Consider the following 70,356-nt stretch of genomic DNA (forward strand, 5'->3'; position numbering starts at 1 on the left):
CACAACGGACCGGCACAGCGCCCCCATTACTGTGGCAGCCGCACCGATCCGTCTGTCGATCCGTCTGTCGGGGTCTTGTTCACGAGTGAGGGAAGAATGTTGAAAGTCAGTTCAGTTTATTTACATTGTATAAATTCACACCAGACATTTCAAGACAGACATGTCCAATTATATAATTTCCAATTCATTCCTTTGATTTTGTCCAGTTAATTCCAATGCCATACATTATTAATGCAGTCTGATTCAGACTCAGGGTGAAATGCAACCAACTCATTTGCTTCCATTTATAATTTAATTAGGTCCAGTAACTATAAAGCAAGTTAGAAAGAAATGGTCAGAAAACGAGCAGACGCTATCAGATCTCTACTAAAAAAATGCAATCCCTTATAAAATACATAAATGGATTTTTCTTAGGGTTTGCTTATGCCTTAGGCTAGCTGTCCATGATCACTAAGATATTTAAGGTGTGTAGCGCAAAAAAAAAAATAAAAAATTCAGCATAGGGCCTCATACAACATTTGAAAGGCTCTGAGTAAATAATTTTATGATACATAAAAAATGAAAAAAACTCGTAAGACCTAAACACCTCAAAGGTTGCTCCTCCTTGCTACTGCTAGCTGATGTTTCAGAAATATCTACTGTTTAAAAACGACTATTGCTGCCGGTTAGTACTAAATGCACAACGCGGCATACTGTAGTGTACATTCTCAATTGTGTCTTATCTAAACAAACATATGTCGGAGGAACACAGAATCATGGTCTACCATACATAGTTACCGCTGCGCGAGTCACGTGATCAGGGCGGAAACTGTCCACGCTGAATCTCCCGCGAACGCAGCCATTTACTCTTTCCTCTCTTCGCAGTGACACCGGTGAGTCTTTACTTTCCTCCCTCACTGCGGCTCGGCCTAAATTTCAACTTTGTAATTGCGTGGAAAGTCAGCCAGAGCAGCCAAAAACTTTGAGGTATTCGTTGGATTTGTCAGGCGTTGCAATATGAGCAGCTAGATCAGGTCATCGATTTTTTTGTTTTGTGTGTGCTAACTAGCTAACTTAGCCGCTAGCATGTAGGAAAGAATGGCTTCCATGCTCGTGCTAGGTAACATGTTAGCATGCCTGGCTATCTCTCGTTTCACTGCTTTGTTCTTGAGAACAGTTGATATTCCTTCATTTACATGTATGTATTGATTTATTTTTTTACAAATACATATTATTTTGGGTCCGTAGTCTTTTGTAGTGCGTTTCTTTTAATGGGGAGTAAAGTTAGCCGCAGCATGGAACACATTAGCTGCTTCTCCAGACCGATTGTTCCACTCGAACAAGAAAAAGTGCGCTCGCTCGTCATATGGCGCACTAAACTAACGCCAGCAGACTGTTAGCTGCTAAGCTAGTTAGCAACCCAGTGGTGTTAAAATGGTCATTTAGGATCAGGTTTGACATGTGTGGTTTAATTTTGGACTCAGCACGCTACAATATTCAAGACAAACTAAGGATAGACTAACGTTAACGTAGCGCTGCATTTGTTACGTGACGGAACGTTAGCAGGGATGGAACATGCTAGAAGAAGTTGTGTATGTAACATGCGGATTACTGAAGCATAAAATATACCACACAAAGCCTAGCAGTTTTCTAATTCATCAATATTGCTTTAAAACTCAATTCAAAGCAGATGAACAGATAAATGCTAACACGACTAGCCTAGCTTGACCAACTGGAGGATAACGGAAAAAAATGTGCTAACTGACCATCCCGCCTTGTTTTGTTTTCAACTCAGAAAAGACGCAACCATGGCTGATTCTATGGGACAGTGTGTGCCTGTGGCAGTGTTTAAGGTAAGCATTTAACTCGATAGTGACAATTATGTGCTATTTTTGTCCGGGTGTGGGATTCTAATGCTGACTTTGAAGCCTGCATCAGTTAACAGTGGTGAACCGGTACCAGCCAGTCTGGACTAACTACTATCTCTTTCACTCAGCTGGTGTTGGTTGGAGATGGAGGCACAGGAAAAACGACTTTTGTGAAGAGACACATTACAGGAGAGTTTGAGAAGAAGTATGTAGGTGAGTACTCGCATATGAAGTTGTAAAGGAAGAAATCAGACAACAATGTGCAAATCAAGTTTGTCTGCCAATGTCTTCTATGAATTTAGGGTAAAACGACTTGTAAACTTCTCAAAGTGATCTCCTTACTTCCAGAGAATAAAAGCGAGACAGTGTCCCTTTTCATATTTGCAAATAAGGCCTGGACATGGCAAGTATTCCATGTTTACAGCATCTGACATCTGCCTTTAAAAATGTTAAAATAAGAAAAGACTGCTTCATGGCATTCCTTGAAAGGTAAAAGATCATGACAAAAATGATTCACAAAAAATGTCAGCAGGTTTAGACAGTAAATGTCACCAATTGACTACTTTTCAAGCCAATTTAAAGTTCTTTAGCATAAAACATGTTAAAATTGATCAAATTGGAAGCAAATTAGTTAAAAAGTTTAAATGCAGAAAGTTCAATTTGAAAAATGTACACATGAACAAAAAATATTAAATGAAACACTTAAGATGAAGACAAGAAAAGACATGTTATAACCCAACAAACAAAGCAGACATATTGGAAGAAAGGATTTACAAGGAATTGTGAAAAAAAAGTTACACCTCCCTCTGATAGAGCTGCACACTGAGACACTTGATTAAACCAGTCTTGTTTATTCTATACAGGCTCTTTCCTTTTTAGATATGCACATTCTAAACAGGTTTCGTGTCATCATACATCTTGTCTTTGCATATAGCCACTCTGGGAGTAGAAGTGCACCCGTTGATGTTCCACACCAACAGAGGACCCATCAAGTATAACGTGTGGGACACAGCTGGTCAGGAGAAGTTTGGTGGCTTGAGAGATGGTTACTACATTCAAGGTATCGAATCAAATTTTTGGCAGCCTGGATTCAGTTAGCCTGACTCTTCCTTTGGTGTAGTGGCTTACCTTTTATCTTTTTTTTTTAATGTTTATATTTTATTATTATTATTTTACAGCTCAGTGTGCAATTATCATGTTTGATGTCACCTCCCGAGTCACCTACAAGAATGTGCCCAACTGGCATCGCGACCTGGTCCGTGTATGCGAGAACATTCCCATCGTCCTGTGCGGCAACAAGGTAGACATCAAAGACAGGAAAGTCAAAGCCAAGAGCATCGTGTTTCACCGCAAGAAGAACCTGCAGGTACTAACTCATTTATTTTGGGGTTCTCTCACTTTTAGACTGGAGTTGTCTTTTATTGGGTCTAAATCTATCTTCATTGTTACTCTCTCCATAGTACTATGACATTTCTGCCAAAAGTAACTACAACTTTGAGAAGCCTTTCCTGTGGTTAGCGAGGAAGTTGATCGGTGATCCCAACTTGGAGTTTGTGGCTATGCCAGCCCTCGCTCCCCCAGAGGTCCAGATGGACCCGTCTCTTGCCGCCAAGTATGAGGAAGAGCTTCAAGTAAGTAAAAACATGATTGTATGTTGCAAATTTAATCATGCAGCATTTTTTAGCTCATCAAAACAACGTTGAAGCTAAAATTCACTTTTGTTTTCCAGGTTGCATCACAGACGGCACTCCCAGATGAAGAAGATGACCTCTAACCTGTTTCCTCATTGTTTTTTTTTTTTTTTTCCCTACCCCAGCTGTGGACAGGAAGTTGGAGTTTTTCCCCCTTTACTGTAAAATCCCTTTTCAGATTTTTTTATTTTTGAATTTTTTTGTTTTAAAACTTCAGAAAAAAAACTCGATGCAAAAGTTGTGGTTCTAATTTCACTGTATGACGCCCCAGTGTTGTTGTTTGGCATGGCAACATGCTGCTCTCTTCATAGTCAAGCATCCTCCTCCGCTGCACATATCCAGCTCACATAATGCTGTTGTACGGTGTACTGGAAGCACTAAGGGGAATAAACTTTGAATAAAAACATTCTCAGTATAATGTAAGTGTTTTGCCTCGGTCATTTTAGATGTGATCTCAGACCTTGAACATGACAGGATCTGTTTGTGAATCCCTGACAAATGTGAATACAGGTCCTTCTCAAAATATTAGCATATTGTGATAAAGTTCATTATTTTCCATAATGTCATGATGAAAATTTAACATTCATATGTTTTAGATTCATTGCACACTAACTGAAATATTTCAGGTCTTTTATTGTCTTAATACGGATGATTGTGGCATACAGCTCATGAAAACCCAAAATTCCTATCTCACAAAATTAGCATATCATTAAAAGGGTCTCTAAACGAGCTATGAACCTAATCATCTGAATCAACGAGTTAACTCTAAACACCTGCAAAAGATTCCTGAGGCCTTTAAAACTCCCAGCCTGGTTCATCACTCAAAACCCCAATCATGGGTAAGACTGCCGACCTGACTGCTGTCCAGAAGGCCACTATTGACACCCTCAAGCAAGAGGGTAAGACACAGAAAGAAATTTCTGAACGAATAGGCTGTTCACAGAGTGCTGTATCAAGGCACCTCAGTGGGAAGTCTGTGGGAAGGAAAAAGTGTGGCAGAAAACGCTGCACAACGAGAAGAGGTGACCGGACCCTGAGGAAGATTTTGGAGAAGGGCCGATTCCAGACCTTGGGGGACCTGCGGAAGCAGTGGACTGAGTCTGGAGTAGAAACATCCAGAGCCACCGTGCACAGGCGTGTGCAGGAAATGGGCTACAGGTGCCGCATTCCCCAGGTCAAGCCACTTTTGAACCAGAAACAGCGGCAGAAGCGCCTGACCTGGGCTACAGAGAAGCAGCACTGGACTGTTGCTCAGTGGCCCAAAGTACTTTTTTCGGATGAAAGCAAATTCTGCATGTCATTCGGAAATCAAGGCGCCAGAGTCTGGAGGAAGACTGGGGAGAAGGAAATGCCAAAATGCCAGAAGTCCAGTGTCAAGAACCCACAGTTAGTGATGGTCTGGGGTGCCGTGTCAGCTGCTGGTGTTGGTCCACTGTGTTTTATCAAGGGCAGGGTCAATGCAGCTAGCTATCAGGAGATTTTGGAGCACTTCATGCTTCCATCTGCTGAAAAGCTTTATGGAAATGAAGATTTCATTTTTCAGCACGACCTGGCACCTGCTCACAGTGCCAAAACCACTGGTAAATGGTTTACTGACCATGGTATCACTGTGCTCAATTGGCCTGCCAACTCTCCTGACCTGAACCCCATAGAGAATCTGTGGGATATTGTGAAGAGAACGTTGAGACACTCAAGACCCAACACTCTGGATGAGCTAAAGGCCGCTATCGAAGCATCCTGGGCCTCCATAAGACCTCAGCAGTGCCACAGGCTGATTGCCTCCATGCCACGCCGCATTGAAGCAGTCATTTCTGCCAAAGGATTCCCGACCAAGTATTGAGTGCATAACTGTACATGATTATTTGAAGGTTGACGTTTTTTGTATTAAAAACACTTTTCTTTTATTGGTCGGATGAAATATGCTAATTTTGTGAGATAGGAATTTTGGGTTTTCATGAGCTGTATGCCAAAATCATCCGTATTAAGACAATAAAAGACCTGAAATATTTCAGTTAGTGTGCAATGAATCTAAAACATATGAATGTTAAATTTTCATCATGACATTATGGAAAATAATGAACTTTATCACAATATGCTAATATTTTGAGAAGGACCTGTATATTAACAGCTCTATAATGGCAATATGACTTTAAAGTCTAAGTGTTAAGGTACTACTGTTAATTATTAATAATATAATTCAGAAAAGTTCAAAAAACAATTGATTATGCCAACAATTATTAAAATGTGTAGTTACATTTGTGGTGGTGTGTGAGCAAGAGAGTAGTGTTTCTATTAACAGACCAAAAAGTGTAAATGGACTAATGTACTCTGTATTACCCTAGTGAAACATACTAAGTACAAACATCGCTGGAGCATTTTAACCACTATATTGTGAGTGGTTGGGAATAACTGTAGGAAATGGGAATCTGAAACTTGGTGTGCAGTTTAAAAAAAAGCCTGAAGCTTCACTGCTCTTTGCATGTTTTGAATTGCATTATCTCCCACCTCTGAAAAATTTGGCTTGTTTGAATGTGTATAAGAATTTTAAATTCATACAAATGACTTCTGCATTGAAGTATGCAGTATAGTTTCTTTATTGGTTGCCTATTTGCTTGAAGGTAAGCCTAAAAAAAATATTTCATTTTGCACTAGGAAGTTTTTAAAACTGCCGAAATTGTAGGAATATTAAGAACACATCACTTATAAAAAGTTGTCTGAAAAAACCCGGCCTCTGATTGGAGGTTTTCTCCTTTGCTGTCCACTAGGTGTCAGCAGCGTCCTTACTTTGTTCCGTTGCGCATGAAACCATTATAATGAATTACGTAACAGCTTTGTTGATTACGTTCAACCGGACGTGTAATGTTGGTTCTCATTCATTTTTAGACACCGGGTTCGGACTGAGTTACACCAGTTTTACACAGTTTGCTGAAAGGGTGCGTAAAATAGTTTATAATTTTAACAGAGAGTCATGTCTGGATAAACTAGCAGCTTTGGTACGATGAAGAAAAGAGATACAGTTTGGTTTCTTACGTTAAACGCACAAACCTGGTGGTGTGTTACCTTTACTGCATCATTAGGCCACTAGTCTAGAAACCACCAGCGGTGCATTCAAGTAGTATTAAAAAAGCGAAAACTCAGCTTGCATATTTTACCCTTAGGGTATCATTACAAGTGCTGGAGAGAACAAAGTCAAAAACACTGAAGCATCGCTGTTGGCACATTTTCAGTTTAATCTTTTTAATAGAATGATAGTCTGTCTCTAGGGAGAAGACTTTTCAGATTTGCAGGCAGTCAGCTATTTTAAATAGGAAACAAATAAAGAAAATACATTGAATTTGAGCAGAAAGGGGCACATCAAAATAAATTAATGATTGGGCCAATAATTTACAAAAAATTTAAATGCCTCATAATTTCATTTCTGTAATGCAACTCACCAAATAACAGATGCAGAGGGACACCTTTAGCTTTCGTGAAATGTAATTGCTATGAATGGAACTGACCTTTAGTGTTCATGGCAGCTGAAATGAAGAATGCAATGACTGAATATTGTTTTATTTTCTGATGTTTGTTCCCTTTCCCCAATGTGGTTCTAGGTTTCCAAAGCCAGCTGCTTAGATATTGTTGCAGCAACATATATGCAGCAGAGCAAATTCCACTGTTCACTACATTCATGTTGCAAATATTGGATTAACTAAGCTTACTCCAGAAGTTAAACCTGCTCTTTATGGGATTTCTCTTCTGTTGTTCAAGAGAAGACCAAGGAAATCTGTAGTGTACCACCACCTCGATCCTGTTCCCCAAGATCGAGGTGTTGTCACTCTGTAGGAGTTTCAGGGAGCTACAGCTCAGATGGGAGAAGCTGTTGACAGGACAACTATTAGCCATGCGCTCCACGGAAATCGGGGGGTTTGGTATTAAAGGCATTAAAAGTCCATAATCCAGTCTACCACAATCCATGTAGGGATACAACAAACATGGAAAAAAATGCTTCAGTCAGATGAAACTAAAATCTTCACCTCACCCTGGACACTCCATCAGTATGATGAAACATGGATGCTTTTCTTCAGCATGGACAGAGAAACTGGTCAGAAGAAATGGAAAGATGGATAGAGATAAATACAGAACAGCCCTGGAGAAACGCTGTAATACAAGAGATGGTTTAGATTAAAGCATTTTTATGTGTTAGAATGGGCCAGCCGAAGTCCAGACCTTTAACTAGTTGAGAATTTGTGGCAATACTTGGAAAATTATGTTCACAAATGGTCTCCTTTTAATCTGACTGACCATAAACTATTTTGCAAAGAAAAAAAGGCAAAAAACATCAGTCTATGGAAGTTCTAAACTGGACGAGAAATACTACAAAAGACTTAGTTCAAGGGGTAAAAATAAATCTGCTATGCACTGCAAGATTAGTAAGATTCAGACATAAAATTGAGAATAAAATTAATGAGAGAAATTTTAAAATGCTGTAGTATTATTTAAATATATCATAATTTTAATCTACTTCCTTTTTCATATTCACAAGTAGGAACAAAAACCTCCTGTTTCCCCAAAAAAAGTTATTTAACGACATTATTCCCACAGCACCTAAATGCATCAGCAGTGCAGGTGGCTCAGGGCGTGGCTTCATCCAAGTGAACAGGGACGTGGCTGCGCATGCGTGAGCTAGAAAAGTGCGTTTTAGAATGATTAGTGCTGGGCAGCGCAGAGGCAGATTATATGACTCCACACAACTGTTGTTTTAATCCCCTGGAAGAAGAGATTTAGCAAGAAAAACCACTGCCTTTAAACCCAGCAGCCATATTGTATGGAAAAGCGACGGGAAGACTCCAGTTTTCAGAAAAAACTGCACTCCCAAGAAACCCCCTGCCAGGATTTAAGGGGAGTTTTAATTTGCTTTTCAGCGGCGGTTGGGTTTCTGTTACACAGCTAGCTCAGCAGCTGGCTGGGGAACACAGGCGCTGGGAGTAGTTTTCCATTCCATTTGGTGCAATATTGGCTCTTTTTGTTTGCTTGTTCGGACTTTTGTATCACACAACTAATAATGAAGGACCGATTGGAACAGCTGAAAGCGGTGAGTAATGTCCAGGAAATGTTTTTGTCCATCTCTTCTATTGTTTCTGCACTTAAAAATGACCTTTTTTTAAAAATATATAGCAAAAAATGTTTAATTCGTACGAAGACATTGGAATTAACACAGGGTTTATATTTTTACTTAAAGTATTTGTATATGTGATGACATAACTGATGGTAACAAACCAGCAGCTTAAATGTGGGTTTAATATGTTGATGTTGGGTAAAGGAGATTTACTAATGAAGGATACATGTTTTAAAGTGTTTTTGGCTCTCTGTTGAGATGTACAGTTTCTGAATATTTCATATAATTAACTTCAAATTTAAGTCACTTTAATTAGGTTGGTGAGTTCTAGTAATGCTTCAATTTCTTCTTACCTTAATGCTGAAACTTAAAAGTAAGTGTATGGGTTTGTTGGTATTTGATAATGGACTGATTTGGCTCTTCTTAGCCGATACTGATATATATTTTCGCTACCAATTCAGATTTTTCTTTTTTTGTCTCAGAGTTTTGGATCTCTCCCTACTTATGCTTCAAAGCATATGGCCCCAACCTTTATCGGAATTACTCAAAAAAAATACACTAAAGTTGGTTGAGGCGTTTATAGAACAGAAATGTTGGGTGTTGTTGGTTTTGATACCTTGTTAATGAATGAGAAGAAAGAAAATCAATATCAATTATAGAAATCAGATCAATACAGTAAAATGACTCGTGAGTTGCATGATTATACATTTTATCTTTTAGTGGTAGGAATCAGAGTTTTTTATATTTAGAGATGTCACATCAAATTATTGGAAATATTGACATATGTTGTGAAAATTAATCAAGAAAAGTTTTTAAATAAATATTGTAAGAACTGGATTTTTTTTGTTTTGCTTTGGAGCCAGTTTTCCCATACTATTTGGAGAATGGAGTAAGCCAGTGTGCTACCCCTCTTCCACCTGTTGCTGCACCTCGACAGTCAGCTGGCTGAAAGAAGCTTCCTATTGTTTTTTTTTTGTTGTTTTTTTTTTTCTTTTCATGCCTTACAAGATTGACAAACTCGACTGTTTGGGAATATTCTTGAACACAAAAAGACACACCGGTTTGGTGTGCAAACTAAAGGTACACCACATCTCTCTTATTTGGTTAACATTGTTTTAAATGCACATTTAGGGAACTACAAGCTGCATATGTGTTTTAAAAAAACAACTTCAGGCTTACTGCAGCAGCAAAAGCCCCAACCTACTGACCAGCCTACACCAGCATGTTGTAGTTGTGATAAATAGCAGAACTACAGAAATGCATACTCTGTGCAGTAATTTAGCAAGCATTCTTTATTATTGTTTTTAAATCAAGATAACAATAAAATTTTTTTATCTGTATCGTTATTATAACTGCAATTATCCGGGTTAGACTTTTGGTAACAGTAGGGGTAATAGTTGCTTTTCCCTGAGCAAATCCCTGAAATAAAAGCCGTGAGATCATGTATATTTCAGTTTTTAAGATTTTCTTTAAAAACTGTGAAACTCTGGTATTTTTCCTCATGTTTATAATCCTCCGAAAGTCCCCTACCAGCCCACGCAGAGTCGCCTGCTATTATACAATGTAGCATCAATAAAACTGCTCCTATGGTCAAAAAATTCACCTTTTGAAAACACAGTCGTGGGGTTAGATGTCTTTTAAGCTTTAGATACTTTTACAAGATGGTATAAAAGTGTTTCTCTTATCTGCATTGAGAAGAGAAGAAGTTATTCTGTGTCAAGTCAGAAGGAAAACCAGATGTAGAAAATGTTTGGTGTGCTCTGCTCTCCTGGTGCTCCTAGAGCTGAAGCCTTGATCCTGTTGTTGTAACCCAATATGAGGTGTGTTGCCATGGCGTCTTAAAACATTTGGCTAAATATTTGCTGTGTTCAAAACTCCTGAGCTGCTTTCCCCTGTCACACAGCTGTCCTCATGTCAGTGAAAGGAAGTATAGATAATAGGCTGTTCACATGTAGGGAAGTTAACAGAAAATGTGAAACTATTCAACCCTCTGAAACTCAACATTATTCCCATTTTTGCTATTTTTTCCTTTACTCTTCTCTTTATCTTTTCCCCTCACCCACACCCAACCCTTCACAGATTTTCCTCCTTGAGTTTCCTTTCTAATGTTTAACTTGCTGGCTGTAATCTAGACTATATATGTGTCATTCTGCAGCCTTATGTTCATTTCAATGTTTACCCAAGCTGCTGCCAACAACCACCTGACCTTCAGGAAACCTGGAGACGTTTCGGAAAGAAAGAAACTCGGAAACATAAATTGGTTCGAGTTATGAGGGCTTTCATGCTGCTGGATTGGACTGATCTCGCCTTCTTGTGCAGTTTTAAACTCAAGTAGTTCAGCTGGATGTTTCCTTTTTGTGTGCAAGACAAAAGGCGGATGTAAAAACTGAAGCATCTTTTTGTCATTGAGTTTTTTTCTGTTTATGGCCTCTGGCAAAGCCAAATGTTTCTTCAGTTCTGTGTGCACAGTAATTCAACTCTAATTCAACGGGCTACTGGTTTTGGTTGCCCTCTTGAATCCTAATGAATGGATGAATTGTACCAGCACTCGCATTTCTTCCACTATGATGTTCTTAAATTCCCTCATCAGATTGCAGATTTGCATTACCACAAATCCTTGTTATATGTATCGGTCATTGTTGATCACCTCCTGGTTTCCTAAAAGTAAGGTCAATAAAGGGGTTTGTTTTACCACATGACCTCAGTGAGCTGTATGTAAAAGGTTGTGACGTGACAATGGAAAAACCTTTCGAAGTCCGTGATGTGATTTAAGATAATTCTGCCATTAAGACCAGCCTGCATATTTTTACTTTTTCACCTGACTAACCTGAAGGTGTTCATACTCAAAAACTTCAAGTAAAAAAAACAACAACAAAAAACTGGAATGCCTCCAAAAGTAGGAACGAAAGCAATATTAAATAGGACATTTTTATCCACTGTATTTTGTGGTCTTTATTGAAATGATGGTAAATGTGGTGAGTAAAAAAAGCATTTAAACGTTTATTGCAGCCATTTTGGCCATATATCCGTCAGTGCATTAAATCAGAGCCCAGAAAAACAGCAGCGCTGCTCTAAAAATAAACCCCATTAGCTCATTATCAAACCAGTTGATTAACAACACACAAACATTTGATTCAGTGATTTAGAATTATAGTATTTAATCAATTCATGAATTGATTAAATAATTGTAATTCCAAAAATGCACAAATGGATAAAACTCCAGTAAAAATATTCTTTGGCCTAAAAACTTTCCCATGTGTTTTACTTTTAAGGAGATATTTCACAAAGAGGATTTTGATTTGTTTTAGTTTTTTTAATTGTGATGTCTGGTTTTGTCAGGCCACCACCCCCTTGTCAAAAAATGAAGGGTTATTGCCTTCACATTGGAAGGAGTAGTTGGGCTGGTCACTGATCCCAACGAATGCAAGTTCCACTGGTTTTCTGGCTTGGAACTGGAGTGTGGCGTTATTTCCACGTCAGAGATATAAAATACAGAAAATGGCAAAACATTATGAGTCATCAGTGAGACGAGACATAAAGAGGAACTTCAGTCTTGAATTTAATGTAAAAGTTTCACTGCTAGACTTCTGTTCTGCTTGTCCCTTTTCATTGTTTTTGTAGAATTGCAGACTTTTAAAGGCACCATTCTCAATCATGACTGCATTTTCTTAAACGGAGGACAGGTTTTGGCTTACTGCACTATCAAAGTGCATTAAAATGTGTACAAGATGAGTTGGTCTCTCCATAGATCAGAAAACGTTTGATCACATTTGTTGAGGAACTCTCATTTCCATTGATCTGTAACTGTCAGCTGTATTATCATGGTGGGGGGGACATTTGTAGTCGTGACACCGGCCTGCCTTCATCATAATGTCCCTACTACTCTCTGTGAGCTTTAGCATTTCAATCACTTAAAAATGCACATTTAGTGGGTGCATTAAGGGCAGTGAAAGGCTGGAAGACAGATCAAAAACATTATTGGCCTGCAGAATTTGCGTGCGTGGAACCTGATATAAAATATCCGTCCTAATCCAAACAGTCCACACATAAATATTGTGATGGTGATTGTAATTTGATTTTGCAGCCCTAGTAAAAAAAACTATATAAAGCAGTAGTTCAGAACAAAGTTACATTGCTGGCCTTTTGGTCCTTTTGGGGGCCTTCGGATCTATAGACAGACTTATCAGCTGATTAGACATCAGAATCCATCAATTTTCTCTTGTTCTGCTCTGATTGGCTGCTCAAACACTAAAAAATATACGGTAACTTAAAAATATACGGTAACTTATTTATCAAATGCATCAAAGCAAAGAATGTCCACCATTTAATAGTCTAAATGCATTAATTAGTACCAAGATGCACATTTAATACATTTTTCTTTTAAATGAATACAGAAATAAATGTGAATGATATTATTTCTTCCTATCCTGTTGGATTTAAAACTACTTCCTGTTTCAATCTGCAGAGCAGTTCCCCCTTTTATTTGTTGTATTCCTTTTAAAAAAAAAAAAAGTAATTAGCCCCTTAAAATTTAATTAGCTCCTTAATAAAGCTCTTTTACTTTGACTGTACTCTGAAACTGCCTGGATGGGCAGGTACCACAACAATCCAGAAGATGAATGTGAATCACGGAGCTTGAAGTGAGCTTCACCTTTACGCCCACTGATTTCTGAGGCAGGGGATCACAGTGTTTGTTTAAATGTAAAAGCTCCTCTCAGGCATCGCCTTGTTGTTAACAGGGAATTATGCAAGCTGACATATGGGCGTTCTGTATGCTGAATAAGTGTAATGAGGTTTTGCATTAAAGGAACAAAGCAGCGTTCCCAGTAGACCATGCATCCTTTGGAGCAGTGCATTTTGTGCCCTTTTTTTTTTAAATCTTTATGTCCGCTTGAGTCACATGATTATGAAATGTTCACTGGGAGATTATTGTTTCTTGGTTTAGATTACAATCTAAGTTGCTGCAGCGTGACTCACGGTATCTGCATTTCAGCTCACAGGTCTGCAGTCAGTGGCTTTTCTTCAATGTTGACCCACACATTGTTTTAAACATTTTTTTCAGAACAGTCATTTGAAGTTACATGATCAGATCTGAAGCTGTGATCTTAGTTTTTTATGAGTAAGTGTTTATTCCAAGTGTTTTTCAGTGTCCTATTCTGACTGCATTAGCTCATTTATTATGTGAGCCTGTGACTGTTTCCAAAGCCCTCATGACCTGGATGAGTCCTCTTCCTCTGATTGTTCCTGTCAGTTTTTTAGGTGATCCTGCGTAGAAAGGCTCTTCTGCTCTCGGGCCTGTTGCATAGATCAACCCCCTTTTCCTTTTGTTCCTGCTGAATGAGCCTGTGGAAGGAAGTGGGTGCTTGTTGTTATCTCACCGCTGCAGAAGCACAGTGCGTGAGGGAGGTTATAATGTGCGAGGCCAAGCGCCACTTTTGATGGAAAAATCACGTGACCGAGTCAGAAGTGAGCAGTATGTCGGTACATGTCCAGGGAACTCTCTTCACAACTGTTGTTAGGCTGAACCAAATAGTCCTGGAAAACATTTGCAATTCAAATTTTGAAGGTGTACGTAGGTTAAAGACAAAATTCGGATGAAAATGCTAGGGAAAAAGAAAGAAGGGTTTTGAACAGGTGAAAGGAAAATAATCAGGGGAAGATGTAAGCGCAAAGATTTTAATGATATTTAAATGTTTTTTCTCTTTAAGTAAAACATCACAGCCTCTGTTCTGAGCTTATCTTTGTATCTCACCTAAATGCAGTGCCTTAAAAAGGTATTTATACTCTATTTTGAATTTGTTTTAATTTGTTGGTATTTTATTTAATAGACCAGCACAAAATGGTGCATAATTGTAAAGTGAAAGAAAAATGGTACATAGTATTCAAATGTTTTAACAGATAAAAATGTGAAAAGTGTGGCATGCATTTATATTCAGCTCAGTCACATGGGGCTTCTTCTGGGTTTTTTGCCAGTATTTTGTACAGTTCAGATTTGTGGAGTACATAACTTTTAGTTGTCCTGTTGACAGATTTTCACACCTGAGCTGTGGATTTCTGCAGCTCCTCCAGAGTTACCATGGGACTCTTGGCTGCTGGTGTGATTAATGCTCTTTTTGTCTGGCTGTCAGGTGGATGGCCGTATCTTTGTAGGTTGGTTGGTCTTCAGGTGCTTCATTAAACATGAGCTCCTCCATGTGATGTTGTAGACTTCAGATATTGTTTTATAGCCTAATCCTGCTTTAAACCTGCTGTGTTCCTGATCTTCAATATGCTGTTTGTTCTCTAGAGGGGTTAGCTTTGGTTCGACCTGCTTTTTCAGCTTCTACCATAGGTTCCTTGTAACATTACTATTTTTAGTACTTGGCTGCTTGTTTGTGGTGCAGTTGTTCCGAGTCGTATTGAAAACGCAACGTGACAAGACTGTCGGTCACTGATTGGTTAGGGGGCAACTTCACCAGTCACAGCATCTTTCAGTAACTAATATTTTCAACTGATTAATCGTTTTACGCTGGGTCTGTTGTGTATATGAGCAGCATTATAGCAAGCTAGCATTAGCATTGATCTGACCCGACCCGACTAGATTAGGTACTAGTGGATGAGGGGCAAAACAAACCTCTGGGGCTGTTCTTATGCTGAGTTCAACCACACACAGGTGGACTTGATTTATTAATTAGGTGACTTCTGAAAATACGTGGCGAAGCGAAGAGGCATGAATACAAATGCATGCCAGCTCTTCAGATTTGAGAGTTTTATAGAAAATTTGGGAAATCGTGTCTCATTCTCCCTTCTACTTCAGTTACTCTCTTTGTGTTGGGTAATCTTTTGGAATACATTTTATGGTTGGAAAAATGATAAACAGTTCAAAGGGCATTGTTAATTTTGCAAGGTTCTATAAATAACTAAAACAATTGTCCTTTAAGTTAAAGGATAAACATTTTACAGTTTAATTATAGTGGACTTTTTGTGTTCTCAGTATTTATTTAGCTCATGATGCAGTTGATTGATACGACAGCAGGGAAAACCAACAGCTGTGACGCCCAGTTTCACTTTGACCCAGCCGCACACCTGACTGTCACACCTGAGGAGTGCGGTCTTGGTGAAACATTACTAACCACGCCACCTGACTCGCCTTCAGATCCCCAACCAGCTGCATCACATGGGTGTAATAAAACATATGTGATTTAAAAACAAATTAACCTGTATGGTTGTTGGTTTTTCTTGTCGCTGTCAAAACCCAAACCTGACAGGGTTTTACTCTTCAGTTTTGGTTTTTAACGGTGGCTGAAAACAGGCTAAGTTCCTGCAGTCATGTAAACCTCCGGCTGCAACTCCACTGTGTTTGCCAACTTTTCCTTGTGACGTTATTTGTTATTTATAGACTTCAGCGGAGGAAAGCTGTCTAATAAATATATTGGGTGTGGTCTGGTTAGACTAAGACCCATATTCCTGCTTGATGTTTCATGCTGACCAAGCAGGAAGAAGTTTCATCAGGATACTGTGGTCTTCAGCTGGGAGATGATGGTATAAAACCTCCTGTTTTGTTTTTAGATTCTCCACAAAACTGTTCACATCAAACAAAAGTCCCTTTTAGACATGTGTTGTTTTCCTTTAAACATACAGGCGATGCCACGTATATTAAACCTGAATATTTATGTTAATAAATAACCTTTTTACCATCCTGTCCCACATTAAATCTGACTAAGCTTCTCCAGCTATGAATTAGTTAGTATTTTCAAATTTATTTCTGATTGGTAAATCTAAGAAGGAGTTTTGTCATAGACTATTTTATTACTTTCTTTAAAGGCAGAAGTTTGCAAACATCTCCTTTTGTATCTGCTTGGGCCTACACCATTTTGGGTACCATTCCACAAGCTTCTCACAGTTCACCGCAACTTTGGCCCGTTCCTCCTGACAGAGCTGGTGTGACTGAAGCTGGTTTGTAGGCTGTGTTGCTCACACACAGTGTTTTCAGCTCTGCTCATAGGTTTGTGATGGCCGCTCCAAAGATTTTACTTTGTTGTCTTTAAGCCACTTTGTAAGTGATCTGGTGGTCCATTTGGAAGAGCTATTTCTGCCATAGCTGTAACTTCCTAACATCTTGCCAATATCTTCAGTATTTCCACATATTGCTGTTTCCTCATGATGCCATCTATACCTCCAGAAAATCTCCCACAGCATGATGCTGCCTTCCCTGTACTTTGCAGTTGTAGTGGTGTTCTCAGGCTTGTAAGCTTCCTTCTTTTTTCTTCAAAGTTTTTATTTTGATCAAAATGTGCCTCCAGACTTGAAGGTCTTTGTCTTTGCAAATTGTTATCTATCTTTTTTTGTGATTCCTTTGGAGTAATGACTCCTTCCTTGCTGAATTGTACAGGACTTATTTTACTGTGTATAATGACACTCAGCAGTTTGAGCCAGCATCATCAGAGCTTTTACTTTTGTTCTTGGGATGATATGTAAATTTCACACCGAAACATGTTAACCTCTGGGAGCCCATCTCCTTCCTGAATGGTGTGATAGCTGGACATTTCCATGCTAACATCATTGTTTGGCCAAATAACTGTGGCAATTCAGGCATCTGGGATGTATGAAAATCATCAAAACATATTTTGGCATTTAAGATGTTGTTGTTATTTAACTAATCCTAACTGACCTAAAACAGGAAGGTTTGGTCTAATTTATTGGCAGACCGTGTTTTGAGGGTTATTTTTCTTTTTATATGTAAATATCTGATTCAAATAGTAATTGCCACATTTGGGGTTTCATTTGACTTCTAAACAGCTGTTCAGGGAACCTTGACCAAACATGTTTAAATAATCATACATTGCATGTCTTCTTCCTTCATTGATTTACAATATCTGGATCTTCTGGTATTTTTCTCCTCAATTTAAACCACATGGACTGAATGGCTTTTATGCTCCTTCTGCTACTTTAACAAATACTTTCCCAGCTGTACATTGCTGGACTTTTTTTTATAGCCTAAAGGAAGTCTTTATGGCAAAAAAATATTGTTTATAAGTTTGTTTATGGAGCTCATTCTCATTGATTACTGATCCTTTTACCCGTGTTATTTCATATCTTTCTTTACCCTACTTTTTCGGGTAATTAATGTTGCCCTCAGCTGCGTCACAGACCATATGTCAGTTCGAACCCACCTGGGGGATGTTTTGTGTCAGCTTTGACAACGGAATGGTTTCATGATTAAAATAAATCATATCTAACAGCAGGAACTTGCTCAGTTGTTCTCTAGCTGTGATCAAGGGTCATATTTTATGACTCAGGTGGTGAAACGCGGCTCAAAACCAAAATAAAAAGGAATAGAGTACACGACCAAGATTTCAGATAAGGAAATACAACTGAATTTAATTTGATATTTTTTATTATTGTTTATTTCCATATTTTTTAGAAAATGCTTTACTAGAAGGAAAAACAAATTGACTAGTCATAGTTTAATTACATGGTTACAAAATGGTTTGTTTACAGGTGTGAAATGGGAGTACAAATGGTCAAAGACACGAACTGATCCGTAGAACCTCTGTGACAAACAGTAGTGTTGATTTAAGAAACAACCTGAATTTTATAGAAAAAAAACGGACTTTTAAATTGATTCAGCAATCAGTCATCGAAATGGAGCCATTTTTCCTCAATGAATTCTGACCTGTGATCAGTAGGTCACCCCCCCTCCCCGTTTCAGCTTCTAAATGCATCACAAACAGCGTGCTCATGTTCTTTTTGTATTTAGTAAAAATCTATTAAAGGTTAGAGGCGCATACTCTGTTGCCCTAAGTAGATATAATGTTGTCCTTCTTACATTTTCTCTGGACTGGAACGCCGCTTCCTCCAATAAGCGCTTTTCTTTTTTTTTTTAGCCTTTGTTACATTTTAACAGTTGAATTAAAACAAAGTTTACAAAATGGATTTTGTATGCGTTGTTGCCTTTTGAAATGAGTCAGAAATTGGTATGTGTGACTGGACATCAGTAGCGGCCAACGTTGGCCTCTTCGTCTAGTTTGGCATAGATGAATGAGGTTTAGCTACTTTAGATACTGTAGTCCTGTTAACACCGACAGCTCAACAGAAGATCTTTATTTTTACAATCTTCTACCCTTCAACACGGACATTTTCACAACTTAATGGTACTATATAAACAAATATGAAGTATAATGTTAATGTCAGCTGATTGTAGAAAGAGTTTAGTGGTGCATTTAGTGGTCTCATTTCATAAACGATATATATTGATAATGTACAGCGTACTCTGTGTCAGTGTGAACCTATGAAAGACTAATTTAAAGTCTGAATAGCCGAGTGGCATTACTTCACCAGCTGATGGAGCTGGTAATACTGCATTTCAATGGATTTTAATTGTACTAAGTTCTGTAAAGCTCTCTCCTCTTCATGTTTACATGGAGAGAGAGAAGCATGTTTAGTTGTCAGCTTTTCAAAGTCCGCTTGGTTGAACCAGAATTGAAAATCTCTGGTCAAAAGAAACAATTATTGTTTATTTCATTGGAAACCGAAGAATATATTCATATATATTGGATTTCACATTTAATTATTTGATTATGTAAAGTATTCCGAGAATAAAATTTGTATAAATATATTTATTTTATTGAATGTTTAACTTTTTGTCCTATTTGAATTATACCACAGGTTAATAATTTATTTATTTTTTTCCTTTGGGATTTTTATGTCGGTAATCCTTACGTGGACAAAATAACTAGAGTCTACTTATGTTTTGTTGAGGGTGGTAAATTATTTAAACAATACTGTATTCTAATCTGAAAAGCCATAATTATTTACTGTGGTTTAATATTGGCAGACATAAATGAAAGTTATTCAATCAATAGCAAAATAAATCATGAAAATAGGTTCCAATTGCAGATTGTCATTAAAATATATATGAAAGCTGGTAAAATTTCTATATATATTATATCTATAATTAGTTGTTTTCTTTAGGCTTAAAGGCTCACAAATTACCTACAGCTTTTGTTTCTTCGTTGTTAATGTCTTTCCCACATTCTCTGCAGTTAATGACCTTATTGTGTTTGTGTTAGACTTGTGATCAAGATGACGACGAGGTGGAGATTTCTATGGACAACGCAGCCTTCATGGACGAGTTCTTCTCTCAGGTCAGTTTTTATGTTCACGATTGTTAACGTGCAGAGACCTAGCCTCTCTTGCACCGTCCATTAGTTTTTTTTAAAGGATGAAACTTAAGGAGTGTTGTTGATTGCGACCTGTCTGTTTCCAGATTGAGGAGATCAGGAACAGTATTGATAAAATTGACCAGAACGTGGCTGAAGTCAAAAAGCTTTACTCAGTCATCTTGTCTGCTCCCACCTCAGATCAGAGTGAGTAACTGTTTGTCCGTTTTTTTTCTGTGCTCAGCTCAATATGGTCCACAGGGATCAGCTTATTGTTGGGTTTTTTCCTGGTTTGTTGTTTTTGATCTTTCTTTTTGTTCTAAATTAAGCTCTGTTACAATCTGAGCAGAAAAACGCATGCTAAGATGCGGAATATGAAAAAACCCATCATTTATCTTCATTTTCTTTGCATACATTAACATTAAAAAGCTTCTTTTCTACCTAAATATCCCTGGTTAAGACTAAATGGTCCCTCCCTGTATGCTCTTACCCTTCAGAAACACAGGATGACTTGGAAGCAATCACCCTTGACATAAAGAAGATGGCCAACAATGCAAGAAACAAACTCAAGAGTAAGTCCGGCTGTGACACAATGACTCAAAACTTCACTGAATTTTAGCCAAAATCTTGTGTGACGTGTTTAAGATAAATTGTAAATTTGAAAGTTGGACTGTTTTCCAGCAATTGAGAGAAATCTGGAGTCAGAACAGCAGGAGAGGGTGTCAGCTGATATACGGATACGTAAATCACAGGTAAGTTACATTCAGGTGGTCTTTGGATGAAGCTATTTGGTTTGATGGAAAATGTCTTTCTTCAAATTGTTTTTTATATAGCTTTTCATTAGGTTTATTTAAGAGTTTATTTGTTGAAATCAAGTAGGTTGATAGGATTTAGTTTCCTGAAATATTTCGGGACATAAATGTAAAAAAACAAAAATAAAGATTGCACAGATGTTTTCAGGATCTCCAGAAAGATTGGTGATATTTATTGACATCTGCTCTGCTCTCCCAGCATGCTGTGCTGTCCAGGAAGTTTGTGGAGGTCATGACAAAGTATAATGAGGCTCAGGTGGACTTCAGGGAAAGGAGTAAAGGACGTATTCAGAGACAGCTGGAGATAAGTAAGTTACTCCTACATTAACAAAAATAAAATAGACAACGATCCCCTGATGATCTGTGTGTTTCACTTTGTCTCGTCCAGCTGGAAAAGCTACAACCGATGAAGAGCTGGAGGAGATGTTGGAAAGTGGAAATGCTGCTGTTTTCACTGCCGGGGTAAGTGTGTGTGTGTGTGTGTGTGTGTGTGTGTGTGAGAATGAGCATCCATGTTTTGTTTTTTAAATTAAAAGCCTGTTTTATCCTAAAAACACATTTTAAATTTCTCATATTTGGATAAAGGAACTTTTGTCCTTTTTCTAGAAATCTTCTTCTATGTATTTTCTGCTAGAAATATATTTGAAACGTTTTAATAGAAGCTCTGCTTCATCCCATCTATTTAACAAAAGGAAGGAGAGTAAATATATTTAAGATGACTTCTTGACAAAATGATAAATATTTCAACTGCTCCTGATATTTTTCACATTTATATCCAGTAGTATTAGTGGATATAAATGATTGGCATCTGGGTGGTGCCACTCGCTGCCAAGCTGGATGTTGTTTTTACATATTTAATAACCAAAATATAAAGATTAATGAAAAGCAGGCATGTTTTAGAGCTTTACTTCTCAGAGAACAGATGGAACAGCTGTAGGGAGGCTCCAAGAAAGAAACAGTTACTGGGAGAACTGAATCACGTAGCTTTGACTGCATGTGTCGCTGATAAAATGAGAAACACCCTGCACTCCTGCTTCTGTCCCAGCTTGTTAATAAAGAGGAGGCTGTTTTCAGCACAACTGAGGAGGAATTTCTTGCTCGAGGACACCCAGACGTGCAAAGACATGAACAAACCCCACCTTCATTTTGACTATCATGCTTATAATATTGTAAAAACACACCTAAAGTTCTCAATAATTCATATGAAACTTTGAATCTGTAATTTTTAAAACATCTATAATGGTGCTCAGAGGTGTTTGAGTCTCTTATCTTTTTTGTTTTAGTCCAAAGGGTTGCTAAGCAAAACCGGGAACAATTAAGAACAAAATGTTTAGTAATTTTTTGATAACGTTAATCATTTTATCAAATCATTTGCCTCAGAGCAAAGTTGCCTAAGTTATATATTCTGGCAAATATGACTTAGGCAATTATACTATGAAGCTTTTCAGAAGTATTTCCACTAAAAGAACAGGGATACCAATTTATTATTAAAACACTTTTAAAACAACAAGGTTGGCCAAATTGCTGTACAGTAAGCAAAGTAAAGCCACTGTGTGTTAGAGCTAAGGAGCAGAAGTGAGGTTTTCAAACAAGATTTAAAAGCAGTAATGAATTCTGCTGAGCTGCACTGGCAAAGCATTTCATAGCTGTGGTACCGCCCCTGCAAAAGGGCTCTCATTCCAAACTTTGCAACACCTTTCAGGGACTTTTAGAAGCATCTGATCTGCTACCCTGAGCAGGTGTGTGGGCGCATAGGAGTTCACTAAGGGTTTAATGTTCTAAACATGTCCAGGAAACAATATTTTGAGCTCTACAGAATAGGAGAATAGGAGTCGTTGATCATTGAGGTAAACGGAGCAGTTGTGTTCAGAGCAACCAGATCCCCGCTCAACTGTGGGACGAAGAGCAGGTTTGTTTGGGGATAATGTGAAAGATGTCGGCCGTGATATAAGGCAGTCTAGAACAAACTCTAGTTTGAATTATTATGACTAATAGAGCTTACATCTTATAGATATCTAATAAATGGATTCACTGGAATAAAGCTTTCACAGCTCACACTAATAACCTGATTGAACTTTAGCCTCCACTCTTTATATGGTAAAATTGTATGATAAGGAATGCTGTGGCAGAAATAATTTGACATGACAATGTGCTGATTTTAGCTGCATTTTCTATTTCCATGAGACGGTTACATGTTATCCAGCCCCTGACCTATATATGTTCAGAGTCTAACTGACCTTGAACACGAATCATTCATAGAAAAGTGTCTCTCTTGCTGTGGTTGTGTGTAATCAGTTTGTTAGGATGGACATGGGGAAAAAAGTGCTGTGTAGACTCGACATTAAAAGGTCACCTTGGTGGTCTCCCAACATCAGGAAAGAGTTGTCTAAAAGTAACTTCACTCCTTAATTTCAACTCTTTAAAAATACAGTGGTTTAGTTGGGGATTGGTTAATTTTTTTTACATATGCAATTATGAATTTTTTTGCGGCGCTAGGGGCCTTTATTCTTCCACGTATTTTTGACAGTAGTTAGACAGGAAATGGGGGCAGAGAGAGAGGAAGACATGCAGCAAATGTTGCCGGGGCCAGGACTCCAACCCGTGACCACTGCATCGAGGACTAAAGCCTCCGTATATGGTGGTGTAGGGACGCTAAAGCCTCCCTACACCACCAGCCCTGTGCCGACATTTGCAATTACTAAGAAATTACTTGCCTGAATTAATTATGTGTAGAGGAAAACTACTCCTTAATTCTAAAACATGGCAGAGGTGGCATCATAGTGTGGGCCTAACTTGGGCTATCTGCCTTCGTTAGTAAGATTCATCAGCCTGTTCAACAGGAGCTTATTAGGATACCTGATTCATAAAAAAAAAACACAAGAACCAACATATTAACATACCAAGATATTTTTGGGACATTATTTTTGGTATTGACACTTAAGACAAGAAACTGGGATTTGCACATGATTAACAGATGTTTGTATTTTATTTACTGTTTGTTTTGAGCCTATATGGTAACGAGTACCCGCTCCTCTTTGCAGATTGTGGACTCTGGGATCTCAAAACAAGCCCTGAGTGAGATTGAATCCAGGCATAAAGACATTGTCCGTCTGGAAAGTAGCATCAAGGAGCTGCATGATATGTTTGTAGACATCGCCATGCTGGTGGAGAGCCAGGTACACTCCTCTGCATACATCCGCTTCTTGTTATTATTCAAATCCATTCATTCATCCATTCTTTCAGTTCATCTTTGCTATGTCCGAGTGATCAGTCATGGCTTCGTCTGGCTGTTTTGTCCTGATGTTTCTTCCTCGGCTGTTCTGTGACTGTCGCTCTACATCTGTCTGTTTTCTTTTTTCCAGCTCCATGCTTTTCTTAAACCTGTGTTCTGCACGGCCATCTTCATCTCATTCCCTTAATGGAACCCTATCTAATGTAGTAAGATATAAACTAAGCATCATTGTTGCCACCAAATTCATTGGACAGTTTGTTCAGACATTTAACAATTGTACCAAATTATAAAAAAAAACTAGAGTATGACCACCTCTTTCTTGCTGCTTACACCTTCATGCTTCCTGAGGGAAATGGTTGATTGAGGTAAGAATCTTTGTCTTTCACTCTGTTTGTGTTGTTTGGACTGTTCCTCACCCTGTTCATATTTACTAGATTTGCAATCTGAAGAAACTTTGCTCCCAAAGAAATGCATCAAAGACATAAACACACCTATTTCTTCTCTAAAGTTACGTGAAGTAAACATCACACTTAAAGCTTCTGTTGGTCATTATTGAAGCTGCTTCAAGCTAATTTAAACGTTAATCAGTAGAGAATCATTTTGTAACCCAGATCTATTGCTGTATATAGAGATATGGCTAGACGTTTTGGTAGACACAAAAATGTAGCTCAGCTCAGTTTATTCAGATAGTGACCATATATACAATAGGTGTCGTTTTCAAGCACTTTACAAGACAAAAGTTATATACAGAAATATTTAGCTGATTCAGGCCAGTCATTCAGACAAGTTCAGATTCTGTTAAACGCTTTCCATCCGATTACTTCAACTTCAGTGAAATTTCAAATGCCACGGTGCTGTCCTCCGCAGGTTAATATGCGGCTTGTTAATAAGAGACATCTATTTAAGGAAATTCGGTCAGTTGCATCAAGTCACCTACCCTCCCCCCCCCCCTGAACAAGCACGTAGCGACAGCGGACGGTTGATTGCGTAAGATCAGTGAGAATGAAAGACCTTTTGAGATGCACGACTACAACGTTTAGATGCGTCCACCTCAGTGTTGTCTTCTTCTGTGCAGATTGACAGTAATGTGAGCAGGGAAGTAACCTATGAAATTGCTGTTTAATGATCATTTTGTACAAAATCTTTAGCTATTTATATTAGTTTGTTGAAAATAAAAAAAACATAATGTCAAAGAAATGGGTTTAATAATTCTTATAGTAATATTCATAATAAAATGTATTTTTCCTTATTTTATTTACTTTTAACTCTCTAATAACCAACACATGCAGAATTTGTTGAATCTATTACTTTTCCGTTTTTACTTTTGGACATTTTCAGGAAATTTCAGAGAATTTCAAAGACTTTGTTAGCAAATTATGCAAAGAGGAAGTATTCACAGCATCTACTATTTTTTTTTTTTACCCCTTGCACTCCCTGGAGAAATTCAATCTGTCTTCGACCGAAATGGTCTCTTTCCTTCTCTTCTTCTCACAACACCAGTGTTCAAAGCTCTTTGCCTCACTTCATTTGCAGGTCCATGCACACCCACCTGCAGCCAATTTTGAGCAAGCTCTGCATTGGTGGCAACAGAATTCACTCACTTTACAGAAGGAGATAGTTCTGTTGATTTGTAGTGATTTCAGCTGCGGTCTTTCCCAGTTTCACCTGGGCCCGTGTTAGAATCATGCTTCACAACGACCCAAGAACATTTTGATCCGTCTCCACGAACAACTGAAGCTACACAGTTAGCCAAACACAGTGTCAATCCCAGAACATGTGACATTGATATTGTTTGCTTGAGAAATAATAAAATGCATGTTTGTTTTTCAGGGGGACATAGTAGACAACATAGAGCAGAATGTATCTCAGTCAGTGGACCACATTATACAGGCAAAGGAGGAGACTAAAAAAGCTGTAAGGTACCAGACCAAATCCCGCAAGGTAATGTGTTTTGCAATCTATCACATAAATGTGACATCTTCCTGTTACTTCTCTTCTTATTTCAGGCGCTCTTGCACTTTTATACAGTTTCACACTTTTGATCCGCTTTGCATGCCCTGCAAATTACTCTTCTATTTTGCCTCCCTGCCATAACACATTCACACATAACTGTTGCAATTGTGTGTACGCTCGCTGCATGTTTCTTTCTCTCTGCTGTTTTACTCATTTCCTTCTGCTGCTGTGTTGTTGCCTCTGGCACGGTCAGGGGGGGATGATTGACAGGATTGAGAGCAACATGGACCAGTCGGTGGGCTTTGTGGAGCGAGCTGTTGCAGACACGAAGAAAGCTGCCAAGTTTCAGCAAGAGGCTCGCCGTGTGAGTGGCTGTGATCAAGAACTGCAACTCTAGTTTCCCAAAAGTACCCAAGATATTTCCGCTTTTTAACAAGAACCATAAACATTTAAAAACTCTAGTGAAAATTAAAGGAAATAATTTGTTTTGCCTACAGAATCTGCATCAAAACATTAGGGCAACTGGTTTCTGACCCAAACATCTACTCTATGTAATACATTTACTATTAGCCAAAGGATATTTAAAGGGTTTAAGATGTATTTCTTCCGGTGACATTATGCTTTGCGTATTGATCATGTTTACCTACCAATCAGAAGGGCACACATTAAAAAATAAACATCAGTAAACATTTAAAACCTAAACTGTCTTAAACCAAGTTTTGTTATTTGAATATTGAAATCAAGCAGCATCTAATTTAATAATGTGTAATTGTTTTCTTTAATTCTGGGACCTTGAATAAAAAGGTATAACATTTGCAGCCACCCTGTTGATTTCAGCAGGATACCCATGTTAATGAGCAGTACAGCTAAACCCAGGAGCTCCGTGACAGGAGAAATGGTTTGTTCTAGTTTTAATTTTTTTGTGTGATGTTAAGCTATAATTTATTTTACATAGAACAGTTTTCACCTGTTCTTTACCTCTTAAATATTGCAGCAAGTTTCAAAGTACTTTTTGAAACATCCTCAAATCAGCTTTTTTCTAAATTATCAGCATATGTAGGATGTTTTTGTTCATTACTGAAACAGCTCATCTCAGTCAGTAGAGACCATTGTTTTAAAGTATACAGACTCAACTTTTAAACAGCACTTTTCAAACACGAGTAAAATCTGATGTGATTCCCAGAGCGAAACGAAGATGTAGAACAAACAAGTAAACCTAAAAAAACAAAGAAAGGGGATAAAATAAGAAATTGAGAGCAAGTTCCACTAAAGAATTTGTGTAGGAAACTGCAAATGGCCACCTGTTGGGACATCATGATGCTTTTGGGAAACCATATTATTTCTTGAAGATGATCTCCACGGTCAAAATCTGTGATGACCCCTGACCCTCCTCTGTGATTTGTCACCAACTCTGTGCCCTGTGGATCCCTGTGATAAAACCACTGCTGTGACCCACTCCCCACTGATACCCAGAGCCAAGATTATCCTCCTCTCCACCTACTGAAACACACACACACACACACACACACACACACAGCTTGTTTTCTCTCTTTTGTCTTTCTCCTGCTTCTTCATTTTTAACCTTGCTGATGTTTTTGAACATGAGTATTGCTTTTGTCTCTTATTGCTGAAGATATGATTTGCTTTCAGCTGATCCAGCATTTGTGTGGCGTTTCAAAAAAAAAAAAAAACTGTCCAGCGTTTTTTTTTTTTTTTCTGACAACTTCCAGTAGCTATGTGGCACATTGCCTAATTATTTTAGCTTTCCTTACTGAGATTTGGACCTGACCAGACTGTGTGTACTTGGCTATTCCCAACAGAAAACTGTGATTATAGTGGTGGTTGTGGTGGTCTTACTGGCATTGCTAGCACTCATTATCGGGTTGTCAGTAGGATTGAAAAAGTGAGGAGCTGTTTGGCTAAAAGAAGAGCCGCTGGTGAGTAACCTTGGAGAAAATATGTATAGTAGAGCTGAAACAAGCGTGGGGATGAGGCATGCTTAGGAAAAGAGGTTTCTTTTGAGCTAAATGAGTGTGTTTTCTTCCTGTCTTGGGAACTCATTTGATGTCAGTGTTAGTGTTAGTGTGTGTGTTAACATTTCTGGTCACTGTTAAATGACTTGGTGTTAGTGGTGAGTTGGTCTGGTCAGTGGGGGCATTTAAATGCTCCTGCACTCTGTCATTAACTCTTCTCTCATTTTGTCTCTCTGTATCTCCCCTTCTGTAGAAGATGATCTTCATCGGTATATGCTGTGCTGTGGTTTTAGTCATCATCCTCATTATTGTCCTCACTCAGACCCTATAATAGGACCTGCCGTATTGCTACCATCACCATCATGTGTTTACTTCATGCAGCCCGTCCATTTTTTCATCATCTGCTAAAAACTGGTGCAAATTACTTCATGTGGATCAGTGCTGCTGACCTGGTGTGAAAAGAGGAACTTTTTTGACTTCCTCAGTTTTAGACAATCTACGGATGCTCGGATGAGGAAATGAGTTGAAATGGGGCCCAGTACCTGCTTACACCTCTGTGGAAGCCAAAAAGGGAAACTGGAAACATAACTGACTGTTTCATCACTCCACTGTCACCAAACATTTCATTGTTTAACATTTATGTTTGTCTTAACTATGCAGGAGCACATGCCACCCCCCCCCCCCTCCTTCTTGCCTCAATGAGCCTCGACACATATGACTACTTTAAAAGCTACTGAATGTCCACTGCTCCAGGTTATGGTTGGTTTTCAGGGGGTTCCAGCACTTTCACTGTTAACTATTAAATTAAGCTAAGATTTATGTAATTATATTGTAAATAATAGAAGTCATAATTGTACACTGTTGACATTCAATCTTGTAAGAAGCTTAAGGTCTTGAAAATGTTCATTTTAAATATGAAGGATGACACATTCCAGCAACATTGAAAGAAAAGACTAGAAAGTTATACGTTGAAATTGTACCTTGAATTTGATCCTGTTAAACCAGTTAACGTGTAGAAATGAAACTATGCTATAAACATACTACCTAAGAGACGACAGAGGCTAGAATTAACACTAGTAAAAACATTTTCTATTTGACAGGTTTTTACATAGAAAGGGACAACTAAATCAAAAGGAAAGTCTCTCATTCTAACAGCTCTTTTTAGGTGTATTAAGCAATTGTTACCACAGTAAACATACAGCTAAGCTGCCAGTTTATCATTCAGTTTCCTGTTAGAATGATGTTCAAGGCAATTCTAGTTTTCTTAGTGTTCATTAGGTTGATATTTTGTCATCAGATAATTTACCAGAACCTCAATCAGTTTATATATATATATATACAAATTTTGTTGGGTAAAAAGGTTGAGCTTGTTTATTCAAAACGTTATTTCTAGTGAGATGAACTTGATCAACTGGCTGCTAAGTTGAATTTGAGTTGGTAGCCATTATTGTCCTACGCAGGTAATATTCCAGACTGACAGTTTACAAAACATTGTATTGGCTTTAGCATTTGTAGGATGGTTGTTAGTGTGTATTTAAAGATAATCAATCAGTTGTCAAGAGCCAAAGCATTTTCTTTTCAAGATTCTGTATGCAGGAAATACTTGAAATCAGCGTCCAACATGATTTTTGTGGTCCTGCAGGTCACAGAAGGATGAGGGAGAAAAACAATTCAAGCTGCTGCACATTTTGTTTATGTCAAATATTTCAGAAGAATTAAAGATGAGTTTTTTTTAAGCCTGAGCTTCTGTCCTGTTTTTGAGTCACAATCCCAAATATACTGTATGTCTTGCAAAAGTAATCATGAATACATTGGGATTTCATGTAGTAGGCCAAGATAAAGTAACGCATATTTGTAAAGTCAAAGGGGAAAGTGTACATAACTTTTTAAAATAAAAATCTGAAAACTGTAAGTGCATTTGTATTCATTCAGAAAAACCGAAAGTAATGTATCTTTGTACTGTCATTCCACATGTGTGCACCACTGTTTATCACATGAAATTCCAATGAAGTTTGGTGTTGACAGTCGACATTGTGCAAAGTTGTGGGGGTGAATACTTTTGCAAGGCGCTGTACCTGTATGGGAACAGTTTTTGATGACAGTGTTGTGGAGATGTGTGAAAGTGTTTTATGTTTACTGCTGTGCTGCAATGTACAGTTTTTAAAGACTCGTTCTGCAGAGGTGGAGGTAAGTTCCGTCACCTTGCTCCTACTACAGAAAATACACACATCCTAATCTGTCTGATCCTCTGTTCCCCTTTGCTCCATCATTTCCTCTTACCAGCCACCCTAAATGGACAGTTATATTGTGCTGTTTCTTTTTTTTTTTTTTTTTACTTTGTGTGTATTTTAACTCTCCAGAAAAAGATGATGATTACTTTGTGCTGTGCCATCATTGGGATCGTTGGGTTCTCCTATCTCTACAGTTTCTTCTCATAAAGTTTGCACAGGTGAAACATCAGTCTGTTGCAATTACTATAATTCACTGGCAGTGATGTTTAAACCCTCATGTTCTCTCTTTGTGTTCCTCATAGGAATAAAGTTATCTCCAGGAGAAAACTCTTTCCTCTGGCGCTTACCCGGTTTATGTCATTTACATTTTTTTTGAATAAATTTCAGCATCTCTTAAAAAAAAAAAAAAAACCTTTTTCCCCTTCCGCTCTGCATCACATTTGAATCTCCGTTCCGCTGTATAAAGTGTTTGGAAACGTGTTATAAATGTGTGGATTTTCCTCTCGGACAGATGGTTCAACATGTGACTGTTTTAATCTTTACGGATCTCTCTGCTCAGCTGTAGTCCAGCGCCTCCTGGTGGTGCTCTGAAGGAAATGATCATTGTAAGCAATTGTAGAAGAAAAAATGATTTGGTGAAGAAATTACTGGAAATGTTACTTAAACCCTGCAAAACCTTGTTTTTTTGTTTTTTTTTTCTGCATTGGCTCCAAAATGTTTGGGAAAGATCTGTGTTATTTTATCACTTGTGTGTTGTAACAAAAATGTGTGACTTTTGTTGTGTGTATGAGTCTATACTGCTTGTGTCTTTTCTGTAACAGCGGGCCTCGCTGGCTGTGTCAACTCTATAAAGCCTGTTATGCAATAAAAAAAAACAAATCTCCGGTGAACTACGAGCCGCTCACGTCTCAGCCCTGTGAATGATTTGCATTTTGCTCAGCTGATCAGCCATACAGAGAAACCAGTTTGCTACTGGTTTCGTAGCATTGATCATTTGTGGAGATCTGGTCCAGCTGATGCTGTGTTCAGCCTCCGATGAGCTTTCTGACCTAATTTCCTCCCCCATCTCGCTGCTGCTCAGAAGCTCCGCCCATCAGCTGGAGTTGGAGCGGGGTGCGTTCGTTTAACTCATCCGAGTTTGGAGAATAAACTGAAAGGGTCAAATAATGTAGAATATTAAACTCCAAGCAGAGAATTCTGTGTAAAACAATATATATATATTTTTTTATGTAAATACGTAATGATACTTTGTAAAGTGACCTTTTTCGGGTTAAATTTAAAATCAACTGAAATACAGGAGGTTTAATCATTTACAAATTTACAGAAGAGATTTTAATTGGTAAAACCATTGAATAATTTTACAGTTTGTTTATTTTAGTTACTCTATTAGTTTTAAGTAAATTTTATGGTTGTGTTTCTTCAATTTGTTTCAGAAATGTTATTTTAATTTGCATAATATTTCTCATGTAAAACTATTTCTAATTTCTGGGCTTTTTTAAAACGTGTGTGGTCATTTATTTATTTTTCTCTTATATTATGCTTTCTTTGTATTTTGGTTATTTAATGTCTCTTAAATATACAGTTATATAGTTATAATATGCTTTCTGATAATTAAAAGTCAGTCAGTCATTTTCTACCGCTTGTTCCATAGTGGGTCGCGGGGGAGCTGTTGCCTATCTCCAGCTGTCGACGGGTGAGAGGCGGTGTACACCCTGGACAGGTCGCCAATCCATCACAGGGCAACACAGAGACATCCAGGACAAATAACCACGCACACACTCATTCACACCTAAGGGCAATTTAGAGAAACCAATTTACCTGACAGTCATGTTTTTGGACTGATGGAGGATGCTGGAGTACCCGGAGAGAACCCACACATGCACGTGGAGAACATGCCAGGAGTCGAACCCAGGACCTTCTTGCTGCAAGGCAACAGTGCTACCAACTGCATAATTAACTGAAATGATGGCTTTAAAACATTAGTCTGTGTGTAATTAATCTATATGATTTTCACTTAGTGAATTGAGTTACTGAAATTAACTTTTCAAAATTATTCTAATTAATTAAATATGACTGTACAGTGAGTGCTTTGCTAAAATATTCATATCCCTTGAACCTTTTCATATTTTGCCAATCTCAATTTTCATTTTATTTTATATGTCATACATCACCACAAAGTAGAGCAGAAATGGCAAGTGGGAGGTAATTGATGCATGATTTAAAAAAATAATTTTTGGCCTAACACTTCACCTTGAACAATCCGTACTGTAAACATTGTGGTAGCAGCATCATGCTGTGTGGATACTTGTCTTTAGTGTGGACAGGGTAGCTAGTCAGAATGGATAGGTAGGTACATGGAGCTAAATGTGTTAGAATGATCCAGTCTAAGTAAAGGCTTTGGAATCATGTATGCTTATTCCTGTTTCACAATTACATGCTACTTTATTTTAGTTTATCACATAAAGTCCCAATAAAATACATTGATGTTTGTGGTTCTAATGTTGCTAAATGTGAAAAACCTAAAGGGGTATGAATACTTTTTTAAGGCACAGTAGATGGGTTTTATTGGGTTCTGTGGATTCTAATGAAAAACCTCTACAAGCAAGACGTGCGTTAATGTGAAAAATTTAAATGCCTGGTTTTTTCAAGTGTTTCAGTTTTAGCATGAAAACTGAGTTTATGAGAAATCAGGAATTTGATTTTAGTATTTTTCAGGTCTTGATGATATGTCTGAACATTAGCATAATTGTTAGCACTATTGCCTTGCAGCTAGAGGGTCCTCGGTTTGAGTCCCAGCCTGGGGTCTTTTTGGATGAGTAGTTTCTCACAGGGTGTTCCAGCTTCCTTCCACAGTCCAAAAACATGTTGTGTTTCTCTGTGTTGCCCTGTGATGGACTGATAACCTGTTCAGGGCGTACCCTGCCTCTCACCCTATGACTGCTGGAGACAGGCTCTAGCCACCCCATGTCCCTGCAATGAGAAAGGAGTATAGATGATAAATTGATTAATTATATGGCAAAAAACTATGGAATTATGTTTATTTTCAATTTTTACTACCTGTCCCACTTTGTAAAAGATAGAAATGTGGATTTCCTAAATCCATAATGTGTTGATCCAAACAGCTTTTCACAGTGCAATCCTTGGATTGTACTTACATCTTAGACTTAGTTACCATTATGCCAGTTTATTATTATTCTCTTGCATTCAGTCGGAAGGTATTAATTTATGTGCAGTTACTTGAGAAACCACAAATCCATACATGCAACTGTAGGTGTTATAATACACTGACATTTTAGGAAATCAGAGTTGCCCAAGGCTTAAGCAAACTTTACCATTGCTTAGGGCCCCCTGCTGACCTGAGGACTTGGATTTACACACGGCAAGCTTACTAGCCCACAAGTTGAGTAAATACAGTAAAAAGGAAACCTTTCATAATTTGAATGCTATATTGCAATGCTAAATTTATTTTATACTACTTGTTTCTGAGCTTTGGTGACATTCCTTGCATTGTATCACCTAATTATAAATATAGTTCTGCCTTTTTTCTTATAGTTTCTTGTTAACAAAACATTAAACTTCACTCCTCCTCCCCAGATCTCCCAAGTCTATTCAGCTTGTCTCAGAGTTGGCAATGATGTCACACGTGAGTCAAATGTTCAGGTGATAAGTTTGAAAAACAGTGCGATTTGCTTATGTTACCAACTTGGCTCATAGTTGGCAACAAAAGATGAGAATCCACAGACTGCTGGCCCAATTTTATTTAAACTCAAAAAAACAAACACACAAACAAAAACAACTATTCACTGTGGAAGAAAAAGTAGGTTAGGTCAATAACAGAATAAGATCATTCTGTCTGAATTCTGATAAGAAAGTAGCACCAAATAACCAAAAAACTGTAACCAAAACATTACCCCAATCTTGAAAGCCAGTCTCCCCTGAAGGAGACAGAGAGGAAAAGACTCTCAAGTACGGTGTTCAAGCCACCTCTATACCCAACCACACCTACCCCACAGGAGCCACTGGTGTTGTAACGAACCAAACCAATTACTACAGAGAAATAAAAACAAATGTGCCAACTGAAAACTCTCAAGCCATCACACTTATTATTAAAGTGCTTACTACATTAGCAATACAAGCAAAGTATTTCTCTGTTTACTGGGTTATAAAAAAGGGGATCATAAATAAATTATGTACTGCACTATATGTGGCACTCGTTTACCGGGGTACAAAATATCACCAGTGTAAATAAATTTAGAACAATTATTTTTCAATGCATGGTAGCCATATTGGATGTTGAACTCAGGGTTAGCCGGTGATTTTAAACTTTCCCGGTTGGAATTCAATTTTTAGGCAAGGCATGTTTATTTGTATGCCACATATCAGCAACAAGACAATTCAACATGCTTTACATGATGAAAACAGGACATTAAAGCGACAAAACGACATAACTTTGGGGGGTTTTCTTGTGGCATATTGAACTAGAAAGTTGGAAAACCTGACTTCTGGCTACAAATAGAGCACACAGTTACTGCAATGAGCTTAACTGGTGGTAGGTTTTTTTTTTTTTTTTTACTCAGGGCTTTACTTACAGCTTTTGTTTTGAGTTTGAGACTTTTAGACATAACTGTGGTTACTTTATGGTGACATTTTTTTACTTATACATAAAAAAAAAAAGACTGCAATTTTTCATGAAGTTAGGAAGACTAATTCTGGAAAAAATAAGCAATGATTGCAGTAGGTGACCCGCAGTGACGTCACGGAGTAAAAATACCTTGTACAAGTTCAGTTGTGAGAATATGACAAAATGGAGTTCTTCGATATGGAGTTTTTTTGTGTGTTGTTTTTCGACATGAAGAGAAAATCAAACCAAAGAGACATCAATTTTAAACACAAAACGAAAACGATTTGTATTAAATCAATTTTTTGGTGTTTTTTTTAAAACACTATAACCATTTCTTTTTTTTTTTTTTTTTTGCGTCATCCAATTACCAGAACATGCACGAACTGTAATAAAGTACAAGTAATCGACGCGTCAGCCGGTGAAGAAATAAAACACGCTATTCTTCTTCTTCTGGTGTTTAATGGCAGTTGGCAAGAATCTGTAGGTGTGCATTACCGCCACCACTGGTATGGAGTGTGGTTCATCATGGATTAATATCTTTCTTTTATAATCAAATTCTATTAAATAATTTTGTTCTTTTTAGGAATCTTAAAATAATTTGTATATGTTTGCTCCCTATGTTCTTTTGTAATGAATCCATTATATTAAACTTTTCTTTAATCCTTTGAATTTCTCTCTTCATACCTCTTCTTTCCAGCTCATATTTCTGACAGTCTATAAAAACATGTTCAATTGTTTCATCAATCCCAGAGTGGTCACATTGTCTTGTATTATGTTTATGTATTTTAAACAGTATATAATTAAGTCCTGTATGTCCTAATCTTAGTCTTGTTATTACCCTTTCCTCCTTTCTACTCCTTCCAGTTCTTTTTTCACCAACTGTCTTATTGATCCTATAAAACAATCTTCCTTTTCTTTCTCCATCCCACCTTTTCTGCCATTCTTCCTTCAATTTTTGTTTGATGATGCTCTTTGCTTCTGATTTACTTAAATGTACTGTAAAATTGATATGATTTTGTGTTGCCTTCTTAGCCATCTTATCTGCCATCTCATTTCCTTTAACCCCAATATGTGCTGGAACCCATAAAAATACTATTGATAAACCCATCATTTGTAGTCTGAATAAAGTATGCTGTATTTCTAGTAGAATGTCTGGCCTGCTGTCTGAATGGTTACGTTTTAAACTCAATAATACTGAGCTTGAATCTGAACAAATTATTGTTTTTAAAGGCTTTACGTCTTCCACCGACTGTACTGCTAATAATATTGCTAACATTTCTCCTGTGTATACTGATAAACCATTTGTGATTCGTTTTCCTATTTTTATTTGAATTTCCGGTACTATGAATGCTATTCCTATTTTATCATTTGTTTTCGATGCATCTGTATAAATCTGAAGGTATTGATAATTGTTAACATATTCCTGTATCATATTCAACTCTAATATACATGTTCTTTTCTTTTTTTCCGTTAATGACATATCTACCTGTGCTTCTGGTAAGATCCAGGCTGGTACAACAGCTAGTGGCAGTATTGGACTTATTACTATATTTTGTATATGAAACTCTTCTGATATTTTTTTAATGATCCATCCAAAACTTCTTGTCTCTTTTTTGATTTTTTCCCAGCATGGCTTCAAGATCTCTCGTGTTGGATGACCCGGGTTATTGCCTTGTAAAATTATCCAGTAATTTATTGTTAATTGTGCTCTCCTCAAATCTAACGGCATTTCTCCCATTTCCACTTCAAGTGCTGTTGTCGGGGTTGTTTTAAAAGCTCCTGAAAAAAGTATTAATGCTTGATGTTGTTCGTTCGTTCGTCGTCTTCCGCTTATCCAGGACCGGGTCGCGGGGGCAGCAGACTCATCAGAGACTGCCCAGACGTCCCTCTCTCCAGACACCTCCTCCAGCTCCTCCAGGGGGAGCCCAAGGCGTTCCCAGGCCAGCCGAGAGACATAGTCCCTCCAGCGTGTCCTGGGCCGTCCGCTGGGCCTCCTCCCGGTGGGACGTGCCTGGAACACCTCCCGAGGAAGGCGTCCAGGAGGCATCCGGTATAGATGCCCGAGCCACCTCAACTGGCTCCTCTCAATGTGGAGGAGCAGCGGCTCTACTCCGAGCTCCTCCCGGATGGCCGAGCTCCTCACCCTATCTCTAAGGGAGTGCCCGGCCACCCTACGGAGGAAGCTCATTTCAGCCGCTTGTATCCGTGATCTCGTTCTTTCGGTCATGACCCAAAGTTCATGGCCATAGGTGAGGGTAGGAACGTAGACCGACCAGTAAATTGAGAGCTTTGCTTTTCGGCTCAGCTCTCTCTTCACCACAATGGACCGGCACAGCGCCCCCATTACTGTGGCAGCTGCACCGATCCGTCTGTCGATCTCCCGCTCCATTCTTCCGTCACTCGTGAACAAGACCCCGAGATACTTAAACTCCTCCACTTGAGGCAGGAACTCCCCTCCAACCTGAAGAGGACAAGCCACCCTTTTCCGGTCGAGTACCATGGCCTCGGACTTGGAGGAGCTGATCCTCATCCCAGCCGCTTCACACTCGGCTGCGAACCGCCACAGCGCATGCTGTAGGTCTTGGCTAGAGGGGGCCAGCAGGACCACGTCATCCGCAAAAAGAAGAGACGAAATCCACTGGTCCCCAAACCAGACCCCCTCCGGCCCTTGGCTGCGTCTAGAAATCCTGTCCATAAAAGTTATGAACAGGACCGGCGACAAAGGGCAGCCCTGCCGGAGTCCAACATGCACTGGGAACAGGTCCGACTTAGTGCCGGCAATGCGGACCAAACTCCTGCTCCGCTCGTACAGGGACCGGATGGCCCCTAATAAAGGGCCCCCGATTCCATACTCCTGGAGCACCCCCCACAGGGCATCACGAGGGACACAGTCGAATGCCTTCTCCAGGTCCACAAAACACATGTGAACCGGTTGGGCAAACTCCCATGAACCCTCGAGCACCCTGTAGAAGGTATAGAGCTGGTCCAGTGTTCCACGGCTGGGACGAAAACCACACTGTTCCTCCTGAAGCCGAGGTTCGACTATCGGTCGGACTCTCCTCTCCAATACCCTGGCGTAGGCCTTACCAGGGAGGCTGAGGAGTGTGATCCCCCTGTAGTTGGAACACACCCTCCGGTCCCCCTTCTTATAAAGGGGGACCACCACCCCAGTCTGCCAGTCCAGAGGCACTGTCCCCGACCGCCACGCAATGTTGAAGAGGCGTGTCAACCATGACAGCCCTACAACATCCAGACACTTGAGGTACTCAGGGCGGATCTCATCCACCCCCGAAGCCTTGCCACCGCGGAGCTTTTTAACCACCTCGGTGACTTCAGCCTGGGTGATGAAAGAATCCAACCCCGAGTCCCCAGCCTCTGTTTCCACCACGGAATGCGTGATGGCAGGATTGAGGAGATCCTCGAAGTACTCCTTCCACCGCCCGATAATGTCCTCAGTCGAGGTCAGCAGTCTCCCGCCCCCACTATAAACAGTGTTGGCAAAGCACTGCTTCCCCCTCCTGAGGCGCCGGACGGTTTGCCAGAATCGCTTCGAGGCCAACCGGTAGTCCTTCTCCATGGCCTCACCGAACTCTTCCCAGGCCCGAGTTTTTGCCTCTGTCACAGCCCGGGCCGCAGCACGCTTGGCCTCACGGTACCCGTCAGCCGCCTCAGGAGTCCCACAAGCCAACCACAGCCGATAGGACTCCTTCTTCAACTTAACAGCATCCCTTACTGCCGGTGTCCACCACCGGGTTCTGGGATTGCCGCCACGACAGGCACCGCAGACCTTACGGCCGCAGCTATGGGCAGCAGCATCGACAATAGATGCAGAGAACATGGTCCACTCGGACTCTATGTCTCCAACATCCCCCGGGATCTGGTCGAAGCTCTCCCGGAGGTGGGAGTTGAATACATCCCTGGCCGAGGGCTCCGCCAGGCGTTCCCAGCAGACCCTCACTATGCGCTTGGGCCTGCCGAGTCTGTCCGGCTTTCTCCTCCTCCAGCGGATCCAACTCACCACCAGGTGATGATCAGTGGACAGCTCAGCCCCTCTCTTCACCCGAGTGTCCAAAACATGCGGCCGAAGGTCTGATGATACGACAACAAAGTCGATCATCGACCTCCTGCCTAGGGTGTCCTGGTGCCAAGTGCACTGATGGACACCCTTATGTTTGAACATGGTGTTCGTTATGGACAATCCGTGACTAGCACAGAAGTCCAATAACAAAACACCACTCGGATTCAGATCGGGGAGGCCATTCCTCCCGATCACGCCTCTCCAGGTGCCACTGTCGTTCCCCACGTGGGCGTTGAAGTCCCCCAGCAGAATAATGGAGTCCCCGGGAGGGGCACTATCCAGCACCCCCGACAGGGACGCCAAGAAGGCAGGGTACTCTGCACTACCACTCGGCCCGTAGGCTGAAATGATAGTCAGAGACCTCTCCCCAACCCGAAGGCGCAGGGATACAACCCTCTCATCCACTGGGGTAAACCCCAACACGAGACGGCTGAGCTGGGGGGCAACAAGCAAACCCACACCAGCCCGCCGCCTCTCCCCGTGGGCCACTCCAGAGTAGAAGAGAGTCCAACCCCTCTCAAGGAGATGGGTTCCAGAGCCCACACTGTGCGTGGAGGCGAGCCCGACTATTTCTAGTTGATATCTCTCGACCTCCCGCACCAGCTCAGGCTCCTTCCCCCCCAGCGAGGTGACATTCCACGTCCCTAGAGCCAGCCTAAGCATCCGGGGATCGGGCCGCTGAGGTCTCCACCTTCGTCCGCCACCTAATCCTCTTTGCACCGGTCCCTCACGGTTCCCCCTGCAGGTGGTGGGCCCACTGGGGGATGGCCTCGCGTCTCTCGTTCGGGCTTGGCCCGGCCGGGTCCCGCGAGGAGCAACCCGGCCACCAGGCGCTCTCCGACGAGTCCCGACCCCAGGCCTGGCTCCAGGGTGGGACCCCGGCTCCGCCGTACCGGGCGACGTCACGTGCCTCGATATTGTGTTCTTCATGAGGGGTTCTTGAACCATTCTTTGTCTGACCCATCACCTAGAACCTGTTTGCCATGGGAGACCCTACCAGGGGCATTTAGGCCCCAGACAACATAGCCTCTAGGATCATTTGAGCACTCAAACCCCTTCCAGATGTGTCTTTGCTGCTGAACCATATATAATACTTCCATAATCTATATTTGATCTGATCAATCCTGTATAAATTTGTTTTAATGCTTCCCTGTCTGCTCCCCAGTCACTGCCAGCCAAACATCTCATATTTAATACTTTCTTACATGTATCTATCATTTTCTGAATATTTATATTCCATAGGATTTTCTCATCAAACCATATTCCTAAAAACTTTATACATTTAACTTGTTCTAATTCTTGATTATATAATTTTAATTTTATTTCCTCTCTTGTTTTTTTCCGTGTAAATACAATAACTTTTGTTTTCTCGACTGAGAACTTGAATCCCCATTGAAAAGCCCATTCCTCTATCCTTCTTATCTCCGCCTGTATTTTCTTTCCAGTTATCTTTACATTTTGCCCCTTTTCCATATGGCTCCATCATCTGCAAAAAGTGAACATCCTATTTCTTTTCTAATTTCTGTAAATACGTTGTTTATCATTATAGTGAACAAGTGGACTTATACCTTGTGGTGTTCCATTGTCTACAGCATATTTTCTTGATATTTCTTGATCTATTTTAACTTGAAAAGTTCTATTTGTTAAAAAAGTTCTGAATCCAGTTAAACATTTTCCCATTTCCATTTCATTTAATTTAATCAGTAATCCTTCAACCCACATCATGTCATTAGCTTTCTCTATGTCAAAAAATACAGCTACTACATTTTTTTATTAACTTGCGCTCTTCTGATTTCATGTTCTAAACACAACGTTGGGTCATTAATATTTCTCCCTTTTCTAAAACCACTTTGCACTTTAGTAATGTACCCGTTGCTATTCAAATAATATGTTAATCTATTATTAATAATATTTTCCATTATTTTGCATATATTTCATGTTAAAGCAATGGGTCTTTAATTTTCTGGTTTTGTATTATCTTTTCCAGGTTTAGCTGTTGGTACAATGATTGACTCCTTCCAGCTCTGAGGCAGCTCCTCCTCCTCCCAGACTTTATTATAAAGCTCTAATATAACATCTTTGGATGCTTCACTGAGATGTTGTATCATTGTGTAATTAATATGATCTTTACCAGCTGTCATATTCTTAATTTTTCCAAGCACAGAGTTTAGTTCTTCTTTTGTAAACGGTTCATTCATTAAGTTATTTGTTCCTTCAGTGTTCTGTAGTAAATATTTGTATTTCAGTTTTGTGGCTTCCCTCCCTTTCCTTCCTTCATCACTAATGTTATTTGAACTAGGAATTTTATTAAATGTTTTAGCTAGTATTTCAGCTGTTTCTTCATCTTTTATTATAGTTGTGTTTTCTACTTTTAATATTGGATATCCATATTCTTTCTTAAAACCATTCATTCTTTTAATTGTTTTCCATATTTTATCAATTTTTGTTTCTCTCCCTACCGTACTACAAAAATTCCTCCAATATTCTCTTTTTGCATTCCTAATAATTTTCCTTACCATTGCTTGTTTTCTTTTATATTCCATGAGATTCTGAAATACTGGATTTCTTTTAAGTGCTTTAAATGCTTTAATTATTAACTTTATTACTTCTCTACATTCACTTGTCCACCATGGTACCATTCTCTTATCACACCGTCTTTCTCCTTTCTTTATTGAATTTTCTGCAGCTTCTATAATTGTTTTACAAACACATTCATTTATATTATTTACATCCATTGCCATGTCTATTTTTCCTAGATTCTTTTCACTCAAACATTGACATTTAATCCAGTTTGCCTTATTAAAATTCCATTTATTTATTTTTATATTTTTAATGTTTAATGTTAGTTCTGTTCTGATCTTAATGGGATAATGATCACAACCTATTGTTGTATTTTTATCTATATCCCACTCACATATACCAGCTAATGAATTTGATACCAAAGTTAAATCAATTGTTGACTCTGTTCATGTTCTTACATTAATTCTTGTACCCTTCCATCATTAAGACATACTGAATTTTTTGTTTCTATTACTTCTTCTATAACTTGTCCATTTTTATCATTACACTTTCCCCATATTGTGCTATTAGCATTAATATCCCCACACCATATTACTTTCTTCTCTAGATATTCCAACAACTCCTCCATCCACTCCATTGATAATGTTTTACATTGATTATAAAAATCAATCATCTTACATTTACCTTCTTTTTCCCAAATTTCCACAACTATATACTCCAAATATTTACCTTGTCCTACTAATTGATATTGAACTACTTCCTTTATAAATATCGCACACCCTCCTCCATTTCCTTCTGCTCGATCCCTTCTTATACTACCATACCCTTTAATAACAAAATCTAATGTTGGTTCTAACCGTCTCTCCTGTACACAAATCACCTCTGGTTTCTCTTCAAGTTTATTAATATATCCTTTCAGTTCCTGTCCATTAGCTATCAGACTTCTAACATTCCACTGTAGTATTCTCATATGTTATCAGCTGGGGTTCCTGGTCCTCTGTTTCCAACCTCTTATTGATGTTCTCCCAAGATCCCTCTTTGAAACCCAGAAAATGTTCTGCTCCTCTCACAATTATTTTAATTTTTTCAGTTTTATGTTTGGCCTGGTCAGTGCAATTGATGACGTAAGCAATGAATAGTATAACTTTTTCTACCGATAACGCAATACTCTCCTCTGTTTGCAGTTTTTGAGGAATTTGTCTCTTTTTGTTCCACCTCTCTTATCTTTTGTCCTTTCACACTTTTGACTGCTTCTGCATAACTTGTGTTTTTGCTCATCTTAACATGTTGGATTTCCTTTGCTGTTTTCCTCACCTCACATCCTCCATATGTAACTCGATGTTGACCTCCGCAGTGACAACATTTTTCTTGCACTTCTTTACAGTCTTCTATCTTGTGATCTTCTCCACACTTTGCACACCTCTGCTTTCCTTTGCAAACTGCTGCTATGTGTCCATATCTCTGGCATTTGTAACATCTAAGTGGTGGAGGGATGTATGGTCTTACTTGGAAGCTCAAGAATCCTATTTTTATGTTTTCTGGCAAGATTGTTTCTGCAAATTCAGTCAGCACTGACAGACTTCTTATTCTTTCTCTGTTGACAGTTTTTGATCATCTCTTCAGCGAGTTCACATTTGCACCAGTAATGCTTCTTTTTATTTTGTCTAAATCTTCATCCTGAGGGATACCAAAAATCACTCCCCGGATTGATTTATTTTCTCTCTACAACCATTTTTTTTGCCTATGCTCTCTACATGTAAAGCCTTCATTTTTTGTTCGTTTTTACACGTCACTAATAAGTTTCTTAACACTTTCACCATTTCTACATCTCCTATTTTCTTTTTTATTTCTCTAGAAATCACCATCGGGCTTAGGTTATTGTGATCCTCCTCATTCCTTAATTTTAATATTATTTTAAATTCCTCCTTCAGTATTTTCCTTCTAACTATTCTCTCTTCATCCGAGCTGCTTCCTTCCAACTCTCGCTTGTTACCCTGACTTTCAAACATCCCTCCTTCCTCCTTTTTCCCACGTCCTCTTCCTCTCCCCCTACCTACCGGTGTCCATCCCTCAAAATCCATATCTTCCCCTTCTCCGACCTGTACTTCCATCCGAACCATTCACATACCAGTTTATGCCGTATTCCGTCGTTTCCAATATGAAAGCAAGTTTATCCAGTAAGTCAAAAGGAAGCTGGATGGTTCAATAACCCGAGTGCAACCCCGAGATCGCGTTAAACCATTCAGAAACCAAGTGATTCCAGAATGTTAATTTATTGTAATCTTTTTTTAAATAGCACCGCTGTGTCCAATGACAGCAGCTCATGCTAATACGGGGAAAGGGGCGGGGCTTAAGCATGATCCTTTTTGTGTGTGTGTGTGTGTGTGTGTGTGTGTGTGTTTTCTGACCAGCTGAAAATGGCGGCGGCCCGGACCGTCGACAGCTCCTAACTTTTGTCGCACAATAACAAACACCTCAAAAATACTGAGCTGTTTTCGCATAACATGGAGATAAACCTTATCCGGAGGCTTCAGACGCGTTAGTCGGGACAGATAACTTTCACCACACCGTCTGAGCGGAGTTAAAACGTAAAGGTAAGGGTGAAAAGCTCCCAACTGCCGTAGACGGGCTAACTAGAACTAGCTAGCTAGCATCAATTGTAGCCGACGAGCGGAGCTAGTTTGCCCTGTCAGCTGACGTGTGGTTATAGGTCCGCATATTGGCTCATTTATTTCCAATTAACACGTTGCTGCCTGTATCAGCCCTTACGAGAACGTAAAAGAAGAAGAATATTGTAATCGTTTCCAATCGTGTGATGCTAGCCTTAGCTCGCTGGCTAAAGCAATAGTAGCAGGCTAATATTAGCAGTTCATAGAGAACATTCTCAATATTGACGAAATAAATTGCAATTTAACAATGCGGCGCTCATTGAGCGTTTAGTTGGCATATTTCAGAGATTTAACCATATTCCTGTTTTGCAGACTATGGAGGATCCTCACACACGGTACAGCAAACGTCTGGTAAGTAACTTAGCCAAGCTGCTACCTGTCCCAAACACTCCCGTTGTGTTTATTATACGCCTAAGAACCATTTGTTGCCCTGCATATGTGTTTTTAACGGCATTCTTTTGGTAATTATGAAGCTCTTTACTGCGGTGTTTGAATGAAACGACCGGCATCTATTGTCCAACTGACTCCAGGCAGAAGCCTCTCTGTTTTGGTTGTAATGAACTTGTTTAAAGACCCTGGGTTCAAAAGAAGGTCAAGTTCACCATCTACCCTGATGGCGTTTGTTCAGCGACCTTGTTTAGCCTTTTTGCCACCGTTTCTCTTTCAGCTGTAATTCCACCTAGTCTGTATTCTTAGACCATTTTATTTGTTTTTGTTGTTTCTGGGGTAGGTAATCATTTTTTTTTATTTTTATGTATAGGTATATAGTTTATCACTTAATTTTCTGTTGGGCCACTGGTTTATGTTCAATGCTATATTGTAATTGAATAGTTCCTTTTCGGTTTGTTCCCTTGTAATTTTTATTTTTGCATAATTAAGCGGTTTGATTATGTTGCATATTAATATGTACTAAAACTAAGTTGCCCCTCATTCTTAAAGAAAATGTATGTTTAAATAGTTATTATTGCTTATTTGCTGTGAGAAAAGCATTGTGTTGTCTTTAGGAAGGGGGAAGTGTGCCTAATCCATCTGTCTGGACAAGCAGTGCTTCATGTGGGGCGGGGGGCTGAAGGGGGCAATGTGTAGAAGATTAACTCCTGCCATTGTATTATTGTAATTCTTTGTGTGCAACATGAAGTGATGCTGCAGCTGGTTGTATGAGTTTATGCAAATCTATTTGTTTTTTTGTAATCCATAAATATGATGGAAGGCTTGATTCTGTGGCTGATATGATTTAAACCCAGGTCATTGCTGCTTATATCTAAGACAGACCTGCTCCAGTGTCTCTTTATGGGTTATAAAAAAAGCCGGCAGTGTAGTGGGTATGCGACTAACAGATAGTCTTTGGCTGAACGTTTTTGGTAGAAATGCAGGATCAGTCTTGTCCTGGCAGATAGTGATTTTTGGTTTTTCTTTGAGGTATGACCTGCCTATTCAGATTTTGGCCAATTTCTTTTTAGAGGGCTGTAGCACAGTTTAAAGAAAATTGTGTGCTAAAGGTTTGCTGGCAGAGGTGGTAGTTTTGAACCTAATAAAAAAATGAAGGGCTTGAAAGCATATCCCCATTTGTGCATTAATGCGAATGTCCCTACCATTATCACTTTTTTTTTTCATTTAGAAAAAGAAGTTGGTTTAAAAAGATGCTGTTGGTTGATGCGTCAATAAAATGAACATTGTCTGAGTTCGTGATTTAGCTAAATTCAATGTAGGGAAGAAAAAAAAAAATCAAAATTTTCATAATTTCACCTGCTGATCAAAGGTGAATTTCTCATCCATCGTTGCGTTTCAGGTTTTTGCTCCACTTGACTGAAAAAGTTTTTCAACTGAGAGAATTTATAAAGAAAACTTCTCTTGCACCTCTCTGCAAACCAGGAGAAAATGCTGCCATCCTGGTTATTTTAGTTCCTCTGATCGCTTCTGTCTGATTTAAAATCCGTTTTTCTCCTCAGCGGACAGCTCCGCGAAGGCAGTACCAGGATGATGGAATCTCAGACGATGAGATTGAAGGCAAACGAACGTTTGACCTGGATGAGAAGTTGCAATGTGAGAGGTTTGGCAGTGATCTGATCAAACTCATGGAGGGTAAAGGTGAGACGCCCACATGTAAATGAAATAGATTTGTGGAAGGTGATTTTGACGAAAGAAAATCCTCTCATGATATGTAAAGGCAGTGCAATTATTTTGCAGGTGAAACCTAGTCTAGCTTTTTTTAAGTGTGTGACATCTGTTGAATATTTTGCTTTGCTCTTTTTCATCTTCTTGATAGATTTTACATATGAATACATACAGAGGGAAGGGCTCAGGGACCCCATTATTTTTAAGTTGACTGATGGGCTTGGTATACAGTAAGTCAAACGGCGTTTCTCTTTGAGCTCAAAATATCCTTTAAAAACATGTCGGAAAAATACTAAAGGATTCTCTTTCTTGCAGAATGCCAGACCCAGATTTTAGTGTGAGTGATGTCAAGTTATTTGTTGGTAAGTTCCTGATTTCCACAGTCTGTTAGTGTATTTAACAAATGTGTTTGTAACATTGTAATAACACATTTCTCCCAAAAAACACAATTTGAGCTTAATTTTCATGTTCTTTTTAGTTATCAAAATAAAAACTAAATGGTTCTATACAGGTAGTTTTTATTTACATATGTCATAAATATAATCACTGTTGCATTATTTTAGCTTAGCAGTTTATCTTTTACTGCCTAAAATGCCCTCTTTGTCAAAACTAAAGGCTTTACAGCACTGAAATAGCTGTTTTAATAAAAAGAACACCTATTTAGCTTCATTTATGGCTGTGTTAGTTGCTAAACCCTTGTTAACTCTCTTACAGGTAGTCGACGGATCGTAGATGTTATGGATGTGAATACCCAGAAGGGAATTGAAATGTCTATGGCTCAGTGGCGACGCTACTATGAGACGCCACCATCAGAAAGAGAAAAACTCTACAATGTGATCAGCCTGGAGTTCAGCCACACCAGGCTGGAGAATCTGGTCAAACGACCAGCATCAGTAAGGACCAAAATCATTTCACACCTTACAGTTTAGGTCTCTACACATATTTGCAATTTCATAATAAAGAAATTAAAATTTCTGCCATTTTTCGCTTTTTGAAGAGGTCAGGTCGACAATTGCTAGATTGCTTTTTATTTACAACCAGAAATTTTATCGGTTGTCAGTAGTAGATATAATTTACTCTGACATTTTGAAGTCATGTGTGTACCGTGTTCTTCTCTACCCTGTCCAGGTGGACCTCATTGATTGGGTGGACAACATGTGGCCCCGCCACCTCAAGGAGAGACAGAGGGACTCCACCAATGCAATCATAGACATGCATTATCCCAAAGTACAGAAGTGAGTAAACCAATGACTTAACATTTGATTTTCTACAGTTGAAGTGAACTGCAAGCATTCTTATACATTACTGTAAAATACATCATTTCAGCTCTTTGTATTTATTTTCTAAAACGGGCTGCTTTGTCCCCCAGGTACTGTCTCATGAGTGTGCAAGGCTGCTTCACTGACTTCCACATTGACTTTGGTGGAACTTCAGTCTGGTACCACATTCTGCGAGGTGCAAAGGTCAGTTTTGGCATCATGTTGTATGCAAAACCAGAGCTTTTGCAGTTTGGATCAGATGTATCCGATCATAATCCAACTTTTCCTCTTAACGTCATCGCTTGTCCCTTGTTAATTAAAATTAAAATGAAAACTTGTTCCATTTTGTAATCATTGCACTCCTATCCTTGTTGGACGTTTTTCCCACTGGCATCTTTTTGAGATGGAGCTTCTAGAGAAAGTTTTCATAAAGGCATTTGAGCTCCGAGAGATAACATACCGCTCTTGCCTCAACCCTATCAGTAGAATGTGTGAGAACCTCTATAAAGCTAAGGTTTTACCAGTTTTCTAAACTTCAACATTAAGGTGGAATGACATCAGCATTGATATCAAAGAAACGATTGTTGCTGCCTATCGATCTATAAAGTGTTGTAAGACCATTGCAAAGGAGTCAGAGTTCATCATTTTACTGTGAGAAATCTTGTTCATTAGTGGAAACAATTAATCTTCTCATAAGAAGACATCTTTCCGAGATCCAGCAGAATGGCTTAAATTTATTACTATAAGATCTGCCTAAACAAACTGAATCAAGTGATGCTTAGTTTTTACATCCAGGTTTGTGTTTTAATTCCATTTTCTTTCCAGTTGCTTGAATTTAACACTTGAACCAGTTAAACTAAAAGCTGCTCAAATTATTCTAATGCCTCTATACAGTAAAATACTTGAGTGGTGTGTGGCCTCATACATCCTCAATCACTCCTCAGCGATCTCTCTTTATTTAGTGAAAATAAAAGGGGCTTTGGAAGGTGGCCATGAATAAATTTAGCCTGGTGTTGAAATTCGACAGGATTTGAACTCTGTATTTATTATCTGTGAACATTTTTACCTTTGCTTCCTGCAGGTGTTTTGGCTGATTCCACCAACGTCTCAGAACCTGGGAATGTATGAGGACTGGGTTTTATCTGGAAAGCAGGGGGACATCTTCTTGGGAGACAAGTGTTACGACTGCCAGAGGATAGAGCTCCAACAGGGCAACACCTTCATAATCCCATCAGGTCTGTTACTCCAATAAACGCATTCATCTTTTGAAACTCCAAACACCTACCGTCTTCTGTCGATTGCACTTAATCGCCACATTTAGTTTGAGTGTTTTGTGTGGTGCAGGGTGGATCCATGCCGTATACACTCCAGAAGACACTTTAGTATTTGGAGGAAATTTTCTCCACAGCTTTAACATCCCCATGCAGCTCAACATCTACAACATTGAAGACCGCACACGGGTAAGAAGCAGCTCACATTATCAGATAAGGGTTTTTTTTTTTGGTTTTTTTTTATCATAATGCAAGGCAAAGTTAAAGTAGGGGTGTGTTTATTAAAAGATTACACAACTATGGCAAAAGAGTTATCTTGTGTATTCATATAAAGCTCATGATTCACATTTCAACCACGTGAAAGTCTTAAATCTTTAGTCGCAGTACTTGGTGTGTCTCGCTGAGTAAACCTCTGTACAGTTGTGTAATGTAAGACTTAAACTGCCAGGCAGGCAACAGGAGCTTGCATTCTTCAAACTGAAGAGGACGTCTGGTGCTGATAATAAGAGAACAACCGAAGAGATTCCTGCACACTCCGGCATCAAATATTTTCATCTTCGGAATACCTAAGAAGCGATCGTGTTTAACACCAGCAGACCAATAGCAGCAGTTGATATTGTCACATTAGCTTTTACTTGCTGTGAACATCATCGCACTCCTTAAACTCTGTTGGTCATGTGTTGGTGTTCTGCAGAGTCGGGAGATACAGATGGGAGTTTAAATGAGAATCTGGTCCTCAGTTGCATCACGAATGGCTAAATAAATGTGTAAAAATAAAAGTAGTGGATAGGGGAAATATGTGTTTTGTGCTTTATGGTCTCGATATGAGAGTCATTATATTGAATTGTTACTTTATGTGACCTGTTTGTTGGCATCATTCTTCAGGTGCCAGCGAAGTTTCGCTACCCGTTCTACTATGAGATGTGCTGGTATGTCCTGGAGAGATACCTCTTCTGTCTGACCAACAACTCCCACCTCACGCCGGAGTTCCAGAAATATTCTCTAGGCATCGGTAAGGAAGGATGAAAACAAATACCATTTTCCTATGTACTGTATATTTTGTTTTGAGTTTTCAAACTCCCACATGGAATCCGATGGAAACAACTCTGTCTTAAATGGATTTTTTATTTTTTAGGACTGACTCCGGCAGACCTCGGGGATAACAATCCCTCAATAAATGGCACCAATGGGGTTGACAATGAGGTTGAAGAACAGCGGAAGGAAGAAGAGGTCAAGGAAGAGGAAGGCCACGAAGAGCCAGGTCACGAAGGGCCTACAAACAAAGTTGTGACCCCTCGGCCTGTGCTGACCCCATTTGAACTGGAGGGACTGTGGAACCTTGTAGGGAAGCTGGAAGAGCTGCCGGCCCACAAAAAGTGTGTCCCCACAGGGATAAGAAATGCTGCAGCGCTGCTGGAGGACATGAGGGTGGGTAGCTGTTGCTTTTCCTTGTGTAGATGTTTCAGAATGTAATATCACTTTGAGTAAAAAAGACATCATATTTTTCTTCTTCCTCCATCCACCTGTTACCTTGTTGTGTCCAGGCTGTTTTACGGGAGTGTGCCAGTGACGATGTCAAACTAGCCTACACTGGAGAGCCAATCATCCGTTGGCCTAAGAGGGTGAGTACACATCTTTCTCAGCTGGTTGGAGACAGAGAGGAAGATAGTTCCCCAATTTTTGTACATGCAAATATTTTTAATAACTCATTTTGCAGAAGCGAATCAAAAGCCCTGTATGTTTGATATATAATGGTCAAACCCAATGCCTTTTTTCAGTTTTCCATACTAACATGTTCTTCCAACCATTTTCTGCTGGTGTCGTCTAGCCGTCATGGTACCAGCCCCCAACCCCCCCGCCACCTGTTATTTACCGTCCTCGTTTGGGGCCGTCTCTGCATAAATCTAAAAGGTCTACCAAACACACGTCCATTTCGGCTCTGAGGCGCAGACGGGTAAGATGCAAGCGATGCTCGGCATGCTGCAGGAAGGAGTGTGGGAAATGCCAGTACTGTCACGACATGAGAAAATTCGGTGGTCCTGGACGCATGAAAAAGAGCTGTGTCATGAGGCAGTGTCTCATGGTAAGACTACATGCAAATTGGTATGAAAATGGTATTAAAACGTATTAATGTCGCCAGTTTTCCTGTTTAAAAAGTTGAAATTCTGTGCCAGAGAATCTTGTTTCTGCTTTTTTGTGTGGAATATCAGAATAGTATCAAGAGATCCACCATCAAAATGGATATTTTTATCTTTAATAGAAAAAGACTCAACATTTTCTTTTATTTATTATTTTTACAGATTTTTTGTGATCTTCTGTATGAAATCAGATTATAATTGTTTTAATACTGTTTCCCCTTTTTCCAGCCTGCCTTGCCGAACACGGCCCGATGTGCTGTATGTGGAGAAGGGGAGTTTGATGAATCAGATCCCAGCACGTTCTCTTTAATGGAGTGCACTGCCTGTTCGCAAATTGTACATCGTCAGTGCGTCAAGGTGAGTCTATTTAAACTGATCCGTTTCAGTTTATCCCTTCATAGACTCAATTTAAATGAATGGAAGAAAAAAAATATATATTTTTTTCCCCCAGTTTGGTCTGCTGATCAAAGGCCAAAACTGATTGAGGAAAAAATGTTGAGCCTACTTATGTTGTGTGCAGATTTAAACAAATATTAAGACAAATAATGATTCATTTGTTTTTAACTCTCAGTACAGGGGTTTGAATTTGGCTGCTTATTCTGTTGCTTTATACATGCTTCCCTGTTTGTTGAAGTGGTTGTGTGTGTGCTGGCAGGGATCTGAGGTGTTTTTTAGATCTCTTACCAGTAATAACCAATCAGTACAAACCACATTCAGTAATCTTTCAGCCAGTTGACAAACCAGTACCGAATACATAACATTACAAGGGGTGTAACGGTACACGAATACATGCATGCAATATCGGGTACAGCCCTACGCCCCTACCAGACAGTGTTCTTTTGAAGCCGAATGTTTATGTGCACAGAACTACGGTTCATTGTGCAACTTTAAAAAGAGACACCGAAACAAAACAGTGTGGACTCCCTGCTATTATTAAGTCTACTTTTTAAAGCACAGCAAAGTTTCCCTATTTAGCTACAGTGATGATAGAGAAAGAAAGGACTGAGCCAAAGGTTTGACAGCGTTTTACAGCACTTGAATTACTCTGCTTTACTCTGCAACAAATTCAAGCCGAACGAACATAAACGCCATCGCTACAGGAGAAAAGTTTGCTAAGGTCAAAATCCTGCTCTCTGTAGTAGATTAAACCAGACTGAAATGCTGCACAGCAGCGGGTTTCTCTGTGAGGAGAGGTCACATCCCAACAGCTGAACTCTTGAGGTACATTCAGGGACAACTAGTTGTCTCCAAGGTGATTAAAACATTTTTATTCTTAAATATCAACACAGTCTTATTAAAAAATCCTAAATAACAACCCTGACTATTTTCAGGTGGCATTATTGTTATAATACAGGTCCTTCTCAAAAAATTAGCATATTGTGATAAAGTTCATTATTTTCCATAATGTAATGATGAAAATTTAACATTCATATATTTTAGTTTCATTGCACACTAACTGAAATATTTCAGGTCTTTTATTGTCTTAATACGGATGATTTTAGCATACAGCTCATGAAAACCCAAAATTCCTATCTCACAAAATTAGCATATCATTAAAAGGGTCTCTAAACGAGCTATGAACCTAATCATCTGAATCAACGAGTTAACTCTAGACACCTGCAAAAGATTCCTCAGGCCTTTAAAACTCCCAGCCTGGTTCATCACTCAAAACCCCAATCATGGGTAAGACTGCCGACCTGACTGCTGTCCAGAAGGCCACTATTGACACCCTCAAGCAAGAGGGTAAGACACAGAAAGACATTTCTGAACAAATAGGCTGTTCCCAGAGTGCTGTATCAAGGCACCTCAGTGGGAAGTCTGTGGGAAGGAAAAAGTGTGGCAGAAAACGCTGCACAATGAGAAGAGGTGACCGGACCCTGAGGAAGATTGTGGAGAAGGGCCGATTCCAGACCTTGGGGGACCTGCGGAAGCAGTGGACTGAGTCTGGAGTAGAAACATCCAGAGCCACCGTGTACAGGCGTGTGCAGGAAATGGGCTACAGGTACCGCATTCCCCAGACCTGGGCTACAGAGAAGCAGCACTGGACTGTTGCTCAGTGGTCCAAAGTACTTTTTTCGGATGAAAGCAAATTCTGCATGTCATTTGGAAATCAAGGTGCCAGAGTCTGGAGGAAGACTGGGGAGAAGGAAATGCCAAAATGCCAGAAGTCCAGTGTCAAGTACCCACAGTCAGTGATGGTCTGGGGTGCCGTGTCAGCTGCTGGTGTTGGTCCACTGTGTTTTATCAAGGGCAGGGTCAATGCAGCTAGCTATCAGGAGATTTTGGAGCACTTAATGCTTCCATCTGCTAAAAAGCTTTATGGAGATGAAGATTTCATTTTTCAGCACGACCTGGCACCTGCTCACAGTGCCAAAACCACTGGTAAATGGTTTACTGACCATGGTATCACTGTGCTCAATTGGCCTGCCAACTCTCCTGACCTGAACCCCATAGAGAATCTGTGGGATGTTGTGAAGAGAACGTTGAGAGACTCAAGACCCAACACTCTGGATGAGCTAAAGGCCGCTATCGAAGCATCCTGGGCCTCCATAAGACCTCAGCAGTGCCACAGGCTGATTGCCTCCATGCCACGCCGCATTGAAGCAGTCATTTCTGCAAAAGGATTCCCGACCAAGTATTGAGTGCATAACTGTACATGATTATTTGAAGGTTGACGTTTTTTGTATTAAAAACACTTTTCTTTTATTGGTCGGATGAAATATGCTAATTTTGTGAGATAGGAATTTTGGGTTTTCATGAGCTGTATGCCAAAATCATCCGTATTAAGACAATGAAAGACCTGAAATATTTCAGTTAGTGTGCAATGAATCTAAAATATATGAATGTTAAATTTTCATCATGACATTATGGAAAATAATGAACTTTATCACAATATGCTAATTTTTTGAGAAGGACCTGTATATCCGTGGGATTGGCTATACCTGCTTATCCTTTATGAATTGATAATATTCAAACTGAACCCCTATTCAGTTCTGAAACATAATAAAATCAAATAATTTTACAAATATGAAAAACTCTTTCTCCTGATCGAAGCACACCGAAAACGTACCAAACTGTGACTTTAAAAGCTAATCAGGTTGTAGTAATGCTTACATTCATTTCTTGGCCAGATTTGGTAGTTTTTGTGTCTGACCATCTTTGTTTCAGGAACCCAGTGAGGGGAAGATCAATAAGGACCTGCCCAGCTGCTGGGAGTGTCCCAAATGTTACCTTGGCAAAGACTCTGAATCAGAGGTACAAAATGACCACTTTCTTGTTCTTGGTTTAATTTGGCTCCTGTTCCTTTGTGTTTCACCCTATTAGAAACGTTTATTTTCATTTTTCAGCCAATAAAACACAACATGTGGTTGATCACATGTTTTTCTTGATTAACAAACTGATTAACCTCTCAACATCAGTCTTCCAGTGACGAGGAGAGTGAAGAGTCAGAGGGCTCCACGTTCATGCCGCATTCTAAACGTGCATATCAGGACGATGTTGGTGATGAAGGTCCGAGGCGAGGGAAACGCAGCAGACTGCCGGGCCGACAAACGGCACCGCCTCCTTCACAAAAACTTCTACTACAGCATCAACAGAGTTGCAAACGTGAAAGTGCACTGGACTACAGACTTAAGAAAAGGGTAGATATGATGCACTTGAAGAGCCATTAACTTTTAACATCTTACCTATTCAAAGAAGGTAGTAGAAAATTCTTACACTGTTTGCTTATAAGTTTTTATGATGTTTTCAGTGTTTGTTTTTTTTCAACTTTTCTTCCAGATAAAACTAGAGAGGAGCAAACTTTTAAGAGTAAGAAATATTTGCCGTTTCACCGTTCTGATTTTTGCACCTAAATAATTCTATACCTTTTTTGTTGCATTTAGATTTCACTGATTGGAATTAATGAAAATAAAATCTTCTCGTTGACCTTTTTCCATAGAAACAGTCGTCTTTAGATCGCTCTCCAAGGCTTCTGAGCTCCAGGCTACTGTCTCGCCTGCACTCTCCAGTCAGCAGACTGTCTCAGGGCCAAAGCCGAGCTTCTGCTTGGGCAAGTGGTTCATCTCACAGCAGCATTCTGGGAGGTAATGGACCATTTGGGCAGCAGAAGTCCTCCCACGGCCTGGTGCTTCACCCTAAAGGAGAGCCCCGCAGGGGTCATGGAAGAGGTGTGAGGCTGCGAGGTGGAGGAGCAGGGCGAGGTATCGGAGGTGGAGGGACGCATCATGAGCTGGAGGGCGACAGTGATGACAGCAGCAGCAGCAGCACCAGTAGCAGTGAGGACGAGGAGGAGGTCCAGGAGAGCGGTCTGAATAACGGGAGGGGAGGGGATAAAGAGAACCAGCCACAATCGAGGCGAGGACAACCAGCCACAGAACAGGATGAGTGTGGAAGTGGACTGGGCAACCAAAACGGTGGAGAGAAGGAGGATGAAGAGGAGGAGATGGATCATGACATTCCAAAAGGGGACAAAGATGGCTCGTATATTAAAGTGACACTTCAGAAGCCACCCAGAGCAAAACAGGACTCGTCAGCTATTGTTCCCAAATTAGAGGCTGTCACCCCTCCAACTGCCACTTCTACAATACACAACCAGAGCAAGCCCCTCGTCAGACCCCCTATTAGAAATCAAGGGCCTTGTCCTGATCGACACACAAACAGGGTCACACCTCCACGCACTCGCAGCAGACACACAGACTCTTATTCTTCCAACCCAGACAGACTGGAAGCATCAAAACCAACCAGACCAGCTAAATTAAGCAATGGGGCTTCCTCCTCTGCATCATCCGAGCTTCACCATCTCAGAGTCCCTCTCTCTGCCCTGCAGGAAGGAGGGGGTGAGGCAGACAGGGAGAGTGCAGGGAGCGGTCCGAGCTGTGAGAGGGAAGTTTGGGTCTCTGTCTTTCGCTACTTAAATCGAGCAGATTTATGTGTCTGTATGGCTGTCTGCAAGAACTGGTACAAGTGGTAAGACCTGTTCACTCATACTGGTTTATTTGGATGAACAATTGTCTCAATCTGATTAACAATTTTAGTTTCTGTAATGGCAGGTTTTCATTATAACTTTTTATGTCTTCTCACTCAAAGAAACAATAGAAAAACCCTTTCTTTTACTTTGTATACCAATCTGTTGTGTAAATATCAGAATCTTTGCAAATGAAAGTTTGCAGGCCTACAGAATGGTGCACACTGCATGAAACCATCGCGGCCATCTATATTGCGCCATGCCACCAGGAGTTCTCTTGGCTTTAGTTGACACGAACGTCACAATTAGGGTTTTATCCAACAGTGAGAAGCTAAGTATAAATCTGTTTGTGTCGGATTTAGGCAAGACTCTGCAGAATAAAGTGAATTTCACAGCCTCTGATTCTTACTTATCTAGTCAATAACTGATGAGCTAAGCTTTATTTAGCTCTTTCTAGTGTTTGATGATAAACAGAGACAACAAGACACAGTCTGAGTGTCTTCAGAGCATGTCTTTGTGGAGCAGGCTGTAAGAAAATTGACTCTGGGTCAATTCACCTTCTTTGTTCCCTCATTCTTTTCCCATGCGTTGCCTTTTTGTACACGTAAAAACACCATTATAAAACACCAGTGTGCTTCAACCAATGAATATCAGTTGATTTTTCTTGGTTGTTGCTTTTTTGATTTCTATAGATGACCATAAAAATACCTAAATTTCATGTTTGAATATAAATTGGTACTGTTTTCAGAAAACGCAGCACTGTTCAACACCTTGTTTCCATTGATTATGCATCCCTGTGTAATCCGGTTTACCATTAGGAAATATGACAGATTATGACCCCTGATCAAGTTACTTTGAGCGACTTGCTGTTGTTTGATATTTATAGGAGTCACATGGCCACGTTTTCTCACAATAGACCAGAAGTAGATTAATAGAAAACTAATTTAAATCATCGATGGTCAAAATGAGTATCAAACGCCCCGTTCCGTTGCAGAGGTCTTCCTTTCATTTCTAAAAACAAGCCTGTAACAAAACGACAAAAAACTGCAAAAGTTCAAATTGCACACAGATTGCCTTCAATGTGAAATGATACTTCAGCAAAAAAGTGCTGACATTCATGTTCAGATGGATTTTCTTTGACAGAAATGCTGAGCCGCAGCATCCTATGATTTTAAGAGTTGCTTTATTTATTTATTTTTTTCATTTAGAAATATTAAAAACAGTTAATGAGGAGTCAAATCTAAGAGACAAATATGTAAAATCTCAAAATATAAATATTGGCGCAGTGTGCTATTGGCCTAGTCACAGTCAACCAAGTTTGGGATTTTATTTTCGTACGATGCTCTTCAATTAATCTTTTTCTGGATTAGAACTTTAGTAATGAGACACTTATTTCTTTTGCAAGGATTGTGAGTCCTGTGTCTGAAATAAGGTAACTGAAAGAAATGTTTTTGTATTTACCGCCACGTTTCTCCGTAGGTGTTTAGATAAAAGGCTTTGGGCCCGGATTGACTTGAGCATCAAGCGCATTGTGACCCCTCAGGCCCTCACCGGCATCATAAAGAGACAGCCCGTCACACTCGACCTCTCTTGGACGAACATCTCCAAAAAACAGCTCAACTGGCTTATTGGCCGCCTGCCTGGTACTGCACAAGCTCATTGTTCTAGTCCTGATTTTTATTTTTTGCCAGTTCTATATGCAAACAAATATGAACTATTATCCATTTTGCAGGACTAAAGGATTTGATGCTGTCCGGTTGTTCCTGGTCGTCTATTTCAGCTCTCTGCTCCACTGGGTGTCCTCTGCTCCGCTCTCTGGACCTGCGAAATGCATATGGTGTCAAAGATGCACAGATCAGGGATTTAGTCATACCTCCAGGTAAGCAGCCTCAGATTGCAAGTATGGGTTACAATATCTGCTTGGTGATATTTTAATATAAATTTGATACAACTTTCTTTCATTTACTTTCCCCCAGGCTGTGACAACCGCAGCCAGCTGAGGAACATGCAGTGTTTGCGGCTTGCAGGTCTAGATATAGGCGACTCCACTCTGCGGCTGGTGATCCGCCACATGCCCTATTTAACAAAACTGGATCTCTCCCACTGCAACAGCCTCACCGACCACTCCATCAACCTGCTGACTGCGGTCGGCTCGTCCACCCGAAACACGCTGACAGAACTCAACCTAGGAGGTGAGCAATGTTCAGAAGGGACTAGGATCATGGTTTGCCTGTCACCATCGTTAACATTCGCGTTCATTTCTCTCAGGCTGCAGCAAACTGACAGACACGTGTTTGAAATATCTCCGCCGCTTGTCATGCATCTCTTTGCTGGACCTGCGAGGCTGTAAAGGAGTCTCCAGAAAGGCTTGTGAGGCCTTCATCTCCGAGCTGTCAGTCAACACACTCTACTGCCTATCAGACGAGAAACTGATCCAACGGATATCCTAGTCGCCTGCAGAGGGCGTGGACCTAATTAACAGGGAAAGTCGCATGCAGGAGGGGTGGGGTCTGAACTGCAGGGCATGCTTACTTCACTGGTGTTTGGTAAAGGTGGTTGTTTAAGCCAGATCAATACTTTTTTTTCTGTGTACCCACAGAGACGCTCAGGAGCATTTTTGCTGTTCATTCAATAAATAATTTTTTGGAAAGAGGATATAATTTTTCATTAACTGGAATGGGAGAATGATGACCTAGCTCAGTTTGACCTGTGGACGACCACCACCTCAACTAGTTTTTGTTTTGGGAAAAATACCAGTGTTGACCCCTATCACAGGCTCCTGCCTTTCAGAGTTAGATGAGCAAAGACTTGAGTTGCAACCTTGGGATATAAATAATTGATCTTTTGCGCTTGTCTAACATAAATTCCTATTTTCCTCGTGACAAAAATAAATCTGTTCGATTTCAACTACATTTGGGTGCTACTAGTGGATGTTTTTGTTCTTGTCAGGGTTACAATGTCAATGTTTGCTTTATGCACAGCAGCTTTGCTTGGAGATTTCTTTTCCTTTTTAAACTTAAAAGTAAACAGGTAAAAAAAAAAACATAAAAATCAGACTACTGGAATGGCCCGGCCCGTGTTTACCATTGTGCATTCAGCTTTTGTAATTAAGACATATTGCAACAGTACATCGGTGGTATACATTGTTGTAAAGCTGAAGAAGGTACAAAGACTGTGAGTAGGCAATCAACATAGCAACAAGACCTCACCCCGTGAAAAGGGCAGGTTGGGTTAAGTGTGGGGGTCAAGCCAAGGATAAGGTGTCGCATAAATGGTCCATTTCCAAACAGCAGTTCAACTTCAGGTGCTATTATTTTCAAACTCGTATTGCTTTGTTTTTTTTTGTACAGACATTTAAAGTAAAAATATCGTAGATGAAACTGCTCCCCACCTCTCTTTGTTACAATTTCGTTTTTTTATGGTTAAAAAAAGTTGTAGTCACTTTTGTTCACTTGTCTATGTCTGCGTGGAGATGTTGGAGTTTTTGCCCGTTTTCGTTCACTTCAAGTGTTGGAACTGAAACGAAGCTCTCTCTCCCCCCCCCCCCGGACTGCTCTCCTGTCCATATCTCTAAGAATGAATATAATTATATAAATATTTACTTTTGTGTAAATGTGTTGTTGTTTTTGTTTTTTTGTTTTGTTTTCTGCCTTTAGAGTATAAACAAAGATCCTGTAGCATTGTAATTATTTTCAGAAGCTTTTTTCACTTCATGTTATTTTTCAAGAAAAATAAAGAAAATCGACAATGATTGCTAAGTGTAAACGCCGACTACACCTTATTTCTAATATGTTTCAGATCAAACGGATTTTAATGGGACAAAGATAAACGGAGGAAATGCAAAATGCAGTTTTTAAACGTTTTCTTCTAAAAATATTTAAGCTACCCAAAGCAGCCTGACCTTATATGAGAACGTAATCACCCCCTGAACCGGATAACGGGGTTGTGCCACACTTGGTGCAATGAATCCTCTTCATAGCTCAATTTTGGCCCATTCTTATTTTAAAACCATTTGGCGGGTTTTCAGGTGTAATTGAGCAGCCTATTCATGGTATGCCATAAATAATTACGACAAGATGAAAGTTTGTACTTTCTATTTGAAATTCTTTGTTTTCTATCAGCTATTCTGAGTTGGACTTCCTGGTGTGCTGTTGTCCTGCTCATGAACTGATCATTGAACTTTTTTTTGTTTTTTTTTCAGGGTTTTCTGGTAGAGGGCCGAATTAATGTTTCCTTTAATTACTGCGAGGTGTCCAGCAGCACCTGGCCATCACCCTATCACCGACATGTATAGCTGTTGGAAGGATGTTATTTTTTACGCACATTCCAAAGAGCTCCACTTCCATGTCATCAGTCCACAGAATAGTTTCTCAAACCATCCTTTTGACAAATGTGTGATTGGCCTTTGTATTCTGTTTAATCAACAGTGTTTTTTCACCTTGGAACTTTCCCATGGATGTCCTTCTTTTTGATGACCCATGAACATTGGCTGTCAGTGAGACTTGCAGTGATGTAGATTTCTTTTTTGAGTTGCTATTGGAGTAATCTTAGAAGGTGGCCAACTCCTGTGAAGGTTCACCACTGTTTCATGATTGCTCAATTTGTAGGTAATTCCTGTCACTGGAATCCCAAAGCGTTAGAAACAGCTTTGTAACACTTTTTTTTTTTAGAGACTTTGTTTTTTACATCTGGTCTTGATATAGGCAAGATGAGCTGCTTTTTTGTGCCCTTTCGGCCTACTTCCTGTTGTCAGACAGGTTCTATTCAAGTGACTTGATTCTTCTGTTCAGGCAAGAAGAATCATCAAACTCATCTTTTCAAATAATGGGGTTAATCAAAGTTATTTCATGGTTCAACAAGGGAGCGTTTGCTTTTTTACACAGGGTCGGGTTTTCTTTTGACTATTTTTTCCCCTTTTAATAAAATAAATCATTTCTAAACCGCATTTTTAAATCGACATTAAATTGGCTTAATGATCTGGAACGTCTGACAAAAGGAAAAAGCAGCAACAAAAGGAATCTGGGTGAGGAAGTACTTTTTTCACGGCTTTATATTTGGGTGACAGAAATCCTCGACTCCACCCAGTCTCTCTGCCACCTGGAAACAAAGCTGCTTCAAACTAAATAAACGCCGCTGCAGCAGCTGTAGGAGCGCCTGGTTGTGGTGAAGTTATTCGCAGAGGATCAGGGCGGGCTTGACAGATGCGATATTGTTCAACAGCAGCGGTGATCTTCTTATCTGGCTCTGAACTGGAGTGACCTGGATGTGAAAGCGGAATAAGGGGCCGCATCTTTGCTTTATTTTGGTCACAACACTGCGATGGAAACAGAGGATGCTCTCCTCTGCACCCGGGCAAGCTAGCTAACTTTAATATTTGGCTGTTTCGTTTAGATTGTTTTGCCACTACAGTACACATATTTAACAAATATGAGAGGAGACTGCTATGCATTGCTTGTTGGTTAAAGCCTTCCATCCTGCAGTATGGAAACCAGCAGCAAACAGAAGCTGAAAGCAATGTTGTTAGCTGGTTAGCTGAGGTTAGCCAGCTAGCTGCTAGTTAACTAGTGGGCTGAGTTAGCCTTCCTGACTCAGCCCACTAATAGTTTTGCTGCCTCACGTTAGTAACTTCAATATATTTATCAAGTGGCAGTTTTTTCTAACTTTTCCTCTCAGAGTTTTAACATTTTTAAGCAAAAACCGAAGCTAGCTCGCTAACCAACCAGCCAGCGGTGCCGATCAATTTCACTGCGATCTCCTTGGATTTAAAAGTCTTTGTAAGAGTGTGTCAGCCATGGCTCAGGAGGCCTTTCCTTTGCATTTTCTCGTCTGGAACAATCAGTACCTAGAGCTGGACCGTGAGCTGCAGAATAAAGAGGTGAGTCGCTGTGGACGGTGGGCTTCTACAGGTGCGCTTTTTTTTTTCTAGTCGCGCCGCAGTGCGCTGACGCAGCTTGTGTGTGTTTTTCGGACGCGCAGCAGGATGTGGAGCGCCTGGATCCGCGGGGTCGCACCCCGCTGGAGCTGGCTGTATGTCTGGGCCACCTGGAGTCCACCCGGGTGCTGCTCAGGTACTCTGCAGACCCGACGCACTGCAACGCGCAGGGCTGGACCAGTGAGTGCTTCAAGCTGCTGCTGCTCGGTGCTTTATGTCCTCAGGCTGCTTTCAGTTTAATGTCTGGACATTTGTTTCAGTCTTGCAGGAGGCGGTGAGCACCGGGGACCCAGAGCTGGTGCAGCTGGTGCTTCAGTACAGAGACTTTAAGCGAGCAACAGAGAGACTGGCGGGCATCCCAGAGCTGCTCAGTAAACTAAGACAGGTAAAATCATCCGCTTAAATACATGAATTCTTCTGTGCAGGTCTAGTCTTTTACAAAGATGCCCCCAGTGGAATCAGGAACCTACACAGTCTGTCAAGCTTATCTTTCCCAAGTTTGAACAATATTTTCCACATACCACCAAAAGGTCTTAGAATCTTAAAACACAAGAAGAAGCCAGTAATTTAAAAACGGTCTTGGTTTATCACCTGTTGAACGTGCTTCTTCTGTCTTGGCAGGCGCGGGACTTCTACGTGGAGATGAAGTGGGAGTTTACCAGCTGGGGTGAGTGGATTTCAAGATTTCCATACAGAGGTAAATTTCAGCACCACTAACGCTGGACAGCTCCCACAGCAGCATCTGATGTCCAAAGTTACATCTTTGGAAATTACACCTGAAAGATGGAGTTCAAAGGTGTTACCAGCTCCATTGTGCACCAATCAGCAGAGCAGGGGTTGGAATTTGCCAACAGTTTTAAAGGCTCTTGGTGATTTCAAATATATAAACATCAGATTTTATTCCTGTTCAGATAACAGATTAAAACTAAGAACTACCTGCATTTTTAGTCTTTAAACTGATCACCCAACAGCTTGTATTTTGATGGCCATTTTGAGTTTATTGAAAATCAGATATTAGTTTGGGACATGCTTTAATGTATGAATGGTTATAGTCTTGTTATTATCCAATTTTGTGTTGCATTCAAAATGACTTCCTCTACTAAGAAATCATCCGCTAAGCTTTTGTCTTTTATGTATTATCGACCAGAAGCGAATAAATCCGAATTGGGTTCAAAACTGGGATTGGCAGGTCATATAAACAGAAACCTATATCGCCAGTAAAAACCTGATCTGTCCATTTCTACCCCAAACGACTACTCAGAAGTCTATGGAGGGATCACATTGCTTTATCGTTGATCTGCTAAATAGGTTTTGGTTTAAATATTTTACCTTTTGTTTTAAATTAATTTACTGTCAATAAGATAAAACTTTGGGCTGTGCTGGTTAAACCTTCCGCTTCACAAGGAGAAAAGTATTCGTTTTCTTAAAGCATAAAGGAAATAGGCAGTGATGCAAATGGGAATGTTTTACAAATGTCTTGGCTCTTGAGTGCTTGCCTCATAAATTTGTGGTTCTTGGCCATCTCTAAGCAGCTCCCTTTTAGAAAATGGGACAAAAATCAATGTTGAGAAAGCAGGAGGAGCCTGGAAAAAGGTTGCTCTGCGTTTTTAGGCAACGGTCTGTGAGATATCTAGAAAACAGCAAGACCAGTGACAGCACAATTTCCTACAGAGACTAATCAAATTGATTAACATATTGCTCTGAAAGAAACATACAACCTGGTTTACTTTTCAAACCTTTTCTTGGGTTACCTCTTTCCTGTTTTCCCTGTTTATAAAATGCCTGTCATTATCCTCCCCTCTCGTTGTAGTGCCCTTGGTGTCAAAGGTCTGTCCCAGTGATGTCTATCGGGTTTGGAAAAGCGGCTCCTGCCTCCGTGTTGACACCACCCTCCTGGGGTTCGAACACATGACTTGGCTGAAAGGACGGCGCAGCTATATTTTCAAGGGTGGAGGTGTGTGATATAAAAACATAAATAAAGAAATAACAGCACCAGAGGGGTTTCGCTGCCTTTGATTTTTCGACTGTCCGTCTCTCTTCTTAGATGAGGGGGCCGTGGTGATGGAGGTGGACCATGAGAAGCAGGTGGTGTACACTGAACCGCTTGTGCTGTCCCCTCGTGATGCGCCTTCCCTCCTGGCAGCCATGCAGCCATCGCAGGAGAACACGGCCCAGAGGCTCACCTCGCCCATCGTCTCCACACACCTCAACACACGCAACATTTCCTTTGAGCGGTAACAACTGAATACCCAAACATTCCTGTTCACGTATATGAGATCCTCAGGGTTAAATGAAAAATATTGATAACTCTATCACATAAACTACCGTTTATGTTTTTGAAACAGGAATAAGTCTGGAATCTGGGGGTGGCGTTCCGAGAAGACAGAGTTGGTCAGCGGGTACGAAGCCAAGGTAAGGAGACTGCTGACCCAGCCTGGCGTTAACTTATTATATCAGTAGGTTTTTTTTTTCTTCTGCTACAAAATATTCAACATTATCTGAATTTTTATTGCAAAATGAAATTCTGTTGCTGTGAGTTTGACCAGTTTGACCTAATTTCTTTTCTCAAGTTCAGAAATGTTCTGTTGTCAAACAGTGTGAGAGGTAAGGCGACAACTAACTCCAGGACTGTTTCATTTTAAGACGTTTTCTCACTGCCAGAACTACTCCAGACAAATTTCTGATTGGATCTCAAAGATGTGATCATTACAGGAAAACGTGCAAAATGACACTTTCACAGAACTAAGTACTTATTTTGTGTTTGGGATTTTTTAAAGTTCATTTTGGTCTTCCAACAACGAAACTACAGGCAGCATAAAGTATTTTTTTTTCTTGCCTAAGCTGACATTCAACTTTACACTGGGAGTAAGGTGACAGACTGAGATGTTTCCACAAACGCTCCACATCGTGTGTTTAAATCACACGATACGCCTCTATTCTGGTTTGTCTGCAACATTAAAAAAAAGCTGTTTTCATAGGTTTCACTTTTCTGAACCTGATAGAGTTAATGTTAGAAACTTTATTGAAAATGTGAAAAGACATGTCCATGTGTTCCCTTTTGTGCGTCCAGGTTTACAGTGCCACCAATGTAGAGCTGGTGACGCGTTCGAGGACAGAACATTTATCAGACCAGGACAAGTCAAGAAACAAAGGTGGATACACACTAACACCAATCTGGATGCAATGTTTTGTCCTGTGGGTGTTGGGTTAATAAGTCACTGCAGAAACTACAAGTTATTTCTTATTAATAAAATTACAATACACACCCCACTTTGTGCATTATGCCAAGTTTGGGTATAGATAAAAATGTGCACATATATTTAGCTCTTTTCTACTCTTGATACTCCTAAATAAAATCCAGTCTAATCAAAATCCTTTAGAGCTCCTAAAAAATGTAGTCTGTATGAATACAATTAACAGGAACTATATTATGGTTAGGCCTGAGTTGTTGATGAGATGTTTGAGGTTTAAAGTTAACGAGATGTAGTTAAAGGCACCATAAAACTTTTTTTAACGTTTTTTTTAGCGCTTCTTCTGTTTTTATGCATCAGTAGCTAAACTGCATCTTAGGATTTCTGCTGTCTTTTTGAAAATAAAAACAGAAATTTAGCTTCTGTTTGCAGTTTACAAAACTCATTTAAGCTGCAGCTTAACCTCAGAGTAACCGAAGGGAAAATCTATTTGACAAAACATTGTTGCTAGACTCTAGGCTTGTCGCTATTTTTAAATCATACAGACAGTGTCACTAAGCTGCCAACTGAGATCACAGTGGGAAACAGAACAAAGGTTTGACTGCACTGTAAATAGAGAAAAACAAACACACTAGCATGGATTCATGGGAAAAACAATATTTGACACACTTTTTTTCAGGCTCAAAGACTCCCCTACAGTCTTTCCTGGGGATTGCAGAACAGCACACTGCTAACAATGGGGTAAGATCCTCCTCGGTGCACGTTCATTCCCACACGCCAGATCATTCATCCTTTCACAAACACTCACAGCTGCCTCTCTCTGTGTTCCTGTCAGAGCAACGTGTCCCAGTGTGCCAGTCCTCACAACCCCACCGCCATCACAGCCGAGGAGTACTTCAACCCGGAGTTCAACCTGAACGGCCGGGACATCGGACGTCCCGTCGAGCTCACCAGCAAAGTGCAGAGGTGCTGTAAAGGCGGAGCAGCATTAGATCAGTCACATGTTTATGATCGCACTACATTCTTTTTCTGTCTTTTTTTTTTTTTTTTGTAGGTTTAAAGCCACGCTCTGGCTCAGTGAGACACACCCTCTGTCCCTGGCTGAGCAGGTGACGCCCATCATAGACCTCATGGCCATCTCAAACGCCCACTTTGCTAAACTCCGGGACTTCATCACCCTGCGGCTCCCTCCAGGCTTCCCTGTCAAGATAGGTGAGCGCAGTCATAAAATGTGTGGCTCATGGGACATTGCAATTCTGCAGGAAGCTTCTCTGTGTCTTTGGTGTTTTAGAAGCAAATGGCTTCGAATGGAGGTTTACTTTGGAAATGTTGCTTGAATACAGTAAAGCAACAGCCAAAGGACACCTCTCTGGTTTCCTTTTGCAGAGATGTCCTGTGTTATGAGGTTTTAATTGGCTGCCTTCCATCTGCAGGTAATCTCCCATTTGATTAATCTCCCTTTCTGTCCCTCAGAGATTCCTTTGTTTCACGTTTTGAATGCCAGAGTGACGTTCAGTAATCTGTGCGGCTGCGACGAGCCGGTCAGCTCTGTGACGGTTCACCAGCCAGAGAACTCTGGAGAGGCTGGTAACTACGACTCCAACACACAATACAAGAGATTTATATGTGCAGTAGCCTCCACATTAACTGGAACACAAAAAAAACTTGGGGATAAACCTGTTATTGCAGTCACCTAGACTCACACTGAAAAGGTTTGATAAACCGAACCTTTATTTTGAGTACATTTCAGTAGAGAGAAAAAAATTATTTAAATATAATATTAAAACAAAAAATGCTCGCTTATAATGTTTTGCGTACCTGTTCTTACAAAATGAGTTTCTTTTTTTTACTTTTAACTTCAATAGAGCATATAGGTACTATTAATCTGTAATCCATTACTTCTTGTTTCCCTGGGGTGTAAATTTGACCTAACACAGAGCCCCAGAATGGGACAGCATACCATAGAGAACATGCCATTCAATAATGTACATGTATGTTGATCTTAATAAGTCAGGAGCTTGTTACAGGAAAATTGTTATTTGCCTTCCATATTAACCACTGGAGAAGCAGAATTCAGTTCTTATGCCCCACTTATCTGGAAAAACGTCCGGAAAAATGCTGAATGCCTGAGTTCTTTTAAATCAAAGTTAAAAACTCAGTTGTTTAGAGTTGCTTTTAAGGTACAGAACACCAGGGAGTCTCTGTCTCTGGATCCACATGTGGACCAGTTTTAGAGATGCAAAATTGGGTCAGAACAGGGCCTAAAAGCACAGAGTGCATTCATTAATTTCAATCTGCAGTGCAACTTTTCATTACTTTCCTTTATCATGCTACTGCAATGTACTTTTTTTCATCATGTAAAGCACTTAGAATTATTTTGTTGCTATACAAATGAACTTGCCTTGCTTAGATGCTATTTACCTGCCAGGAAAAGGGCTTTTTCTATCCTACCATCACAACTGTAAACATGTAGAGTTTACTGGGCTCTTTTGAACCTTTGAAATTAAACTGTCTGTAATAGTCAGACTAAGATTTAGCTTTGGGGCATCAAAAACCCCAGGTAGAACTGGCATGAAACCATTGTTGGAATGTGTAAAAACACCCCATGTTCACTGTGAAGTATGGCGAAGGACCTCTGACACTGTGGGCCTGTTTCTTATTCAGAGGTACAGAGAAATTGGTTAGTATACATGGCATCATGAACTCTTTGAAATACCAGCAGATTTTAGTCTTATTGTAGTCATGTAAAAGGTTTACTTTAAATCTTTTTATACATCTTTACCAGGGGTGTCAGTAAGTGTGGAGTGTGCTATATTTCACATGCTTAAATAACAAAACATATTAAACATTTTAGTTTCTGGTTGCTACTTCTGACCTGCAGCAACCAAAACCCACGTTTTCACAGCACGACAAAATGGTGGACGTGGCTAATTACAGCTGTCATTCTACTCTGGCTAATTACAGCTGTCATCCTACTCACTCCCACTTGCAGGAGGTTTCTATGCATCGCATTATAATAAACGCATCAAATTTTTTCTCCAGGTCAGTGTCCTTCTGATTTCCACTGCGAGGTGGACCCCTCTGTGTTCGAGCCCCCTCCGGACTACACCACACTCGGCCCGGGCCGCAGCGAGCCGCTGAGGGACGAGGACGACAACCTGCTGCAGTTCGCCATCCAGCAGAGCCTGCTGGACGCTGGCACCGAGAGCGATCAGGTCCGAGCACCATAATCAGTCTGGCACAAAGATTAAAGCACATCAGTTTGGCTCAGTCAGACAGGAGACTTTGGTCAGCACAGATAAAGAGGTAGATTTATTGATAGTTGTACTATAACAAATACACTAGTAATAAAATCTAAGTCATAAAGTAGAGTAGAACACTACTACATAAACACGGTAAGGTGGGTAGAATATGTGCAGTGAAGTGTAACGGGATTATGGATGTTATGAAGTGCTGGAGGGATGCACAGGGATATTGCACCACATGTGTTGAGATGTTGGAGGTGCATAGATTTTATACTACAGTTTCATTTACTACAATATATATTGCTATAGACTTGTGAACTGAAGCAGCTTGACTGTAATATATTGCAACTGTGTGTGTGTGTGTGTGTGTGTGTGTGTGTGTGTGTGTGTGTGCAGGTATCGAACGTTTCCCAACATTTACTTGAGCTTTCCCTCTGATCCTTTGTGTACATTAATGAATTCGCAGTACTATTTGTAAGGGGAAGTCAAATTTTACGTTATGTCAACAAGAGAAACAACTTATTTTTACAATTATGAAAGCACCTATCAGTGGGAAATATTTATAGTTCCCTGCAAAAGTTTTCTTAACCCTGCATCTATTTTGTATTTTATCACATTTCAACCACACAAAACAATGTACTTTACTTCGCGTGGTAGACAAATTCCCATTAACACAAATTTGTAAAGGAAAAGGATACATAAATTTCTAAATATTTTCAAATTCAAATCTGAAAAGTGTGGCAGGCATTGGTATTGGCCCTCCGAGCCAATATTTTTGTTAAACCACCAACATTGCACATCTAGCGACACCAATGTTTCAAGTCAAGTTTATTTATATATAGCGCTTTTCAGCAACAAGGCACTCATAGTGCTGTACATGAGGAAAAACATTACAATGATACAGAAAATCACCCATTTCCCCCATTCTTTGCGAAAGCTTTTGAACATCAAGTCTTGCCTCTGATTCTCAGTTGGATTAAGGTCTGGACTTTGACTGGGCCGTTGTAATACCCAGATATGCTATGAGTTAACCGTTCCTTTGTAACTCTTGCTGAGTTATGAGGGTTGTCGACGCTCGTTTCAGGATTACTTTGTGATTAACTTTAAGCATCCTACCATCAAATCTAACCAGCTTCCCTGTCCCTGCTAAGAAAAGCATCTCCACAGCATGATGCTGCCACTACTATGTTTCACCATGGGTTTGTTTTTTTCAGTATGATGTGCAGTTTCAGTTTTCCACCACACAAACCTTTTACAGGACAAAGATATGACCCTTTTTCATGTGTCTGCTTTGTCTACTGCTAGTGTCAAACTTCATACTCTTCCAAAAAGGCCAGATTTGTCGAGCACAAATAATAGTTGTCCTCTTAATAGATGTTTCCACATGAGCTGCGGATCTCTGCAGCTCCTCCAATGTTACCATGGGCCTCCTAGCCGCTCCATAGCTTAATGCTCTCCGGTTTAGGTGGACGGCCATGTCTTAGTAGGCTCGTAATTATCTTTAATTATTTTTAGATGATGGATTTAACAACACTGTGAGGTCTTACAAAGGTTGAAATATTGTTTGAGAACAGATATTTAATTGTAAAATAATTGAAAACTGCTGTATCGTCTTACTTCAACTTCACAATCATTCACTATGTTGTGTTGGTCTGCCACATCAAACCCCAATAAAATACATTGAGGTTTGTGGTTGTAATGTGATTAAATGTGATAAGGTTCTAGGGGTATGAGTTTGTGAAGACAGTTGAGTATATTGCAAAAGCTGGATAAAAACATCGAAAAAGACACAAACAAGTTTCAACTAAGGACAAAAAAGGGAGTTTATTGGTAACTTGAGAGGTTAAAATTAACTGAGAAATTTACTTAGGCTTTTTCTCTCCAAATGTAGAGTAATAAATACCAATAGTTTGACATAAAAATGTTAAATTACTGGCAGGCTCGGTCCAGTCTGGTTTAGCTTCTACTGTAGAAGCAGCATTTCTTTATTTGCATGAGTCTTTGCATCTGTTTAACTTTGTTTCCTCGAGTTACAGAGCGCTGAGCTCTCTACAACGCTGGTAATTGATCATTTAAATTCTCCGCTAGCACTCCTTATATCTAAAGCCAGGAAACATTTGCTTCGAAATTTCCAGGTGACCATCTGGGAGGCGCTGACAAACAGCCGCCCGGGGCCACAGTCTCCGCTGTATGAGGAGGACTCTCAGCTGGAGAGGTGAGGTGATTTTACCTGCTTCTGTCTCGCCATCTATCGGCCTGCTGAGACTCTAGGTGCACTGTGTGTTTAGAATAAATGGGCTATTTCTTTGAATCAGTAATAAACTGAAAAGAGAGAAATTGGGAGCATACATATGTGGGAATTTGTGTTTATCC

The 70,356-nt window shown here is 39.9% G+C and overlaps 4 protein-coding genes across 11 annotated transcripts in view; all 4 read left to right on the forward strand.

The window, feature by feature from the left end:
- Positions 1 to 784: 784 nt before the first annotated feature.
- On the forward strand, positions 785 to 3,956 carry ran (RAN, member RAS oncogene family). 3 transcript variants are annotated; one of them, XM_047352811.1, is made up of 7 exons: positions 785 to 872; positions 1,775 to 1,832; positions 1,976 to 2,060; positions 2,782 to 2,907; positions 3,026 to 3,213; positions 3,308 to 3,478; positions 3,577 to 3,956. In XM_047352811.1, the coding sequence occupies exons 2-7, from the start codon at positions 1,788 to 1,790 to the stop codon at positions 3,619 to 3,621; spliced, it is 660 nt and encodes a 219-aa protein (XP_047208767.1). In that variant the 5' UTR covers positions 785 to 872; positions 1,775 to 1,787; the 3' UTR covers positions 3,622 to 3,956. The 3 variants fall into 3 exon arrangements, with proteins under 3 accessions (XP_047208767.1, XP_047208768.1, XP_047208766.1); XM_047352812.1 differs by lacking the exon at positions 785 to 872 and adding an exon at positions 883 to 966; XM_047352810.1 differs by lacking the exon at positions 785 to 872 and adding an exon at positions 1,391 to 1,571.
- A 4,218-nt stretch (positions 3,957 to 8,174) lies between these two features.
- On the forward strand, positions 8,175 to 30,868 carry stx3a (syntaxin 3A). 6 transcript variants are annotated; one of them, XM_047353757.1, is made up of 12 exons: positions 8,180 to 8,612; positions 19,688 to 19,762; positions 19,885 to 19,984; positions 20,275 to 20,349; positions 20,459 to 20,529; positions 20,789 to 20,897; positions 20,978 to 21,051; positions 23,631 to 23,765; positions 25,652 to 25,762; positions 26,028 to 26,138; positions 30,108 to 30,196; positions 30,281 to 30,868. In XM_047353757.1, the coding sequence occupies exons 1-11, from the start codon at positions 8,583 to 8,585 to the stop codon at positions 30,183 to 30,185; spliced, it is 969 nt and encodes a 322-aa protein (XP_047209713.1). In that variant the 5' UTR covers positions 8,180 to 8,582; the 3' UTR covers positions 30,186 to 30,196; positions 30,281 to 30,868. The 6 variants fall into 6 exon arrangements, 5 of the variants coding, with proteins under 5 accessions (XP_047209718.1, XP_047209713.1, XP_047209714.1 ...); XM_047353762.1 differs by lacking the exon at positions 25,652 to 25,762 and having other exon boundaries at positions 8,175 to 8,612; XM_047353758.1 differs by lacking the exons at positions 30,108 to 30,196; positions 30,281 to 30,868 and adding an exon at positions 28,001 to 29,659 and having other exon boundaries at positions 8,181 to 8,612.
- A 12,712-nt stretch (positions 30,869 to 43,580) lies between these two features.
- Positions 43,581 to 59,380, forward strand: kdm2ab (lysine (K)-specific demethylase 2Ab). Its single transcript, XM_047352940.1, has 23 exons — positions 43,581 to 43,791; positions 44,179 to 44,217; positions 45,816 to 45,954; positions 46,133 to 46,211; positions 46,297 to 46,343; positions 46,696 to 46,874; positions 47,110 to 47,216; positions 47,351 to 47,444; positions 48,322 to 48,475; positions 48,585 to 48,700; positions 49,397 to 49,523; positions 49,647 to 49,939; positions 50,056 to 50,133; positions 50,340 to 50,594; positions 50,878 to 51,006; positions 53,818 to 53,904; positions 54,069 to 54,290; positions 54,430 to 54,459; positions 54,590 to 55,617; positions 57,095 to 57,258; positions 57,348 to 57,494; positions 57,592 to 57,807; positions 57,884 to 59,380. Exons 2-23 carry the CDS (start codon positions 44,182 to 44,184, stop codon positions 58,063 to 58,065), a joined length of 3,909 nt encoding a protein of 1,302 aa, XP_047208896.1. The 5' UTR covers positions 43,581 to 43,791; positions 44,179 to 44,181; the 3' UTR covers positions 58,066 to 59,380.
- A 1,316-nt stretch (positions 59,381 to 60,696) lies between these two features.
- Positions 60,697 to 70,356, forward strand: part of ankrd13d (ankyrin repeat domain 13 family, member D) — an 11,475-nt gene continuing 1,815 nt past the window's right edge. Inside the window, exons 1-14 of the mRNA XM_047352941.1 lie at positions 60,697 to 61,490; positions 61,592 to 61,727; positions 61,808 to 61,932; positions 62,169 to 62,214; positions 63,358 to 63,501; positions 63,592 to 63,781; positions 63,893 to 63,959; positions 64,618 to 64,699; positions 65,418 to 65,479; positions 65,574 to 65,704; positions 65,793 to 65,950; positions 66,212 to 66,325; positions 67,781 to 67,953; positions 70,119 to 70,198. Of these exons, the coding sequence (XP_047208897.1) occupies positions 61,407 to 61,490; positions 61,592 to 61,727; positions 61,808 to 61,932; positions 62,169 to 62,214; positions 63,358 to 63,501; positions 63,592 to 63,781; positions 63,893 to 63,959; positions 64,618 to 64,699; positions 65,418 to 65,479; positions 65,574 to 65,704; positions 65,793 to 65,950; positions 66,212 to 66,325; positions 67,781 to 67,953; positions 70,119 to 70,198 (1,592 nt within the window). The 5' untranslated portion in view covers positions 60,697 to 61,406. The remainder of the gene's footprint in view (positions 61,491 to 61,591; positions 61,728 to 61,807; positions 61,933 to 62,168; positions 62,215 to 63,357; positions 63,502 to 63,591; positions 63,782 to 63,892; positions 63,960 to 64,617; positions 64,700 to 65,417; positions 65,480 to 65,573; positions 65,705 to 65,792; positions 65,951 to 66,211; positions 66,326 to 67,780; positions 67,954 to 70,118; positions 70,199 to 70,356) is intronic.

This window comes from Girardinichthys multiradiatus, chromosome 23 (assembly GCF_021462225.1).
Source record: "Girardinichthys multiradiatus isolate DD_20200921_A chromosome 23, DD_fGirMul_XY1, whole genome shotgun sequence".
NCBI classification, from domain to species: Eukaryota; Metazoa; Chordata; class Actinopteri; order Cyprinodontiformes; family Goodeidae; genus Girardinichthys; species Girardinichthys multiradiatus.

Bases quoted from the DNA above. Each gene is read 5' to 3' on its own strand.
- ran (XM_047352810.1), top strand. The intron at 2,061-2,781 runs GTGAGTACTCGC...CTTTGCATATAG, and splicing joins GTTTGAGAAGAAGTATGTAG to CCACTCTGGGAGTAGAAGTG. The intron at 3,214-3,307 runs GTACTAACTCAT...CTCTCTCCATAG, and splicing joins ACCGCAAGAAGAACCTGCAG to TACTATGACATTTCTGCCAA.
- stx3a (XM_047353757.1), top strand. From the start codon at position 8,583: ATGAAGGACCGATTGGAACAGCTGAAAGCG. The intron at 20,898-20,977 runs GTAAGTTACTCC...TGTCTCGTCCAG, and splicing joins TCAGAGACAGCTGGAGATAA to CTGGAAAAGCTACAACCGAT. The intron at 26,139-30,107 runs GTGAGTGGCTGT...TTAACTCTCCAG, and splicing joins TTCAGCAAGAGGCTCGCCGT to AAAAAGATGATGATTACTTT.
- kdm2ab (XM_047352940.1), top strand. From the start codon at position 44,182: ATGGAGGATCCTCACACACGGTACAGCAAACGTCTG. The intron at 44,218-45,815 runs GTAAGTAACTTA...TTTTCTCCTCAG, and splicing joins CACGGTACAGCAAACGTCTG to CGGACAGCTCCGCGAAGGCA. The intron at 49,524-49,646 runs GTAAGGAAGGAT...TTTATTTTTTAG, and splicing joins GAAATATTCTCTAGGCATCG to GACTGACTCCGGCAGACCTC.